Here is a 72,089-nt window from a genome sequence, read left to right as displayed (position 1 = left end):
AAGGAAATTTAATAATTTTTCTTCTGCCTTTGTTTCCCATATCATTTAGACTTGAATCCTAGTACACTCTACTCCAGGGTCTGTTCTTTTTTTTTTTTTTTTTCTTAACAGCAACACTGTCATGCCTCCGTTCATTGACCACAATGATTTTGGATGTTCTTTGGATTTCACCTTACAATTTGTATTGCTCTTCCCTTTCATTGTCACAGATGCAAGGGTAGATGTATAAAAGCCAGGCACTAGTAACAAAAATATTCTATTCCGTGAAAAATAAGAAGGGAGCTAATACCAGGATACATAACTGAAAATCAGCCTAGTTCTAATCCTTAAATGATAGTCTTTATATTCAAGCAGTTCTCTGAAATGGAGTTCTTCATTTGAAGTTAGACAATCTTGATATAAAAATAATACACCAAAAGGTATGACACCTTATATCACAAGCTAGGAAAAATACATACAATCATTGCTACATATTTAACATAGCAGTTGGAATGAGCATCATTGTAAGAGCTAAACAGTCCAAAAATTAAAAATAAATTGTTTGCAACAACATTTATTCTGAGTTCGATTAGACACCTTAGAGTCTAAGAAAATCTGTAACAGAAAACATGGAAAAAAAGTAACAAGTATGAGTTTTGCTCCATGTTTAACTTCTACAACACTGAAATTTTCTTCTAAAAGTGCTTTAAATTTTAAATCCATTCTATCTGGGCACTGAATCTACAGAGAAATATGACCTTTTAAGTTTTTCATGTCAACAATGAACATGAAAGTTTTTAGGTTCTGCAAAGACTCCAATAAGGTTGATAATCCATTTCAATATTTCATAAATTTCAATGACTCGGTGTACTTAACTTTGAATATTTTATCAATATTTGCCATTTCACATTTCAACTCAGCAAAACACAGCTTAGAAAAGTATGACCTGTCCTTTGTTGTTTAAGAAACGTTTCTAATTGGTTAACCTATCCTTTTGAAAAAATAATTTTTCTATACTGTTTTAAAATAGACTCTGTTGGACGTAATGGACTTGGTTCTGTTTAAGAGGGATGGTGAAGAATTTTGGTAGACTGTTTTGGTTCTTTTTCCACTTCCAAAATACATTTAAAAATCAATATGCTTGGAAAGGAAGTTATACTCATGCTACAGACTTGGAGTGATAAATAAATCATTGTATTCTAATACCTGAAAGCATTTTAATAAAATCAATTTTTGCTTATATTAAGAGGCATTACAAACACTTTACATTTTAAATTAATTTTAAATATACTATCTCCATTATATTTTCCAACTTTGTTTAATGGAACTAAGCTCCTTTACTAAGGGAAAATAAAAGAAACACTCTTCCCCTCCCTCCATCAAACACATGCCTCAGTTTATGCTGAAGGAGAAGGTGGTAGTAAAAGATGGTTCTGTTGTGTTGCCAGTTTTTTTTTTTTTCTTTCTATTCTTAGACTTGGTACCAGAGGAACCAACAAAAACAGCAATTGTTTGTGTGGACTTCTATTCACTAGAATTGGCCTCATTCTGATGTTTAACATTGAGGCACGAAGCCATCACATAAGCAGTGACGTCCAGACACTAACAACCAATTGTAAATTATAGAGAATTTTTCCCTAGAGACTTTTTCTCTTAATATAAAGAGAATCTAAATTTAGAGACTTTTTCCCTTAATTTTTAAATTCTCTTTGCAGAAATGGTCAATTCTTAGGCAGCCCTTAGAAAGAGAGGGTGGGAGTGAGGGACTGGACTTTGGCATACAGAAAGACTTGATTTTCATCTTTTAATGATTCCATTAGAATCCAAATGTCACATGGACCAACTTTTCCCATTTGGAAAAAATAAATCTTTACCATGATTAAGGAGAGTCAAGGGTTGAAAGAAACCATGAAGGTTAACATCTAGCCTTCCATCCAAGGCAGGAATTTCTGAGAACATCTCTAACAGATGGTTTCTCGACTCAGCTTGGACTATTCAAGGCAGTATTATTATGTTTCTCATGCAAAGACTGAATGAGGGGAAAGCTGTCAGCAGCTGAACTGATAAACCCTCCTGTCTATCAGTGAAGGAAGAAGGCTTTTCAGAGCTTTCAGGAGCTAATATATATCATTCATCCTGCTTGTGTATTGCAATGAAAATTTTACGACACTCTTTTCCCGTGACTAAAAAAAAAAAAAATCAGGGTTTCATTCTTTTATCATGATATATATAGTCTTGCATCTTTTTTTTTTTTTTTTTTAAGATTTGTTTATTTTTTTTGTCAGGGAGCGCTCAAGAGCACAAGCATGGCGAGCGGCAGGGAGAGGGAGAGGGAGAAGCGGGTTCCCCGCTGAGCAGGGAGCCCTATGCGGGGCTCCATCCCAGGACCCTGGGATCGTGACCTGAGTCGAAGGCAGACATTTAACTGACTGAGCCACCCAGGTTCCCCTGGTCTTGCATCTTTTCAAATGATGCTTTATTCACTGAGTCTAAGCAGCAGGCCTTTGAGAACTTTGAGAGTAATTGACATTACTTCAGAAAAAGAGGAAAAAAGAAACATTGCCTTTAAGTAGAGGAGTAGAGGGTTAAATAGTAGGCCTGCTTGGATCGCTGGAGTCTCATTGTGGCTGGACCCTGGAAGAGCCTTTGGTTGCTGCTCAGGTCCATCTACAGAATGTCATCTGGTAGCTTCCTCTAGCAGACCTAAACAGCCGCATTAAGAAAGGAATTGAGGGCGCCTGGGTGGCTCAGATGGTTAAGCGTCTGCCTTCGGCTCAGGTCATGATCCCAGGGTCCTGGGATCGAGTCCCACATCAGGCTCCCTGCTCCTTGGGAGCCTGCTTCTCCCTCTGCCTCTGCCTCTCTCTCTCTCTGTCTCTCATGAATCAATAAATAAAAAATAAAAAAATAAAAAAAAAAAAAGAAAGGAATTGAGGGCGCCTGGGTGGCTCAGTCCGTTAAGCAGCGGCCTTCAGCTCAGGTCATGATCCCCAGTCCTGGGATAGGGCCCACGTCAGGCTTTCTGCTCTGCAGGGAGTCTGCTTCTCCCTCTCCCTCTTGCCCTTCCCCCTGCTCTTGTGTGCTGTCTCTCTCTCTCTCTTTCTCTCTGTCAAATAAATAAATAAAATCTTAAAAAAACAAAAAAAAGGAATTGAGAGGCCACAGGTGTCACCGAAGCAAGTAGCCAGGAAGGATGAAAGATGCCACGGATCAACTCTCCCAATCAAAAAGAAAAGAATTATATATTAAAAAGAGAACTAGCCCCACTTTTGATGAGATTCCAACAGACATTTATATTACATCTGAGATATTTTATTAACCTATTATTAATATCCAGGATGAAAATAAAACTAGTCTCACAGGATCTCAGATTCAGAACTTTAAATATTTGAAAAGTAGTTGTTGTTGGAGAAAAATAGTATTGAGAAGAATATGCAGAAAGTTTACATCATATCATTTTGATGACCCAATCACTTTTAGGAATGAAAGCGAAATTAAGTATGCTCTTGTACATTTCCGAAGGAGAACTATTTTAGCCTTAATCTTTTATTAGAAACAATGAATGGACAGGAAGATAAAATAAATAAAAGAGTTCCCTGGAGTACATCAGAGCAAGTACTTAGATCCCAAGTACTTAAAAGCAAGCATTTAACAAAATTTATCATTGTTCTTACTTGTAATGATGAAATTTTCAACAAACAAAACAGAAACAAAAGAATAATAAAGGCAGAAATAGAAAATATGGTGGAAGGGATAGTATTCAGTAGCTTTAGAGAGCCCATGGATTATTTTTCTATGGCTACAATAATTCAGATTATGAATGTTATTCTAAGCCTTTATATCATGTAAGATTTGAATTGCAAAGAAAATGTTAAGTTCTTGAAATACTATACACTCTAGGTTTGGTGGGGGTACCAAAATGTATACTTTATTATGTTAATATTTATTCAACAAAATTTTTGAGTTATTTTTTTGTGGGTGTAATTATGTTATTGGACATGCTATAAAAGTTTTAATAATGTGCCTTTGAAGTGTCTACCAAATACACAGGTAAACAGTCCGCAGCTTACTAAAATCTAAAATCATGGTATTTCAGGGGCGCCAGTAGAGCGTGAGACTCTTGATCTTGGGGTTGTAAGTTGGAGCCCCATGTTGGGTGTAGAGATTACTTTAAAAAAAAATGAAAATCTTAAAAAAATAAGAATAAATAAAATCATGGAACTTTAGAACTTGAGGAGAGAACTAAAGTTCATCTAATTCAACTCCCAGACGACAGAATAATTCCTTCTAGATCATCTTTTACAGGTGTTCTTCCACTCTCTTCTTGATCACATCCAGTAAGAGAGATTATGGTACTTACTCAGCTCTCCCTCACCAACCCATCTCTTTGTTCTATTGTTTTAGTTGCTAGAAAGTTCTTAACAATAAGACACATCTGTAATTTTCACACATTTTCCCAAGTTTTCACCCATAGAAAGAGGAGCAAAGATTTGAAGAAAGTTTCCAAGTGTGTCTTAATTGTTTTATTCCAGGCGAAATATCCCAGATCTTTCTGCAATAGATAATAAAGTATACAACTGGAAAATTATACCTACTTTGACCAGGGCAGTTTATTTCTGCAAATGGGAACAACATTAAACACCGTTAGGTTTTTTAGCAGCTCATTGGTTCTTTTTTTTGTTTTAAATTTTTGTTTATTTACTTGAGAGAGCTTGGGGGATGGGGGGAGGGGCAAAGGGAGGGGTAGAGAGAGTCTTAAGCAGACTCCCCATGTGCTTAGAAAAAAAGGTGGGAGTTGATTAATATCTCCTCTTCTTCCCTCTTCTATTCAGCAACTTCTTTTGTCATGTGCAGAACTCAGGTGGTTCTCTGTAAGAGACTTTAACTGCATTATAGATTTTTAAAATTTGTAGGCTATTCAGAGAACCCAAGTACCCTTTGAAATATGAATTTAAAAAAATTGATATGCACATGAACTAGTTGGCAATATATGTATTACTACATGACACTTCCCTGAAGACCGACTTGCTTAGTTTGCAGCTTGTTGATGCCTCTTGATTTTCATTGTTTTTTGCTGATGACCTTCTGGATTTTGGCAACTTTTGAATAGAAAATAAAAATAAAATTCAAAATTAGTTATATTTAGAAAATTGCTACTAGTGGCAGGTGGTAAACATTTATGTTTTGTTATCTATGTATCTGATCACTTGCTATATTTCAACTCCAAATATTATTGGCAGATTGTATTAGTTAGGGTTCTTCAGAGAAACAGAACCAATAGGAGACCTATATCTGTAGGTAGACAAATGTAGTGGTAGATAGATATAGAAATAGATAGAGATATACAGAGAGAGAGAGGTTTATTATAAGGAATTGGCTCACCCAAGTAATGGACGCTGACAAGTCCTGAGACCTGCAGGGTGAGTCTACAAGCTAGACCCAGGAGAGCCAATGGCGCAGGTTCTAGTCTGAGCCCAAAGGCCTGAGAACCGTGAGAACCAGTAGTGTAGTTTCAGTTCAAGACTGGCAGTCTCAAGACCCAGGAAGAACTGATGCTTCATTGGAGTCTGAAGACAGGAAAATACAAATGTCCCAGCTAGAAGGCAGTGAGGCAGGAAGAATTTCCTCTTATTCAGAGAAGGTCAGTCTTTTTGTTCTGTTCAGGCCTTCAGCTGATTGGATGAGGCCCACCCAAATTAGGAAGGACAATCCACTTTACCTCATCTATTGATTTAAATATTAAGCTTGGGACGCCTGGGTGGCTCAGTTAGTTAAGCATCTGCCTTCAGCTCAGGTCATGATTCCAGGTTCCTGAGATCGAGTCCCACATTGGGTTCCTTGCTCTGCGGGGAGCCTGCTTCTCCCTCTCCCTCTGCCTGCCACTTCCCCTGCTTGTGTGCTCTCTCTCTCTCTCTCTCTCTCTCTCACAAATAAATAAATAAGATCTTAAAAAAAAAAAGTGATGGGGTGCCTGGGTGGCTCAGGCGGTTATGCATCTGCCTTCATCTTGGGACATGATTTCGGCATCCTGGGATCGAGGCCCACATCAGGCTCCCTGCTCAGCAGAGAGTCTGCTTGTCCCTCTCTCTCTGACCTTCCTCCCCACTTGTGTCGCTCTCTATGTCTCAAATTAAAAAAATAAAATTTTTTTTAAAAAGTGATGGTGGAGATGGACTAACATACATAGATCTGAGAGACATTAAAAAGGCCCAACAGACGGTGTGTGGTGATAAGATGGTTGTGCAAATAGAGGGAGAGACACAGATGCAATTGGCTGAGAGGTGACTATAGACTCCGAGCCTTGAGGATCTCCCACAGCTAGTGACAAGAGAAAGCCTGCAAGAGATGCAGGGATAAATAGTCAGATAGGCCGGTAATCCGGAGAATGTGGTTTGGCCGACAACAGGAGAGAGAAGGAGGATGTTTTCAGTATCATCAAATTCCGCTTGAAATTAAAGCAGATTAAGAACAGAATCAACGACCATTGTATTCCAAGATATTCAGGAAGAGGGAGCATAGGCAGGGAATCTGAGGATGTGAAACTGCAATATACTGAGGGGTGCAACTTGGAGAAATGAGGACAGCGGCTATGTGCCTTGTCTGAAAAGTGGCTGTAGGGGCACCTGGGTGGCTCAGTCAGTTAAGCCTCTGGCTCCTAGTTCTGGCTCCGGTCATGATCTCCTGGTAGGGGAGGGTCAGGAGATCAAGCCCCACGTGAGGCTCTGCACTCAGCAGGGAGTCTGCTTCCCCTCTCCCTTGCCCTCTGCCCTTCTCCCCTTCCCCCTCATACACTGTCTCTCTCTCTCTCTCTCTCCCTCAAATAAATAAATAAATCTTTTTAAAAAAGTGGCTGTAAGGTAGAGGGAAAGGACCGGCCTGTAGGCAAAGAGGGGTAAGGAGTCAAGGAAGAATTTTTAATCTTCTAAATTGGGCGATTTCTGCATATGTAATGTTGCTGGGAAGGAACCAGTACAGAGGTTGAAGGTACAAAAGAGGAAGGGGATAAAAGGTCTCTGGTTAAAGCATAAGTAGGAATAATTGATAACTACTAACCTTGATGAGAGCTCACTGTTTGTTTTCAAAGCATGACATGTATGAGTTAATTCCCGCAGCAACTTAATCATAGGTACTATAATTATCTCCATTTTTACATATGCTGTTACCGGCACATGGGGGAGTTAACCATCTTTCCTGAGGCCACGAGCGGCAGAGCCAGGACTTGGACCTAGGCAGTCTGGATCCCAAGCTGTATTCTCTAAACACCTACATAGTCAAGTGGAGGAAAAAGGAAAAGGGACAGAGGGAAAAAGAACCTGGGATTGGCACTACACTGAATGTCCATGCTGCCCAATGTATGCAATCCAATAAAGAACCCAGAGAAAGCATCTGAAACCAGTTCTACTCAAGGAGAATTCAGATGCGTATCTGCTGACTAACTTTTGTATTTTTGATTCAATTATGGATTCATTCATTCATTCAGGAAAAATTTCTTGAGCATCTGCTATGTAACAGGCACTGAGAATGCTCTGGGATTAAAAAATGAGCAAATCTCGGGGCGCCTGGGTGGCTCAGTCAATTAAGCATCTGCCTTTGGCTCAGGTCATGATCCCGGGGTCCTAGCATTGAGCCCCACGTGGTGCTCCCTGCTCAGCAGGGAGTCTATGTCTCCCTCTCCCTCTGACCGTCCCCCCTGCTCGTGCTCTCTCTCTCTCTCAAATGAATGGATAAAAAATCTTTAAAAAAAAATGAGCAAGTCTGACAGGGACCCTCCCCTTACTGTATTAGTCAGCTGAGGCTGCCATAACAAAATACCACAGACTGGGTGGCTTAAGCAACAGAAATTTATTTTCTCTGTTCTGGAGGCTAGAAGTCCAAGATCAAGGTCCAGCAGGATCTGTTTCTAATGAGAGCTCTCTTCCTGGCTTGCAGATGGCTGCCTTCTCACCGTGTCCTCACATGGCCGAGAGAGAACAAGATCTCTGGTATCTCGTCTTATAAAGACACTGATCTTACCAAGTTCAGGGTCCTAACCTTATGACCACAGTTAAACTTCATTACCACCATAAAGGCCCCATCTCCAGATACAGTTGCATTGGCAGTTAGGGCTTCAACATATTAATGGGAGGGGAGGATAAAATTCAGTCCATAGCATATATTTTCTCTTAATTCTCACAGTGACCTTGTATGGTGGTGGTTGTTACTATTTGTTATTATTATTAATTTACAACTCATAGATGAAGTCACTGAAACCTATCTGCCACACAGCTAGTAAGGGACAGGAATGAGACTCCATTTCAGTATTCTTTTTAGGCAATGTATCAGTCTCTCAGGAAGTCCAGAGCAGTATTATTAGTCCAGGGGGAAAGACTCTAAAAAAGAAGGAGCATCCTGTTAGTTTTATCCCTCTCTAGTTACATAAACCAATCATTGGTTTTTATTCTCTCTAGAGATAAGTTCTATTTTGTCCATGCCTAATTTTAACCTTTCTTAGTATTTATACACAGATTTCTAAGTGAGCCTCTCCCCATTTTTTTTCCTCCAGAGTCTATTTGTTACCCAGAAAATTAGCTCTCTGGAAACACTGATCACAGACACTGTGTCTCCAAGACTCTCCCAAGCTGACACAGAGGCTTTAAAGGGCAACTATACTCAGAGCCAATTCACTTAATTTCATACAATATATTTGGGGATTAAGGTTTAAAATAGTTGGCCAGGGGTATGCAAGAATACAAAATCAATTTTCAATGTATTATAACTTTTACTGGGTAATCACATTTCCATTAAGTTTATCAGGAGTTTATTTCCATTTCAGAAACATGAATTCCTCATATTTTTTCTAGATGATCTATAAATAACTCTAGATATGCTTGCCAATGTGTTGCTTTGCTTTTGATGGCATAAGATGGAAAACATAAATAACAAAGTATTCCATTTTCTTAGCCAAAGGAAAGAGTTGTTTTTTTTTTTTTAATCCAGAAAATTGTATATTACTTTGGAAGCTGCATGCAAATCAGGTAATTTAGACACAATATCAGAAGGAAAGGTGGTCTCCTAGGAAACTGTTTGCAGTTTAAATGTTCAGTGTATTCCTTTTGCAATTAAAACATAGTACAGTAAAGGGACACATCCCTTGAGTCACCCCTGGTGTTAGAAGTCATTAGCTTTCCCAAAACACTAGAAATAGTCTTGAGTGAAAACTTTTTGTTGAGGCAGCTAGGTGAAATCTTGGAGGATAAATAAATTCCAGATTTTAAAATTCACCATACAAATCACATTTGGGGGGTAATATGTTTAATTTAATGGTAGGAATTCTGTCAAGGCTCCACTTGCTGCCCCCAAATGATTTAAGGAGGTCATTGGAAACTTTTCAGAATGAAAAGGTCAGTGATTGAAGTTAGCTATTCCAAATGGCCTTTCTACAAAAACACTTTCTTCTCCAATACCGAACTTTCTTGAATAGGCCCATTCACTGAACCAGATAAATGTTGATAAATAATTTGATAGTCAACTTTACTCTTAACCAGTATGATCCGATAGAACATTTGTTTTGCTTTGTGTTTTGGCCTCTCACAAAATACACTTGGGAAAACGTTGCCCTAAATGTATCAACTAACATTCAGCCTATGCCATGACTCACTCTGATCTTCTTACTGTTGGTTACTCTATAACAAAAGCACTCCTTCGCAGAGGATTTAAATGTATTAAAAAAGTTTCTCAAAATTTAAGAGTAGTTTGGAAACCTCCTTTTTGCATACCTTATATGCAGTCAGGAACCCAGAATTTCCTCTGACATTATCGTTTATATTAATTTCTTTCCATTCCCTCAGCCTCCAGAGCAAAGAGAAATCTACTGTTAACAGTCTCATACTTTATCTCCCTACCTGGATTTCTGTACAGTTCAATGTCTAAACTAGTCTTAGAGGACAATAACAGAAGCTACATCTTCCTGTTGTATACCTAATACCTGCAATTGACTTTCAGCAAAGCAACATCATCCATCACTTTAAATTAAGTTTATTTTAATGTTATTGCTTTATAATTTGCTTTATATTAATGTATAGATGCGTTTCAGTTTTATACTTGTTTTTTTGTTTGTTTGTTTCTTTGTTTTTTTTAAAGATTTTACTTATTTGACAAAGAGAGACACAGCGAGAGAGGGAACACAAGCAGGGGGAGTGGGAAAGGGAGAAGCAGGCCTCCTGCGGAGCAGGGAGCCCCATGCCGGGGCTCCATCCCAGGACCCTGGGATAATGACCTGAGCCAAAGGCAGATGCTTAAGGATGGAGCCACCCCGGCGCCCCTCAGTTTTATATATGTGTAGAGCTATAAAAACAAGGTTTCATCCCTGTTCTTGTTTATTCATTATTTAATATCCGTGATAATTTTTTTTACTCTTTCATGGAAAATTATGTAAGTATCTTTCATGTAAATGCCAGAAACACATTTGGGCAGTTTTCAGCTTTCATATACCATTTTGTGGAAGAGCTTGGTATTTCGAATTGTGGCTTCATCTAAACAAAACTTTCCAAACAAAACATACGGTGGTTTCAGATGGAGATACATCTTTATGTCTGACATTACCTGAGCGCTATAGAAGCTCTTCTTCACACCACTGCATTGTTTATGCTCCTTATGAAACTGGGAGGGAATTAGGAAAATAGAGAATAAAGGAATGAAAAAAATAAAATGTATAAGCTTGAAATTAAAGCAAAATCCTCTGTGTCGACTTATAGTAAAGCTCTTAGGAGATCAACATTTTGAAATTCAAATATAAGATTTTGTGTATTAGAAGTGTATTAGAAGTCTAAGTGCAAATTTCACTTATCATTGGGTATGTGGCACATGAGTGGAAGGGAAGGTAGAAAGAAAGCCCATCATTATTCTAGGATGTCCTTCTCTGCACGGATGGTGCTTTTTAAGAGTCCCATGATCTGTTCATCTCTTTCTTTTTTTTCTTTTAAATTTTATTTATTTTTTTGAGAGAGAGAATGAGATAGAGAGAGCATGAGAGGGGGGAGGGTCAGAGGGAGAAGCAGACTCCCTGCTGAGAAGGGAGCCCGATTCAGGACGCGATCCTGGGACTCCAGGATCATGACCTGAGCCGAAGGCAGTCGCTTAACCAACTGAACCACCCAGGCACCCCAATCTCTTTCTTTTTTTAGAGGCTTTCCTCCACTGTTGGTCATCTATTCTCCCCACCCCTTCCTCTCTGGTAGGCCCTGTCTGTGGAATTCACTCAGCTAGATATGGTACCAAACACTTGGGCCCCACTGTGTTCAGTTACTATTCGATTAATGAATGACCCTCTCCTTGTGAGATCAGTCCCACAGGATGAATTCAGGTTTAAATTAATCTTATCTTTTTGTGTTCAGTCTACCTTGAATTTTTTCTTTATTGACCAAATAAATGGTGATATAAAATTTTCACAGGAAGATTGAATAGGTAAATTTTATTCTTTTAATTTAAATTTTTTAAAGATTTTATTTATTTATTTGACAGAGAGAGACACAGTGAGAGAGGGAACACAAGCAGGGGGAGTGGGAGACGGAGAAGCAGGCTTCCCGCTGGGCAGGGAGCTGGGTGCAGGGCTCCCCCGGGCTCCATCCCAGGGTCCTGGGATCATGACCTGAGCTGACAATGACTGCGCCACCCAGGCGCCCATGAATAGGTAAATTTTAAATCGACTATGTAAATGTGTAAACTAACGCTTCAGTTCACTTCCTTTTAAAAACTGGCTTCAAATTAGAGAGGAAGATTTAGCTATGATTTATCAGGGATGAAAAATTATTCCGTAAACCACACTAACCAAGGCGTTAGCCTTTGCTGTGTGTTTTCTCTGTTGTGTATGAAATACCACTTTCCTCCTTCCTCCCCGTCCCCCCTCCCCCCATAGGCTACATCTAACTTAATTCCAAAACCAGGAGGCACTTCTTAATAGATACTTTTAAGTACATTTTTACCTACTGGGGTCAGGTTTAAAAAAAAAACCTGGGCGCCTTGGGTGGCTCAGATGGTTAAGCGTCTGCCTTCGGCTCAGGTCATGGTCCCAGGGTCCTGGGATCGAGTCCCGCATCGGGCTCCCTGCTCCTTGGGAGCCTGCTTCTCCCTCTGCCTCTCTCTCTCTGTCTCTAATGAATAAATAAATAAAATCTTTAAAAAAAAAAACCCTGCATAAATGATACATTTTTTTTTTAATCTCAAAATTCCATACTTATAAGACTTCAAAGTCAGATTGGAGTTACGCTGTACTTACAAGTTCGTTGATGAGAGTAGGTATTAAGTACCCTTTTACTGTAACCACAAGGAAATAGCTGCATCCTTCCCAAACAAATTCTGTCCTTAATCAAGCATGTGGGTCACTTAACTGGGGTGGGGGATGGAGAGCCTAGACACTCTGGTCAGAGATGGAGAGGCAGGGGATCAAGGTAGGAGTAGCTGCAGGTTGGGACTAGAAAAGGGGACAGGCTATTTAGAGATGTGTATTCTATGCCAAGATGGGATTTATCCTATGGATATTGAGCATTAATTGAAACAGGAGAGTGAACTGTCTGTAAGCAGATATGGATTTTAGAAGGATTAGTTTGATCAGCAGGGAGGGAATAGTAAATGACAGAGAAACCAGGAGGTTGCTGCAATAATCCAGGTAAATGCTGAAGGTCTGAGTAAGGCTGTGGCAGAATGGACAGGACAAAGTTATTTGGAAAGTAGGTTCTGGAGACTTACCGGGTGCAGAAAAAAAGGGATTGGAGGGGCTGGGATGCCAAAATTTTTAGTCATAAGCATGTGCCAGATGAAACACCATGTCATCCTCATTCTCCTCCGTCTCTCTCTCTTTTTCTTTTTCTCTTTCTTTCTTTCTTTCTTTGTTTCATTCTTTGTTTCGTTCTTTCTTTCTTTCTTTCTTTTCTTTCTTTCTTTCTTTCATTCTTTGTTTCGTTCTTTCTTTCTTTCTTCCTTCCTTCCTTTCTTTCTTCCTTTCTTTCTTTCTTTCTTTGTTTCATTCTTTGTTTTGTTCTTTCCTTCTTTGCCATACAACATTATATTAGTGTACAACATAATGATTCAATATTTGTTTATATTGCAAAGTGATCACCACGGTAAGTCTGGTTAACATCTGCCTTCATACATAGTTTCATCCTGTCATAAGGACTTTTAAGATTTAGTTTTTTGGCAACTTAACAAGAGTGCAATGCAGTGTTATGACTATAGTCACCCTGCTGTACTTCTTTTCCCCGTGACTTTCTTTATATTTCTGTCTTAAAATGTAGCAGTGTCAAGACTGACGACAGATTCACCACATGTTAACAACTCCCCGTGGCTTTGATATCTTCTATGTAATACAGGTAGTTTGCATAATTTCTTTTTCTTGTTTTAATTTTAATACACATTCATTTTGCCTGATGCTGGCTTGCTTCCCCTTTTATTTTATTTTATTTTATTTTTTTTTAAAGATTTTATTTATTTATTTGAGAGAATGAGAGAGAGAGAGAGCACATGAGAGGGGGGAGGGCCAGAGGGAGAAGCAGACCCCCTGCTGAGCAAGGAGCCCAATTTTGGACTCGATCCAGGGACTCCAGGATCATGACCTGAGCCAAAGGCAGTCGCTTAACCAACTGAGCCACCCAGGCGCCCTGTAGGTTGACCTTTTCTTTTTTTTTTTTAAAGATTTTATTTATTTGAGAGAGAGAATGAGAGAGAGAGAGAGCATGAGAGGGGTGAGGGTCAGAGAGAGAAGCAGACTCCCTGCTGAGCAGGGAGCCCGATGCGGGACTCGATCCAGGGACTCCAGGATCATGACCTGAGCCGAAGGCAGTCGCCCAACCAACTGAGCCACCCAGGCGCCCTGCTTCCCCTTTTAAAGTGCTTTATCTATATGGTGTGATATTTAAAGGCCAAAGGTGCCTAACAACCTTCTAAGGTAGTGGTTCAGGGTGTGGTGAAGTTGAAGCATCTCAAAGTATCCGTGAATGGACTCATCTTGGGCCGCCTGAGGTCCCAGACCTGCTCCCTGGAGGGGCACTGGCATGCCCAGGAGTCTTTCCTTGGCCCACTCCCCAGAAAGTGCAGCTGTCAAAAAACACTTTAATTAGCACAACAGTCCTAATATTTTCACACCAATTGAGAGGCACAAAGCAACTACTGACAATTGTAAATTAAATGGCTTTCTGCGTAATCTCAACACAATGCAGGTCTGGGCAATTTCAGTCTGTTCCCAGGAAGAAATAACAGAATTGAAAGACTGGTGCTAGCAAGTTCCAGGACCTGGGGTCAGCAAATAAGCCAAAGCAGCACTTCCGACCAAGGTACACTGTTTGCTCCCCATCCTCTATTATCCTCCCTAAGGCTGTTGCAGGCTGGGTTTTAGAGTGTGTATTTTCAGCAGGAGAGGTAAGACAGCTCTCCTAATTGCAGCTTGCAAGAAAGCACTATGAGCAGAACTATGTTAAGGACACTTCTCCAGGAGGGCACAGATATTCTGGGTGAAGCCCCAGGTCTAATGGCTATGAATCCTTCAATGGATCCCTCTTTTTCTACCCCAGAAAGTATGTGTATGATCTGACTCTGAGCCTATTTACAGACCAACCCATTCTATAATTTACTGACCTACATGGGAGTTCTAACAAGGGAAAGTCCTGGTACCTGACCTATTTCTACATTATCTAAACAAAAAGTGAAAAATCCATTTAGCTGTAGGCTATAGCTGTACAAATAAGAAAGAAGGAAGGATTTAGTAGTAGAATATCTCTGACTGGATTTATCGTTGTATAAAAACACTTTGTTTTCCTATTTGTCTTTCTTATCTTCTCTCAGAGTTGAAAGATATCCACATTAAAACAAATCCAGCATCATAGAAAAGTAACATTATTATAATATTACCTAATAAATGATAAATATAAGCATAATACATATATATTAATAACTTTCTTGTATTACTCTGGGGGCTCTTGATTACTTTGCATGGTATATTAAGTGATTTATACAGTTGAACTCTTTTACATTTTTTAATAGACAAGCATATCTTAAGGTAATTTGCTTAGCATTTTCAAACAGAAATTTGCAAGCCTTTCGTCTTTTAAAATGTCCTTGCTTTCTTTTTGAATGGCACTGAATTTATCATTCAGTGACTCATAAGGAATGGTTACATTAGCACATTATAGTAGCATATTTTAAAAATATGGTGTCATAAATTTGTAGAGTATGGATATGGTTTAACTCTAGGAATATTAATTAGAATAAAATTGATTTGTGTATTTTTGTCATTCAAATATTAATGTAGTCTAAGAGCAAGATACTTTAACGTTCTACTTTAAAGTTCAAATAAGTTCAATTTCATTGTTTATAACATTTTATTTTCAAATGGGTATGTGCATTTATATGGCATAACATTTAAAAACTACAAAAGAGAACAAGAAAGCAAATAAACAAAATCAGATTGAAGTGTTTTGATACATTTAATACTGCATTGCAATATGATTTGATGCATATATATTTTCTGTAAGAATTCTTGGTAAAAACTAAGGAAATTGCTTGAGTCTAGCAAAAAAACAACTAATTGAGATATCTCAAGGTAACTGACATGTATTTTAATCATTAGATTTTTTTTAAAGATTTATTTATTTATTTTAGACAGAAGGCGGGAGTGGGAAGAAGCAGAGGGTGAGGGAGAGAGAGTAACTCAAGCAGACTCCCCACTGAGGGCAGAGCCCCACGCGGAGCTTGATCTCAAGACCCATGAGATCACAACCTGAGCCGAAGCCAAGAGTCTGATGCCCAACTGACCGTGCCACATAGGCACCCCAATCGTTAGATATTTTGATAAGAGTTTCTTGTCATTTACATATATTACTAGTTAGCCAAGGTGGTAGATACAACTATTGTTAATTAATATTTGCTGTCCCCCACCCCACACCCATGGGTGTACTGAACTTTTCTAACCCTTGACTTTGGTTGGGCTTGGCCGTGTGACTTGCTTTGATCCATGGGAGATTAGGAGGATATGATAATCAGAGGCCAGAAAGCACTTACACAGTTGAGTTTGTTTTCCTGCACTTTTGCTGTCTGACGAGAACATGCCTGGGCCAGCTTGTAGGTAAATGGAGCCCATCTGCCTCTCATGAGCTGCTCCAGCCAAGCCCAGCCAAGCCCAGCCAACTTATTTCTCAGACACATGAGAAATAATACATGATTGCTTCTTGAGGCACTGAGTTTTGGGGTATTTGGTTACACGCCATTGCTTTGGCAAATGGATAATGTAGAGGCCGCTTTTAGGCAACCACCTTGAAGGACAATCTGAGTAAGGTAACAGGGCCCACAGCAACTACTGAGCTTCAAGCAACAGGCTCGTTAATCGACCCACCTCAGAATAGCCATAGGCCCTACCTGACTAATTACAACCAGGCACAGTTCCTAAGGTCACCAAAAAAGGGACAGTTCCATGCCTTCCCATCCTCCCTTCCTCCCTCACTCCGCCCTATAACTGTGACTCCCCCCTCCCATTGCAGCCCGTCTCTCTTTTACTGTCCTGCCCACAGCTCCCTTCCCATGTATTCAGTACACTTCTATCTCTTTTGTTCTGCCTTGGGGGAATTCTTCCACCCCTTGAGCCACCAGCCTCCACCCAGTAAGGAGGACCCTCAGGTCATCAGTGCAGACACCTGTAAGAAATGTAAGGGACAAGGGCCTGCCTGGGTTTGACTTCCAGCCCTGCCATTTATTAGCTGTGTGACCTTGGCACACTGAGCCTCTCTGAGCTGGTTTTGCACCTTTTTCCAACTTGGAAAATAAGACAGAAGCCTCCAGAAAAGCAGCTTCTCTGAGAGAAAAAGAACTTTGCACTAATTGGCAAGTTTGACAGTGTGGAAATTATATCGAGAGACTAATTGAGGACGTAGGAGGATTTAATGGTAGTTACGAAGAAAAGTATGTAAACGAAAAAAAAAATGAACCAATGATCCCCTTCGTGAGAAGCAAGTTATATAAAAAGGAAACATAATCATGGTACGTGACTTGGCTCAACAGTAAACAACCATAATAATTTAAATGATGAATAGTGATATAAACAAAAATCATGCTGTATCTAAGTTGAAAGGAAGGAGTGCTATATTTACATTTACCCCTCAGGTTTCTCAACCTTAGCATAATAAAATGTCCCCTGACTTCACAGCTCTCCACCTACTGTCCAATTCCTGCTCTCCTTCACAGCACAACTCTGAAGATTTCCACCCTGCAGTCTCTACTTTCTCACAGCTCATTCTCTGTTGAATCCACTCCAACAAGGTTTTGTCTCTACTACCCATGGAAAATGCTCTTGTAAGGTCACCAATGGCCTCTAAGTGGCCAGATTGGTGGCCAGCCGGTCTCATCTTCCCCGGCCTGCCCACAGCAAGGGTGGTGGTGGTACCCACGCTGTGCTCTCCCCGTTCCTCCTTTGCGCACCTTTGCGGCAGTGTGTACTCCACTCGAGTCTCCTATATCCCTCCCTCCAGTTCATCCTCAACAAAGCTGCAAGGCTTTTTTTTTTTTTTTTTTAAGCACATGTCTTACTCCTTTATTTGAACATTTCCAACAGCTCCCTATTTCCTTTGGTTCACCTAAAATTTCTTTGTTCGAGGCCTTATTTCCACATGGAGCTAATGTCTAAACCCTACCTCCCTAACAGTCTAGTCTGAAGAGAAAAGGACCAAGTGTGGGGACAGGAATTCCTTCTTCAGCTTTTCCAAGGCCAGCCTCCCTAATCCCAGCTTCCTGCCCAAACCCCTGTCTCTTCTTCAGGGATTGACACTAATAGTTACCTCTTCGAAAAAGACCTGTCTTCTAGGGGCACCTGGGTGGCTCAGTCGTTAAGCGTCTGCCTTTGGCTCAGGTCGTGATCCCAGGGTCCTGGGATCGAGCCCCTCATCGGGCTCCCTGCTCTGCGGGAAGCCTGCTTCTCCCTCTCCCACTCCCCCTGCTTGTGTTCCCCCTCTGCTGTGTCTCTCTCTGTCAAATAAATAAAATCTTAAAAAAAAAAAAGAAAGACCTGTCTTCTAAGCACGGGACTATGGCTTTACACTGTGCCCTCATCAGGGATACAGATCAGAACAGAGGCATTGGAGCCAAATCCTGGGTTCCAATCCCCACTCTGCCAATTACCAGCTATGTGATGTTGAGCAGGTGACTAAATCCCTCTCTGCCTCCGTGCCCGCCTTTGTGGAATAGGGATAATAATCATACTTACTTCATGGGGTGGATGTGAGGGTAAGGTAAGATAATAGATGTCGAATACTGGAAACAGAGCTCAGGACATAGCAAGGACTCCTCACGTTAACTAGCTGTAATGCAGAGCCACGCCTCCTGCCCATTCACAAGACACACACAGGTAACCAGGAGAAATGTTCTCTGGCAAGAATACTGATCCGGGAAGACCTAGTCAGAGTAGTTTGTCAGGCTAAAGAGGAACATGAAACCGGAGTGTGGCAGAACCTTGACCAGACACAAAGGCACCCCCACACCGCTCTGCAAAAGCTCACTGAGGAATGACAGTTTCCAGTTCCCTCATCCCAAGTCCCTTGCCTCATCCCCATGTAGAATTCAAAGCTATTGACTTTCCTTCCTTCACCAGGATCCTTTGAAGTGCAAGTTTTACTCTAATCTTGAGTAGAGCCTCAGGGCCTCAGTGATTCATCTGTTCTTTTTATTATGCCACAGTGTTTCTGATCAAACAGAATTTGAGTAAGGGAATCCATCCTGTCAAACAGTAAACAAAGAAACTCTCATAATAACCCAGTGTTCTCACATGGCATCCAGCCTTAGTTGTCCTGGAAAGCTCCTGCCCTGTAGAAAGGCACTTAACCATCTTGGATATAGAAAACGGACAAGAATAGTGTTAAGTTTGGCTGTTAAATGTATCTGTGTCATGATTATACTGATCGTTAAGTGTTCAAAAATGCTTTAGAAGCATAGCTTGATTGGTAGAAAGGTCAGCAAATTTTTTTCTGTCAAAGCCTAGACCCTAAATATTTTAGGCTTCTGGGCTACGCTGTCTCGCTGTCTTGTCTCGCCTACTCAGGTCTGCCTGTGTAAGGGAAAGAGGCCATAGGCAATGATAAATGAATGGGTGTGATTGTGCTCCAATTACATGCTATTTACAAAAGCAGGAGTGGATTTGGCCCAATGGCCCAAATTTGCCAAACACTAGTCTAGGATAATGTTTCTCAATCTGGAGTCATGTTCATACTACCTTTATGGTTTTTTTCTAAACCTGTGCACATTCATAATCATATTGATTATGACATAATTTAAAGCTCACTCTATTTTTATTTTTTTTAAAGATTTATTTATTTATTTATTTATTTTAAAGATTTTTATTCATTTATTTATTTGACAGAGAGAGAGACAGCGAGAGCAGGAACACAAGCAGGGGGAGTGGGAGAGGGAGAAGCAGGCTTCCCGCCGAGCAGGGAGCCTGCTGCGGGGCTTGATCCCAGGGCCCTGGGATCATGACCTGAGCTGAAGGCAGACGCTTAACCACCCAGGCGCCCAAGATTTATTTATTTTAGAAAGAGGAGAGTGTGTGAGCATGGGGAGGAGCAGAGGGAGAGAGAGTCTTAAGGAGACTCCCTGCTGAGCGCGGAGCCTGACAATGCTGGACTTGACCCTGAGATCACCTCCTGAGCCTGAGCCGAAACCAAGAATCCCATGCTTAACCCACTGCGCCACCCAGGCACCCCAAGCTCACTCTGTTTTTTAAATAAGTTGATTATAAAATGAAAATACTACTACTACAGTAAAAGGAAAATGACTATTGCTAGTACCAAAAAAAGGTAACCTGAAAAACATAAGTACAGTGAAAACAAAGCATTGCAATTAAAATGCTAATTGAAATTTGAAGAATAAAATTTACCACCGAAGACAAAGTTCCTTAACAAAGCTCATATTGTGCCTCCTCACTCCAACTGCTCTCTCCCGACTCAGCCACGGTAGCCTTCTTTTTTTTTTTTTTTTTTTTTTAGATTTTATTTATTTATTTGAGACAGAGAGAATGAGAGACAGAGAACATGAGAGGGAGGAGGGTCAGAGGGAGAAGCAGACTCCCCGCTGAGCAGGGAGCCGGATGTGGGACTCGATCCTGGGACTCCAGGATCATGACCTGAGCCGAAGGCAGTCGCTTAACCAACTGAGCCACCCAGGCGCCCTAAGCTATTGCATTTTTTTTTTTAAGATTTTATTTATTTATTTGAGAGAGAGAATGAGAGAGAGCATGAGAGGGAGGAGGGTCAGAGGGAGAAGCAGACTCCCCGCTGAGCAGGGAGCCCGATGCGGGACTCGATCCCGGGACTCCAGGATCATGACCTGAGCCAAAGGCAGTCGCTTAACCAACTGAGCCACCCAGGCGCCTGGTAGCCCTCTTAAAGTCCCTTCTTGCATTACCCCTGCCACCACAGTGTGTGTGTGTGCACATGCTATCTTGCCTACCTGGAATGCTTGTCCCTGCTTCTTTCCTTGGTTAACTCTAACCCAGCAGGGAATCTTTCCCCCTGAATAAGCCAGACCTCCCATTACAGGAGCTCACAGACCAGCAGGCCAGTCCTTGGAAGTACATGTCACAAATGCCATTTTATATGGGCTGGGAAATTATTGGATTGTTTTCTGACTCCCTGCTATGCCATCTTCTTTTTGAAGTCAAGGGATCAGGATCTAACACTGTAAGTTACCACAGCAGCTTCTGAGAAATAATTATTGCACTGAACGAGTAAATGAAATAACTAAGATTTTTAAAAATCGAAATTGGTCTATTCAGGTTGTCACTTCTCTTTTTTGTAATCTAAATCTACATTTTATCCGTGAGGCTCTATAAATTCATATTCTTATAAGTAGTTAAAAGCCAACACCTTCTTAATAAGGGAAATGTTTAGGTATTTACAGCAAAGCCAGGGATCAGAATTACTCCCTCAAAATAGGGAAGAGAAAAGTTGAGTGATTCTGGGCCATTTTGAGGTTTAGCTTTCTCCAGATATTCCCAGATGTCACCCTTCCAATGTCAGCATCCCTTTCTTACTTGGTCAGTACCCTCCCATCTCATCAGATCTACTGAGGATGTCAATTTAATGCTTTAAAGTAAGTACACAATTCCTTTTTTTTTTTAATTTTTAAAAAAGATTTTATTTATTTATTTGACAGAGAGACACAGTAAGAAAGGGAACACAAGCAGGGGGAGTGGGAGAGGGAGAAGCAGCCTTCCCACAGAGCAGAGAGCCCGATGTGGGGCTCCATCCCAGGACCCTGGGATCACGACCTGAGCCGAAGGCAGACAGACGCTTAACCACTGAGCCACCCAGGCACCCCTAAGTACACAATTCTTAAAATAAAAAGTGTTTGGGCGCCCAGGGTCCTGGGATCGAGCCCCGCATCGGGCTCTCTGCTCCGCGGGAAGCCTGCTTCTCCCTCTCGCACTCCCCCTGCTTGTGTTTCCTCTCTCGCTGTCTCTCTCTCTGTCAAATAAATAAATAAAATCTTTAAAAAAATAAAATAAAATAAAAAGTGTTCATGTCTGTACCATCCAAAATGATCTTGCATTTTACAACTATGCTGTACATACTTGGGAACAGTGACAAGTTAAACAGCAAAAGTTTGGATTGAAGGCAACACAGGTTAGAATCCTAGTTCTCTTGTTTACTGACTTCTGTAATCCCTGTTTTCCTAACCTGTGACACGGAGATAACAAGAGCTGTCGCACAGGAGTCCAATAGCAAAAATTCGACCAGGTAGAATTTAAAAATCTCATTGGCTTTATTAATCAATTCGTAATCAGGCAGCACTGAGCAAGTAGAGAGGGGTTCCAGAAGACCACAGAAAGGAAAATGTTTTTAAAGGCAGGACAGGGAAATCATAAACAGAAAAAAAGGATTATTTCAGGTGAGGTCACCTTCCTTTGGGGACAAAAAGGTCTTATGAGGTGGATTACCTCATCTCTCCTTGGGTGATAGAGAGGGTCCATGTGACAGACTACTTTATTGATGCTGACCAGTAAATTCCTGACTGACCTGCTTAAGACTACATTATAGGCTGGGGCGCCTGGGTGGCTCAGTCGTTAAGCGTCTGCCTTCGGCTCAGGTCATGATCCCAGGGTCCTGGGATCGAGCCCTGCATCGGGCTCCCTACTCGGCGGAAAGCCTGTTTCTCCCTCTCCCACTCCCCCTGCTTGTGTTCCCTCTCTCGCTGTGTCTCTCTGTCAAATAAATAAAATCTTTAAAAAAAAAAAAAAAAAAGACTACATTGTAGGCTGAGGTTGAAAGTGCAGTTAGGTTAGGTGTTAAGCCCTGGTTTGGTGCCATGCCTAGTACAAGTGACTCCATTTTGGGCTTGTGACTTTCTTGTTTAACACAGGACTATTCTGGGGATTTTGTTAGGATAATAATGTAAATACTAAGCCCCAGATCTACTGGTATATGATAAGCACTAAATACTCAGTATTGCTGCTACTATTACTTGCATAATTTACATGCTACATTCTCCTAAGTGAAGGTGAAAAAAATGCTACTCACATCAAGAACATTTTAAGAAATTGTTTATTTATTTATTTATTTTTTAAAGATTTTATTTATTTATTTGACAGGGAGAGAGAGACAGTGAGAGAGGGAACACATGCAGGGAGAGTGGGAGAGGCTTCTGGCTGAGCAAGGAGCCCAAGGCAGGCCTTGATTCCAGGAATCCAGGATCATGACCCAAGCTGAAGGCAGACGCTTAACCAGCTGAGCCACTCAAGCATCCTAAGCTCAATTTCATATTTAAGCAACATCAATGCAGATGAAAAAGAACAGAAATGTAAAAACTGCTAACCCGTAGATCTAGAGTTGATATTAAAAAGGTTGAGTGTAGGGAAATTTGTGGCACTCTCAGTATTTTTTAAAAGTGTGTTGTTTTAATAAAAAGTGTGTTGTTGTTAAATAAAAGCTCCTTCAGCACTTTCAAGTCTTTGCTCAGATGTCACTTCTCAGTGACACCCACCCCGACTGTCATGTTTACAATTGTAACCTGCCCCACACCTCTTCCTCCTCCAGGAACCCCTGATCTCCCTTACCCTAGTCCTTTTTCCCAGTTTTCTATGACACTTACTGTCTTTCACCCTTCTATTTAATTTGTTTATTGTAGTTTGTTGTTTATCTCTCCATTAGAATCTTCACAGGAAGGAATCTTTGTCTCTTTTCTTCTCAGATGCCTCCCCTCTGTCTAGAACAGTGCCTGGCCATTATTGGAACTCGATAAATACATGTTGAATAAAAGAATTAAGGAGGACAGAGATTACAGAACACCTTCTTGTAGAAGAGTTATGTCCTGCAAATATTTAACAAAATCCTAAACAAAAAAGCAGGGGGAGATAGCAATGTATAAAAGATATTATCTTAGTATCATATTGAGTCCATACTTCCGGCAGTTTTGAAAAGAGCTAGATTATGGCACTAAGAAGTGAGCTGGGATTATGTTAACTAAGTGGAATTAAAATAAAAACTTAAAAAAGTAAGGTAGGGTTGACTTCTTGGTGTATGTCTTAGGACTAATCCTGCAAAGGAACAAATCAGAGTCTCATTCCAGTTCCTACAATGATTTGCATGGAATTAGCAAGATATTTTTCCATGTATAAATTTAAAAGTCTCTGCCTCAAGTCTCTGATGCAAGAGATGTTTGCCTAGAAATCAACATCTTGTCTTCATAGTGCAATTTTCGGAATGAAGCTTAAGCTATCACCTTATTTCTACAGAGACCACCTCAGTTATTCAGTATTATCATCTGACTTGATAAAACCAGTGTCAAAATTAATAGGAAGTGGAAATCTAATATATGAACAATATCATTATATGGCCTTCAGATATGTCCAAAAACTAGAAAACTATAATACATATAAAGCACTCTCAGTGTACATATGTATTGCTTTTTTTAAAAAGTCATGGGTTCTCTTCCATCTGTGTATACTTATTTCTTTTTAGAAACTGGACATAAACAATTATCCTTGTTTTATAAAATGGATTGTTCCAGGCACAACATTTTTAAATTGACCTATAGCCAATCCTATCACATTTTAAATACTCAAGAAACATTATTCTAAGGAACCCTGGAGTGGAAAAAGAATTGCCTTAAACAGCTGTTTACCTGTTAATTTCAAGCCTACCGGGAATATGATACACTAATTTGGCTTCTTTCCTGTTCTCAGAGCAATAGAAAAATCCTTTCAGGCTAGGATTTAAGTAGACAGTAGACAATAGAGTAGAAAAAGCAAGTTGTCAATGAGAATGAAAAATGGGAAATACCCTCAAGCAATGACAATTTCCACTTTTTATTTATACATAAAAAACTTTTCCTTACTCCATACGTAGGTATGTTTTCTTCTTCATTATGTGGTCTTTATAATGAATATTCCAAATCTGTGCCTCGTGTTCACTCTTACTGAAAAAGGCAAGCCATCTTTGTTGCTTAATACCAAGCAGCTAACATCCCAACTGGACACAGGCTGAGAGTTTGAAGAACCGGTCTTCTGAGACCTTCATATTATGTGCTACTCTGGTGAAGGACGTTGGTGATGGGAGTGGCTGTGTACGTGTGTAGTGGTGGGGGTGGGATGTATGGGAAATCTCTGTATCTTCCCCTCAATTTTGCTGCGAACTTAAAACTGTTCTTAAAAATTGTCTAAATTTTTTTAAAAAAGGAAACTGTAAATCAGTGTGTGAGTATGATTCCATTTTTTTGGTAAACTATATAAAATTATGTAGGTTTATAAGCTTAAAAACTAGTCGAGAAAAATTTTATTTACTTATGCAATTCTGCAACCCTTATATTGTTTTAGAATTTACTATTCTTGTACTTAATTTTTTTTCTTTTTTCTTTTTTTTTTTTTAAGATTTTATTTATTTATTTGAGACAGAGAGAATGAGAGAGACAGAGAGCACATGAGAGGGGGGAGGGTCAGAGGGAGAAGCAGGCTCCCCACCGAGCAGGGAGCCCGATGCGGGACTCGATCCCGGGACTCCAGGATCATGACCTGAGCTGAAGGCAGTCGCTTAACCAACTGAGCCACCCAGGCGCCCCTTAATTTTTTTTCTTAATGCTAAACCAAATGTAATTGAAAGTCACCTAAAAAGCACCAAATTATAAATTGTTTTTATAAGAGCATAAACTTACTTATTTTAATATCTGTTCCATATTTCTACTAAATTGGTGTTTAAATCATAGCACACAACCAAATAAGCCCATCAACCCAAGCATTTGCCCTCTCTAAGTCTTATATGAATGGACTCTTCCTTATCTATAAAGAATGTCAGGAACATTGAAAATAGCTAAAGTCAGAATCACAGAATAAGGAACTAATAACACCCAACAATTATTGTGTTTAATATTTGCCTTCCATTGTTCTAAGACTTTGTCAATTATAAACTCATTTTTCCCCCCTAACAACCTTATTGTTATTTGCATGATACAGCTAAAGAAATCGAGAAATAGAGAGTTTGAATAACATGCCCAAGGTCACAGGTAGTAAGTGGTGGATCTAGGATTCGTAGTAAGCAATCCAGCTGCAGACCCTGAACTATTTACCATTCAGTAACCAGCTCTCCTTCCAGGGGAATTCTTTATATAGTTTTAACAAGAGACAGCATACATCATAGGGCAGTTTTTTGTTTGTTTTTTTTTTTATAGGGGCAGTTCTAGGTATTTGAGAGTTTTTGTTTGTAATCATATTGAACCTAAGTTGGCTTCCCTGTATCTTATACCCAATGGTCTCAGTACTACTGTCTAGAACAATATAGAACAAGTCAGAGAATCAGAGATCTTTGAGTGGAAAGAAACCTTAAGTTCAGACATCCTTCAGGTGCTTCTTCACCTACATGGAATTTAAAGAAAGCTATCATATCTCTCTGTATTACTCTGCAAGCTTTACTCCTCCAATTTCTTCAACCTGAGTTGGTGCTTTGGGAAACATGGCAGTTTGTCAAAGTTTCTCTTTTTGACATGCAGAATTGACTTTAACATTCAAGATTTGGTATATTGCAAAATCAGAGACATTATTTCTTCATGCAGGTAATACTATAATTTGATAAGAAATCCCCGCCCTGCCCATATGTGTGTATCTCGTACTCATGTTGGACTATTGTATTAGGACATGGTTGTCCTATTGAGGCCAAAGTGTATTCTCTTGCCAGTCACCAGAGTAGAAACCAGGGTCTCATTGTGATGAAGTAGTCATTCCCAACGTCAATTGCCCATGGAAAAGAGACATCCTGGGAATAGAATTAAGACCTGGAAGGGGGTCTACAATGTGAAAGAAATGGATCATTTTCCTCTCTCCACTCAGGGTCTTCAGAAGTGTTTGGAGGACTCTCGGTTGCTGGGGAAATTAGACGTTGTACAGGGAGGCAACTGAATGGTTAGCAGGGAAACACAATGCGATGGTTGGGCAGGGGGTCCTGAGGCGAGCCATGGTTCCGCTGTTTGAGAAGAGCCATTCCTAGAAGCTGATTGTGTACGTAGTCTTTGTGTGGAAATTGCCTCCAGTTTCCTGGCGCCTTTTGTTAAATTATAGCTTGTGCCAGAGTAAGGATATATAGGGTACAGCTGTTGGGGCCAGTGTAATCTCTTAAGGGATAAGAATAAAGCTGTGACGTCCAAGTGCTCATCCCTATCTGGAGACTCTCTGTCCACTGCTGAGCCTGGAGAATTAGTTATTCTATTAAGGGAGCTTGTAAGCTTCCTTGTAACATGCTAATACTTTTAGCTTTTCAACAATTACATTATACCTTATAGTTATGATAAATTTCAAATCAAGTAAAGTGCTCAAGATGTTCAGACATCTCTACTATACATATACCATACCTGTTTGAATTATATTTTTAATCAAAATATGAAAGCTCACAGTTTTTCAATTAAGTTTTTTTTTTCCTTGATGGCCCAGCCTGTCAGGATCATACAGCCAAGTAGTGTCAGTGAGCCCTCTTTGAGCTTTGGTCACATTCAGACTGGACAAATGTGTTATTATGTCTTCAATCAAATCATTTGTAAAAAAGATAAATAAGACAGGGTCAAGGGTAAAACCTTGCTTTATTTATTTGGCCCATTGAAATGAATTCACTTAATATTATCTGGTACATAATTCATCAAGTCCTCAAGGAGATCCTAGGAGGCTTGTCAGATGGCTAGCTGCATTGATAGTACACTGTGTTTGTATCATTCCCTGATAACCTAGTGACAGTTATTGAAATTAGAAAGAAGAAAAAATAGGCTAATTTAGCTATCAAATCTATCGTATGCTTCTTGTGATCAACTTATTCCTTTCTAAAATACCAAACTATTTGCATACTATTCATTTTTAACTTTTTTGCCAAGAATCGATTTTAGTACTAATAGAATTCACATCCCCATTTTTTGAAAATATGAACAGCGTTAGTCCAGCAATCCATTTGCTGGACTACAGCAATCCATGGGGGCTACCATGCTCAGACCTTTATTTTCTTTTTTCTTGAATATGATGCAGTAAATCATTTAATTAGAGAACTAATATGATTACTGTATTTCATAGATTCCAAGGCATTTTTATGCACTCGAATATTTTTCATTAGGCTATATCTTATAATTGATCATTTATGGTTTAATTGAGAACTTTTTTGTCCTTCTTAGTGGAACTTAAAATGATGCTGCATCTTAACAATGGATGCAGTATTAAATTCAATGAAATACGGTGTTACAAGTTATAAATTAATTTCACTGTTTTAGAGTCACAAATTTATCTTTTACCTTTAGGTTCTTGGCAAATAAATACATGCCTTTGGTTATAAGGTGCAATTAGCTAAGAACATGAAGAGGAACTACACATTTCCTTGGGACTGCTGGAAAAAATCAGAACTCTTTGTATTGCAACAAAAGCTAATAGGGTCTAGGATTTTGGGTGACAAAAATTGAGAAAAAAAAAATAAATGAGTGGGGACTGTGAGGAATTATAGGTTATTCCAACTTCTTAGCTTAATGTGGTTACAAGTGAATTTTTATTAATAGTCACTTGAAAATTATGTTTAATAAGTTATAGAGGATAAAGTTTATTTTTTTTATTTTCTTGCCTTCAGGAAAGCTTCCTGAATAGAGGGTAATGAAAGCAATAAACAGAGGCCAGACAGTGACATAGTGACAGGCTTGAATATCGGTGTAGGCTGCACAATGAAACACATGTGACGCTGTCACAGCAGGGGGAAAGAAAAAATATTGACCAGGAACACTTAATTGTATGAAAGAAGAAAATGAAGAAGAGTAGAAAAAATACCTAGTGACAGTGCAGGAATGGGAAACCAGGAGCATGGCTCCGAGTCCAGTGCTCTTTGAGCTCTTCACTCTATCAGGCTACTTCTCTTGGCACCTAAGCTAAGTTTGTGATTTTCTTTAACCTTGAAAATCAAGACTGTTTTTAGAAATCAGAAATTTTCCATAACCTAAGAAACAAACATCTTCCAGTTACGTGATGCTAACTACATTTCAGTGAGAAGTCTGCTTTTTTTTTCTTTTTATGGAAGTAGATTTTTTTCAGCAAAAATATTTTATCTTGGGAAAGAAGTTTGACCTCAAGCATTATCCCTTTCATTTCCTGACAATTATTTTAAAAGACACAAAAGCAGAACAAAAACCAATTTAAGTTGCTTTCTCAAGACTATGGCAAAAATTCAAGAACGTGGTAGAATCTGTGGTGGTCTTGGTTTAAGGATCATTAAAATGCATCTAAAAAAAAGTCTGCTTTAACAGCAACAACAACAACAAAAACAAAAAATTAGAGAAATCTTTTATCATGGATTCCAGATACATAACAAAAAGATGTATAAGTGATAGAAAACATTCTTCTCAGGTTTTACTTTATTTGATTAGCGCTATTTAAAACCAGTTGGATAAGGTGACACTGAAGAGCGATCGTCTTAAAAAATGGTACTGGTAAAATTGGACATATAAAAAGGATAACCAATGAATCTTAACCCTACCTTTCACCATAGAAAATAATAAATTCTAGGTAGATGGCAGGGTGAAATCTGAGAAGTAAAACAAAGTTTCTAGAGGATAACATAGACTTTTTTTTTTTTTTTTTGAGAGAGACAGTGCGGAGGGAGGGGCAGAGGGAGGAGAGAGAGAATCCCAAGCAGACTCCATGCTCAGTGTGGAGCTCAACATGAGGCCCAATCTCACAACCCTGAGATCACCACCAGAGCCAAAATCAAGAGCTAGATGCTCAACCGACTGAGCCCCTATTCAGGTGCCCCTAGAATAACATAGGATTTATTAATAACCTTGGTCTAGGCAAAGATTTTTAAAGCAGCACAGAAAAAGCACTACCCTTAGAGAAAAAGACAGATAAATCAGGCTACATTAAAATTAGGAACTTCTGATATTTAAAAGAAACCGTTAGGAGAGGAAAAGTGCAAGCCACAGTATTGGAAGAAAATACGCTGATAGGCATTAAGGCTGGATTAATGCTGCTATGGGCATTCTTGAACCTGTCCTTTGGTGCACATTCTATACATTTCTCCTAAGTATAACATAGGACTGGTTTTATATAAGTTAGTAAGATTATATTATATTATATCATATTTTATTATATTATAGTGAATATGATATTCATACCACAGAATGTTATACAACAATGAAAATGAACAAACTACTATCACAACAGTATGAATGAATCTCACAAAAATAATGTTCAGGGGAGAGAAAGGCAGCTACAGAGGGTATATTTTATTTTTATAAAATTATAAAATAGAAAAACAAATCTATGATGATAATAGCCAGACAGTGATTACCTTTGAAGAAGGGAACAGTGACTGGGGAAGAAGCACAAAGGTGTTTTAATGTGAGAATGCTTTGAACTGTAGATGTATGATCTGTATCCCTTTCTGAATGTATGTTATACTTCAACAAGACAATTATTTTTTTTTTAAGATTTTATTTATTTATTTGAGAGAGAGAGAATGAGAGACAGAGAGCATGAGAGGGAGGAGGGTCAGAGGGAGAAGCAGACTCCCTGCCGAGCAGGGAGCCCGATGTGGGACTCGATCCCGGGACTCCAGGATCATGACCTGAGCCGAAGGCAGTTGCTTAACCAACTGAGCCACCCAGGCGCCCTCAACAAGACAATTATTATAAAAAGGAAAAAAGAAAAATTACAGTAATAATCATCAATTGTGGAATTGATTAGGAACTAATAGAGCTGTAAACTAGAGGTAATCCGAAAGAATCACTGAATTTCAGCTAAACAATTACCTGACACAATTCTACCTATTTCTGGTTAAGGAGGACATTTATTAGTATACCAGTCTTATTCCAGAGAAAATTTGTTTTTGTTGTTTTTTAGGTAATTCCCATTACTTCATTTATGAGATGTCATTTAAGTTTATTTTTAAATTTATCATCCTTTATTTTTTTTTATTTATCTTACTTCTATAACCTAAAGAAATGCTATGCAATTCAATGAATTGCAACTTTTCTTCAGAGTTGGTTTTTCCTGCTTCGTTTTTTAACATTACACTTTTTTATTTTTTAAGATTTTATTTATTTATTTGACAGAGAAAGACACAGCGAGAGAGGGAACACAAGCAGGGGGAGTGGGAGAGGGAGAAGCAGGCTTCCTGCTGAGCAGAGAGCCCGATGTGGGGCTCGATCCCAGGACCCTGGGATCATGACCTGAGCCGAAGGCAGACGCTTAATGACTGAGCCACCCAGGCGCCCCTAACATTACACTTTGTAATAGGAATTTTATTCAATGGCCTGCTTTGACTATAAAATGAAGAATTTAGTAGTTCACATGTTCAACAGACTGGAACTTTCTGTTTTGATCTCATCTCTCTAGGGAATATGTATTACTGCATCCTCTTTTGAGTTTGATGGAAAAATAAAACTCAGGCTTCACAAGTACATTGACCAATAACAAAGGCATTCCTTGTTCAAATGTTACTCTTCAGAGGCCCCTCAGTGTTGTGAGGATGGGCTGTGGGACACCTATAAGGAACCCACTTTGTAGAGTGTCATTGATGTTAGATCATTGGAGGGACAACTAATCAGCTATCAAGATAGAAATGATCTCTGAAAAAGAAACAAATCTAATATTGAGAATGTACTTCCAATGGAATATTTTTCTCAGAGATTAGGATGTAGTTGAGCAGATTTCTAGTGTGGTTGACATCCTCATCAACATTTAGGGGATGGCTTGCAGCTCTTCCTACCCCTTAGGAGCTGATGCTTAGGGAGAATGTGTAATTTTGCCCTTATCACAGTCAATGGTAATTTCGAGGTCTCCCACTTATCCTGAAATACACATCTTTAATCCTAAAGCACTCAATGTTTATTAAATGGGAATAACAAGCTTCACCCAGGAAATATAATTTGAGGAAATTATTAGCACTGATAAAGCAGAAATTAAATACAAACTCAGGAATAACCCCTAGTAATTATAATAAGTCAGTTAATGAGTTACTTATTGTTATTATTAATATTATTATTATAATCAAGAAGCACTTCCTCTATGCCATAAATTCTTTCATGCTTTATCTCATGCAGTTCTCCTCACAATTTCCTGATTGTACCAGTGAAGGAGGCTTAGAGAGGAGTTAACATTTATCCGGGGTCCATGGCTCAGAAGTGAGCATCCAGATCTTAAACCCACATTTACCTGATTCACAATCCATGCTAGCTAGTTATGCGGCAAGAACGATGAAGTTAGACATACGTCTCTGTCTTTTCTTCGCATTTTGCTCCATTTTGATATATATCTTCATCCGATGGACTTGTGAGTTGTTGTAACACATCTTAAGATGGATGGCATTGATGTGGGCCATGGTCGTCACTTTTCCAGGTGTCATGTGTGATGGCTACCAAAGGGCTGCTTTGTCTCGGGCAGAGCCTCCTGATGACAGCACAGAGTGGAGGGGGGACTCTCTGGAAGACCCTGACATCTTATGTCAAAACATGAGTGTTTTCTCATCTATTTTCCGTTACCTTATTTTGTTCTCATGATAATCATGTGTGTCACCTAAGACATTTATTGACATTCTTATATTCGAGAAGAAATTCCTGCCGTAAATACTAAGTAATTCCTGCCTGATAAATCCAAGGTAATGGTATATTAATCATGTTTTTTAAATTTTCTGTATATTATCGTGTTTTGACATCTTAAAACACCTTTCTGGCTGGGGAGAGACTGCTCCTCCTGGGGCTAGCTAATTCTTAGAGACAGCAAAGAGCATGCTATTTGATGAGCACATGAACCAGTCCAGAGCCCTACCTCCTCTGTCGGCTCTGTACACCCCAGGAGGCAATATTCCTCTGTCTTTCTAATCCCAGCGCCAGGTACCAGGCAACTAGAGACCACCCTTATAGCCCCAAGCCTACCAAAAGTATTCAAACTAGCCAATCCCAAACTATTTACCCTGCCCTGCCTTGCCTTTTCCATAGAAACTCCAAAGGCCATGACCTAAGCGCTCCCCCCACCCTCACCTACTCCTGCCTCTGCTTCCTAACACAAACCTGCTGTTCCTTGTGTGTCTACATGTGCTGAGCTCTGCCTCTTGTTTCTAGTAAGTCTGTGAGTAACATTAACTTTTTCTTTCATTGGTATTGACCTCTCTGTGCAGCCACTCAGACTGCACTCATTATGCAGTCTCCTGCATAAATGAAGACCCGGACACAGGACAAACCTTTCCCTGACTTTTTTCCTACTTGGCAGCCCCCCTCCCCATCACTTTACATTCAGCCCTGTGTCTCCACCTGCCCCGTACCCTGCCTGGGCAGATCCTGCTTTCTTCCTCTATCCCCACACGGCCCCTTCCTCATCTCACCCCACTCTCTGATGCGTTCTCAGTCCAAGGAAAAGCACATGGCATACTTTGCGCATCCCTGTCCCCTGAATTTCGGTGATGAGACCGTGAAAAATACCCCCAGGCTTGCTGCAGCCCACCTGTGCTCCCCTCCTTGACTTTGTTGGGATAATACACGTGGTTTCAACATCCAGCTCAGTGCTTTCTGTCTTCTCTGGCTCTCTCTGCCTCTTTCTTTCTCCGTGACCTTAAGCAAGTCAAGCAAATGTTTTACCTCCTGCTTGGAGGCAGATGAAAAATGTTCCACTTCACAGGGGATTTGGGAGGACTCGTTAAAAGCTCCTGAAGTGTTTTGAGAACCTGCCTGGTCTCAGGCAGAGGAAGCAGCCTTGACAGCATGGCTGCACGTTGTCATTGTAAGCATGGCAGCTCGGAACAAGCTCTTACGACTGGGCTTTGGAAACAACTTCCTCGAGGTAGGAATGGACTGAAATGAAACTGCAACGTGGTCAGCTGTCACTTCAAATGCAGCCATTATGCTAGGAGCTGTTAGTCCTGGGCTCCTCTTTGTGTCCACAGTGCTTTGAATATAAATGTAGCATTTTTCTTTATTCTGACTTTCTCATTTAGAGGCTTTCATGGAGGAGACCTAACAGTTAATATGTGCGAGACTGTGTATGAATATTTTTTTAAAGTATGAAGAAGTAATTGATGAGATTTCAGACAAAGGTTTCTCTTAGGTTATTTGGTTGAAAGAAATCACGTGCTAATTTATATCTGTAAATATGCCTGTGACATACAATCCAGCTCAAAATATATTGTCTCGTCAAAATGTGGGTGAGGGACACTAAGAAAAGCAGATGATGCTACCTAGAAGGTCCATCTGAGTGACTTGCAACATACTATCTTAAGCAGGAGGAAAGATTACATCCACTGTGACAGAGAGCATGAGACACTGTTTTCAAATTGGAATCAGAAAGGAATCTGGATGGTTTATGGGGCTTTGGATGACGGCACCCTTAGCCCAAATCTTGAGAGTGGTGGGGTGGTCAGGAAATTGAACTTGACAAGCCCCAAGATTAATCTTCTGCTTCTATTCCTTATTACTCTTTACTCTATTACTTCACAGAATCAACCCAAATAAACAAAAATGGCAGAAACTAACTGCCATGGTTTGAATGTTTGTGTCCCCCTCGAATTCAGACAAGGAAATCCTAATTCCCACAGATGATGGTATTAGGAGCTGGAGCCTTTGGGAGTTGCTTAGGTCATGAGGGTGGAGCCCTCGTGAATGAAATTCGTGTTCTTATAAAAGAGGCTCCAGAGAGATCCCTCCCACCATGTGAAGACAGTGAGAAGGTGCCAGGTGTGAGTCAGGAAGAGGCCCTCACCAAAACATGACCATGCTGATCTTGGACTTCCCACCCCCCAGAGCTGTGGGCAATAAATTTCTGTTGTTTATAAGCTACCCAGTTTGTGGAATTTTGTTATAACAGCCCAAACAGACTAAATATCAACTAAGATACTTTCTTCCTATAACCTTGAGTTGGGTGGATAAGCTCATTTGACAGAGGAAGATATGAGGGAGGAAATTCAGAAATATAAATAGTTAAATCAAGCTAGATCCAGCTGGAGTCATTTCCCTCAGGCAGAACAAGCTCCATGGTTGATTATAATCTGACAAAATTCCTTAGAAGAAATGAAAAGAAACCCAGCATGTGTTTTGTACAGACCCCAGAGAAGCACCTAGCCTCTACTCCATGAGCACCTTTTTAGAAAATCTGTTTTATTTTTTGGTGCTCCCTTTTCTTCCCCTTTTTCTCAGTCCTCCCCATGCTCAGTTTTCTGAACATATAAGTGAGACTCAGGCAGTCACAGCTTCTCCTTAACACAATTTTATGTCACTCGGGGGCACTCATTTCTAGCATATTCCAGGAGAAAGTATTTATTTATTTATTTATTTATTTATTTATTTATTTATTTATTTATTTGAGAGAGAGAGAGAGGGAGAGCATGAGGGGAAGCAGGCTCTCCCCTGAGCAGGGAGCCCAGGGTGGGGCTCGATCCCAGGACCCCAGGATCATGACCTGAGCCGAAGGCAGACTGAGCCACCCAGGCACCCCTGGGAGAAAGTATTGACAATCGATCAATAGTGCATGGAATTCCTTCTCCCAGACATGTAAGGACCTGTAGTCCTGGGCCCTGGCGGATGCACAGTGTCCTTCGAATCCAGGTCAAATGGCGGCATGTGTCACTTGCACACAGAAGTGTGTGTGGCCAGGATGGTCTGAGAAGCAGCCTCATGCAAAGAAGTCAATCAAACGTGAGCAGACTATCCAAAGGAAACATCTGCCTGAGGGGCTGACCAGAGAAGGTGAATCCAGGCATGGTGATCATTGGATACAATTGATGAAGACTTTCTACAGGAGGAAATTTAAAACAGAGGAGGTAGAGGAAAGAGCCTGATTTAGAGGGCTGGCTCTATGGCAGCCCTCTGAGAAATTTTGGCTGTGTCTCTTAACCTATCTAAATCTGTTTCCTTAGGTACCTGGGTGGCTCAGTCCATTAAGTGTCTGCCTTCAGCTCAGGTCATGATCCCAGGGTCCTGGGATCGAGCCCCGCATCGGGCTCCCTGCTCGGCGGGGAGCCTGCTTCCGTCTTGCTCTCTGCCTACCGCTCTGCCTGCTTGTGTGCACACACACTCTCTCTGTGAAATAAATAAATAAAACCTTTAAAAATAACTAAATAAGTAAACAAACAAACCTGTTTCCTCATCATGGAAATAAGGACAGCTTCTATCTCAAGTGTTATGAAGTGAAACCTGATGATACATGCAAAACACTTAATACAACATTTGCACAGAGTATAGGCTCATTCCACTGCAGCTATTAGAATTATAAATACTGTTATTGCTATTGTTATTTACCCTAAATGAAGGGGAGGGTGGCTGTATCCATTTTCCTAGGGTGTTGATGTACTTGGTGTGGCAAGGAAGGGTTAAAGAAATCCTATTTGGACAAATACAAGATCCTGGCCCAATCTGACTTTCAGCTGCCGTCCCCATATTAAAAATGAGGAAATGGAGGTAATAGGATAAGTTTACAAAACTTATCCAGGGTCACACAGAAAAATAGCAGAGTTAAAACTCAAGCCTACATAGTTTTCTCTGTCTTGATAGCTAAACATTTCCAACATAACTCTTAGCTTCTTAGAACCGTTCCCACACCGTACTGAAGTTCCCTGGTTATGGTTTCGTTGAAGACACTGTCCACTCATTCATCCCAGTGCTCTTACCCTGTTGTCTGTGGGAGGGCATCAGAGGGCACTCCGTGAATCAGGCTATGGATATGCGTGTGAACATACATGGGGACAGAAATGCACACACACGTACACACCAGTAATTTTTTATGTGATTTTTCCAAAATATCTTAGTGAATACAGTATTTCGATGTCAATTGTGGCTGCCCCTATAGACAGACTCTGTAGACTCATCTGTGTTGTCATATGTCAGAACAGCTTTCTACTGCTAGGAACTAAAAAATATGTGTCCTGCCATCATGATGATGAGCATCTGTCTTTGTTTACTTCAGGATTGGCTTAAGTTAGAAAATGGCAAAGAAAATAATAAGGAAGAGATGTCAAATAGCTTTTGGCTTTGGTTCCCACTGTGTGTGATAGAACACCAAAGCCCTAGTCCTTTTTGCATGACACATTCTTGTCGGTGAAAGAAGCTCATATGAAGCCAAAAATGCTGAAGAAGTATCTCATAATTTTTATACCAAAAATTTAGTAGTGTAGCTCTTTTCTAAGAAAAGAAAACTAGAGTTGAAAAGGCAAGACTTTACCAAAATTTAGTCTGCCCTGAGATGAATCAGCCTACTCTTAAAATAGCAACAAAGTGGTAAAACCTGGGTACCCCAGAAATGGTCAAGTTAGTGTGTGGTTTGGGGCAGAAGAGACAGGTTAAAGCAGTGACTCCAAAAATTGAAATTATTTCATGATGGTTGACTTTTTAAAAATAGTATTTTGAGGCATACGATGGAGGAATTGGAAGCTTCTTTGTGCAGCCAGCTGATGCCTTCAAAAATAAATTCCCATTTAGCAAGTCCCTTCAGAAATTTCAAATCCATTGATATCTTTGAAATGCTGAAAAGTTTATTCAGCAAAAACAATTCATTGGGCACTTTGTGAATAGACAGAACACCTGTGGGGCTTGGTAACACAGCTTAGAGGACCTATCTTTATGCAGCAAGCTCTATACCCATTGCTTTCTCTGGTTCTGCTGTCTACAGCAAGGTGTCAACTTTGTTTATGCCAGCGCTTTGAATCATTGCCTTTTCAAAATGTTTTCTCATGAAACGAAAGCAGAATGTGAACTCTTTTACAAATCTGTGATACAGAAATATGCAGACAACTTGAAACTCCACAACTCTTTAAAGTACTTCTGATAAGACAACCTGAAAATTGAAACATGAGTTCTTAAATCTCCCTTTGTTGACATCAACAGCATCCCCTTGCTGAAGAAGAAACTCAGTGATGTGAAACCAACAGAAATTAAATGACATTAAACCACTATCCACGTCAGATCATCTTGAAATATCTTGGTGTTCTCTTGTCGTAAGCCCATGTGTCATCTGTCATGAATTGATTCTGTTTGCCACCACATGCTGTTGTGAGCCCAGCTTTTTAGCATGTATTGCCATCAAAACAGAAAGTGTACGGGAAAGTGTATGTGTTGTCATGCCAGAGACCACTCACTAATTTCAGCTTCTCATCAAGCCAAGGGAGAGATGCCTTCTCAGTGAAATTTATTTTTTAGCAAAGATAGAGTTTATGGTTTAACTTTATTTGCACTCATTGGATTTCTTTCTTTCCTGCTTCCTATTTTTTTTTAATGTTGCCTGAGATTAATTTTGCATGTAAAGAAGGATGGAAAAAGCACCATTCTATATAAAAGTATTTTGATCTAACCTAACAAAATCAGCTGTATACATAATTTTGCTTATCATCATATATAAATATCTCCAAGAAGAGAAGGTCTAGCTTTCACCAGATTCCCAAGCCTCTATGATGCAAAAAGGATTAAGAATAATAGCATGAAATTATAAATATCTCAAGGTCAGATTCACAGCAAGGTCAGAGATTCTTTGTAACCTGCCTCCCTTTCCACAGCACCTGGGAGAGTGACTGCACTTAATACCCAAGAGGTTGGTCATGGGAGTCATGGCTTTCCCATTTCCTAAACGATGTTGACTGAAAGAGACAGAATTGGCTGACTGAGCAGGTAAACTCATGATTTTTAATTTTAAAGTGAGTGCAAATCTTGTTCCTCAGCAAGAGAAAGAAGAAAGCCTCTTTTTTTTTTTTTTTTTTTTAAGATTTATTTATTCATTTTGAGAGAGAGAGAGAGCACAGCCTGGGAGGGGCAGAGGGAGAGAGAGTCTTAAGCAGACTCCGCACTGAGCATAGACCCGGACTCAGGTCTTGATCTCAGACCTGAGCCAAGACCAGGAGTCCGAGGCTTAACCAACTGCACCACCCAGGTGCCCTGAAAGCTTCTTTATTAAATATCTTTTTTTTTAAAACTTTTATTTATTTACTTAGAGAGCAAGCAAGAGAGAGAGCTTGAGTGGGGGAGAGGGGCAAAGGGAGAAGGAGAGAACCAGACTCCCCGCTGAGCAGGGAGCACAACGTGGGACTCAATCCCAGGACCCCAGGACCCTAGGACCATGACCTAAAATGAAGGCAGATGCTTAACTGAGCCACCCAGGTGCCCCTCTTTATTAAATATCTTATGAATTGGAAAGGGAGGACTGGGAGGATATAAAATGAAAATTTATTTCCTTTGGTTGATACCACAAAACAGTGGGGTAGAATATGTTTCCTTACTTGTACTGCATTTCCATACTGGATTCAAAGTCAAAGTCTTTAACAATTAAAGTAAACATCATTGGGGTATTGGTATTGTTATGGGCCGAATTATGTCCCTTCAAAATTCATATATTGAAGTTCTACCCCCAGTACCTCAGAATGTGACTTGTAGACAAGATCTTTACAGAGGTAATCGAGTTAAAATGAGGCCATTAGAGTGGCTTCTAATCCAATACAACTAGTATCCGTATACAAAGAGGAAATCTGGACACATACAAGGGACAGATGGAAGACATGGAGAGGGGACGGCCATCCAGAAGCCAAGGAGAGAGACCTGGAACAGACCTGTCCCTTATGCCCCTTGGAAGGAACCAACTCTGTTGACACCTTGACCTTGGACTTCTATCCTTCAGAACTGTGATAAAATAAATTTCTGTTGTTTAAACCACCTAGTCCAGGGTACTTTGTCATGGCAGTTCTAACAAACTAACACATATATCCAGAATAAATCCCAGGAACTCCAGGCAAAGACAGTGAATATAGGCTAGGGGGACCCTGGAAGTAGCACTAAGCTGGGACACAGAAGCAGATACGATGATTAATCCCTCTGGCCACTGCCTTGGGAAGGAGAAAGCTCTTAGGACCTGACATAGACAGCAGCTCTGAGCTTCAAAGTTTTAAGTACCTTCATCATACATTAAGTCTATTAGATAATGCAATGCCTCTATTATAGGAGTCAAGATTCTTGTGTCGAGTTAGTAGTTTTTTTTTCACGCCCAGAGGTTTAAAATGTAAAATCTCAATGTTAGGGGTAGAGGCAGAGGAGCAATTATAAGAGCATCGTGGAAGTCAATCCTTACCTTCCCGGGCTCCAGCTACACTCGACTTGACTCACCCGCTGCTGCTTCTGGCCCTGCACGTCTTCAGTTGCTTTTCTCTGCCCTCACCCCCAGCTATGGAGGCACCCTGATGTTCCCTGGCTCCTCTCCCTTCACACACTCTCATGGTTTCAGGTATCATCTTAATGGGCTTGGACTCCTGTTGTCCTTCAGGCTTGAGTTTGCATCCTGGCTCTGCGCTTTCTTTCCCAGTGGGTTACTTTGGGCAATCTGAGCAGCCTTCCTGAGCTCTGAGTTTCTTTAGATTCTAACAGTATCACCATTACAGGGTGTTATGGAGAGGAAGTGAGAAATTGCCTGTAAGCTCTTAACACAGGTGTGGCCCAGAACGGGTGTCCCATAAATGAAAGCTGAAATAAAAATAAAAACAATACAACAAACCAGTATAGGGTGCTTACCACGTGCCAAGTACTGATGTAAAAGCTTTACAGATCAACGCACTTAATTCTCACAGCATATGAGGAAACTAAGGCACAGAGAACTTAATGCAACTTGCTGAAACTCACACAGTCAGCAAATGATGGACCTGGAACTCAAACTCAGGTAGTCTCGTTCCAGACACTGTCTTCTCAAACTATTAGGCATACTGTATCTCTCTGACTATTATTTTTCATTATTAATGACACAGTCCTACTTTCTCCTTTGAGCTTCCAAATCATATGGCTTAAAAACAAAAATACAAACAACAGAAAACTATCTGGATACCCCACAGTGACCTCAGATACAACATGCTCAAACGAGCCCCCACACCTGCTCCCTGCCCCTGCTCCCTTCTCAGGAGTGGATGCCATCGTCCAGCAAGAAACCTGGTGTCACATTAGGTTCCTTGTTTTTCCTAGCCCTCCCACACCCAAGCAATCTATTGATTTCTATTTCTATCCTCCTATCTCCTTCCCTCATCCTTACCTCGTTCAAGACTTCATTGTCTCTGCTTTGGAAAATAGCAACAGCCTTCTAACTAGTTTTCCTGCCTCCAGGCTCATCTCCTCCCCTCATCTTCTCCACAGATTTAAAATACAAATCTGACCCTTTCAGTCCTGCCTAAAGGATTAATTTGGAGTTCATTAACGTAGCCCAGCGGACCCTCATATCTGACTCCTGTCTACCTTTCCAGCCTCAACTCCCCCTCCTACCTTGTCCCACATCTTCTTGCACTTGAGCAAACCCCTGGTGCTCTCTTCATCTCGCTCTCCTTCCATCTCTCTGCCTCTCTCTCTCTGTCTCTCGGTCTCTCTTATATACCATGTTGTTTCACAACTAGTATATCAGAATCTACATTTAAAAAGAATTATTCAGGGGTGCCTCTGTGGCTTAGTTGGTTAAGCGGCTGCCTTGGGCTCAGGTCATGATCTCAGAGTTCGAGTCCCATATAGGGCTCCCTGCTCTGCAGGAAGCCTGCTTCTCCCTCTCCCTCTGTCTGCTGCTCCCCCTGCTTGTGCTCGTTCTCTCTCTCTCTCTCTGTCTCTCTGTCAAATAAATAAAAAATAAGATCTTTAAAAAAAAAAAGAATTATTCAGCTTATCTACTAAGAATACACAAAACAATCACAGGGAAAATATAATCACTTACTTTCCCACCCACCATTTCCCTCACTGCCAAAATGCCCATCAAATTAAATTTGTTACTTGAAGGAAAAAAAAAACTTGCTTTTAAATCAGTTTTATAAGTAAGCAAGTTAAAAAAAAAAAGTATCTCCAAGACATAAAGATTCTAAAGTAACCACAAACCAGCAATTATTTATATTCTGTTTTTAGCATCTAAATCCCCCATGTTCCATCTGAAAGTTAAGCTGACTGATTTTCTTCTGGTGACAAAGTGGGCTAGCATATGACCAGTTATCATTTCTGTTTGCTGAAACCAAAAGGCTTCAAGGACAGAGGCGGTGTTGTTGAAAAAGCCTTGGGATTGACACTGTTATCCTACTACCCTCTGCTCCTGGAAATGGGAAGTTTGTCACTGTGTGCCTGACATCCAGACTTCCTCTTTCTTTGAAGGCCAGTTTCTCCTTTAAACCATGGAAGTTACATATTGAAAGTATATATGAAATTAAATGCCCCTTGGTCACCTACGCCCTGGGTCTAGCACACAGAAAAGCTCTCAGTAGTTGGCAGACACTCGTGGTCAGATGCTGCTGTGGAGTAAAAAGAAGAAATCCGAAGTAGTTCTCTGTTCTATGTGCCATGTTATTTCATCTCATAACCTTATGGGAGGGCAGTATGTTGTAATGGTGGGATGCACAGACTGGGAAGTCAAAGCCATCGGGGCCTTCTTTGTAGCTGGACCTATGTGACCTTGGGGAGTCACTTAATTGAAGGCTCAGTTTCTTCATGTGAAAAATAAAAGTTAAATGGGAAGTTGTATGTAAAGCACATAATTAAATGATGAGTAGCAAATGGAAGCTCTTCTTATTTATGAAGAGTTATAAGGCAATGATTGACAATTTCAGCAAGGGTAGTTCTCAACATCATCGAGGAACAAGTCGTCACTAAAATTATTAGTCACTGAAATCGGCTCTCACCATTCAAGGATTAAAGTTTTCTATATGATGCAAAAAGTCTACTTTTGGCTGCTCAACTCTCAAAAATATTTGTATACTACATATTATAATCTTCATGATTGCTTCTACTTTCATAAAATGATTAATCCCAGAAATCTTTTACCTCTGATCTTCAATTAAAACCTGTGAGAGGAAAATGAAATAATCCATAATGCTTTGTTCTCCAAAAGTTACATAATTATATGTTAACTCAAGCCCATCCTTGTCCCTATATGTATTATTTAGGATTAGGAAGTTGGTGTGGGGGAAGAAATATATTTCAGTAAAAATCATATGTGCCACCTCCTACTCTGACATTTGTTATTAAAAATGTGCTATAATGAAATAATTGGGAACCAAGTATGTGAACAAAATTGTATTAACACAATGTGTTAAAATTTTATGGAGTCTAATTAGAAATATGGCACATCAGGCATAAGACAGAAACCCCTAGAGGTATTAATTTTATTTTGATAATATTTGTGCATTGGCATAATAACACATTGTGCCAGAATTAGGTAAATTTGTTTTCAATCAAATTAAACCTACTTATCCTTTTTAAGTAAAGAATAATTATAAATACATCTTCCTGAATATCATATTCCTCAAAATGAAAATTTTAAGGCCAGTTTTAGATTTCAAATGTAAACTCTAAATCATCTACTAGATGGAAAACTCTGGAATGTCTATAAAGCCTTCAAATAAATAATGATCTTTATCGAAGTGCCTACCATTCTATGACAAGCACTGCACTAGCTGACTTTTGTTTACTTTCTCTAGTCTTCTCAGAAATTGGCCTTTCATAGTTGGAAAAACAAAGTCAGAGAAGGGAAGTGACTAACCCAAAGCCAACAACTTGCTAATGCTTGAACTGGAATTAGCTTGTTCTTTCCTTTCCTACTAATTTAGGCTTCCCATGAAAAACTACTATCTTATTTTATTTAAAAGATACTTCTTACGAAAGATTTATTTGCCAAAACTTTATATGGCCTTACTGCTCATGAAAGCAATGAGGTTCAGTGGATAGGGGAATGTGTAGCTCCTAGTGACTAATGTACTTTTAAAATATAATAATGATAATTAAAGTCAAATACCACATGAGAAACAATAGGCAAAAGAAAGAAGGTGTTCTTTTTAAACCTGGTCGTTGGTTTCCTGTTTCATATTGTAATCTGTTGATATCTGAAAAGGTCTATCTTAATTTTCAGAAATGGCAACAATCTCCTAAAAATATAATTTGGGCATAAATGAGAAACAAAACACGGTTTGCTCTTTAAAAAAAAAAAAATCTTGGCAAGAAAAAAGAATACCCTTTAAACAAACTATGAAAAAAAAATGTCAACTTTACTATTTAAAAACCAAGTTTATGAATAAATAGTAATTACAGAATCTGATAATGCCCAGTGTTGGTAAGGAAAACTGGCTCCCTCTCATTCACTATTGCTGAGATCCTTATTTGGAACAAACTTTTTAGAAAATAATCCAGCAGTGTCTATCTAAAGTGAAATTTATATACCCTTTGCATTAGCAATTCCACTCCATTCTGGCAAAAGTGTGCATATATATACACACACACACACACACACACACGCACACATACATACATACATACATACAAACGTTAACTACAATATTTTTGATAGAGAAGAAAAAAATCTTCAGAAAATGAAATGTCCATCAATAAGAACTTTAAAAAAAATTGCCGGGCGCCTGGGTGGCTCAGTTGGTTGGGCGACTGCCTTCGGCTCAGGTCATGATCCTGGAGTCCCGGGATCGAGTCCCGCATCGGGCTCCCTGCTCGGCAGGGAGTCTGCTTCTCCCTCTGACCCTCCTCCCTCTCATGCTCTCTGTCTCTCATTCTCTCTCTCTCAAATAAATAAATAAAATCTTTAAAAAAAAAAATTTAAAAAAAATTGCCATATAGGGTACAGTGGAGTACAATGTGGTTACTACAGATACTCCAAAAATATGGTCATGTGAGAAAAGTAAGTTTTAGACAATGCATCTTACTGAATATCTTACACCATAGCCCCATTTGTTTTAAATATACTGTTAAATAAAGAGGCCCTGAGACTGATGTGGCTCTGTTGCTATGACAGCCTATAAAGGCAAACCAAAATCTAAACCTATCATGCCTCAAAGGTAGAAATTAAAACACTAAGGACAACCAATCACAGCCAACTAGGCTTAGCTTTAGCCAATCAATAATTTCCTTTCTTTGCTTCCCTTCTTTCTCCATATCTCTTTTCCCTGGTCCCTGTCTGTGGAGCGCTCCTAACCACCCCTGGTTTGGTGCTACCCAATTTGAATCAGTTTTTGCTCAAATAAGCTCTTAAAATTTTTAATATACCTCACTCTATCTTTTAACAATAGACACACACATTTGCTTCCATATTTCTAGGAAATTTCTGGACTTACATACAAGAAACTATAACCATGAGTTATCACTGGTAGAAGGAGGAAGGAAGAGGGTTTTTAGTTTTCATCTGCGTAACTTTGCATTATTTCACCACGAGCAGCAATGACTTTATAAGAACAAAAGAGATTTTATTTTTTTATTTAAATTGAATTAATTAACATATAATGTATTATTTGTTTCAGGGGTACAGGTCTGTGATTCGTCAGTCTTATATAATACCCAGTGCTCATGACAACACATACCCTTCCCAATGTCTATCACCCAGTTAGTTACCCCATCCTTCCACCCCTCTCCCCCCCAGCAACCCTCAGTTTGTTTCCTATAATTAAGAGTCTCTTATGGTTTGTCTCCCTCTCTGGTTTTGTCTTGTTTCATTTTTCCCTCTCTTCCCCTATGATCCTCTGCATTGTTTCTTAAATTCCACATAACAGTGAGATCATATGATACTTGTCTTTCTCTGATTGACTTATTTCACTTAGCATAATACCCTCTAGTTTCATCCTCATCATTGTAAATAGTAAGATTTCAATTTTTTGATGACTGTGTAATATTCCATTGTGTATATATACCACATCTTCTTTATCCATTCATCTGTCGATGGACATCTTGGCTCTTTCCATAGTTTGGCTATTGTGGACATTGCTGCTATAAACATTGGGGTGCATTTGCCTCTTTGGGTCACTACATTTGTATCTTTGGGGTAAATACCCAGTAGTGCAGTTGCTGGGTCATAGGGTAGCTCTATTTTCAACTTTCTGAGGAAAGTCCATACTGTTTTCCAGAGTGGCTGCACCAGCTTGCATTCCCACCAGCAGTGTAGGAGTGTTCCCCTTTCTCCACATCCTCGCCAACATCTGTTGTTTCCTGATGTGTTAATTTTAGCCATTCTGACTGGTATGAGGTGGTATCTCATTGTGGTTTTGATTTGTATTTCTCTGATGCCAAGTGATGTTGAGCACTTTTTCATGTGTCTGTTGGCTTCTTTGGAGAAATGTCTGTTCATGTCTTCTACCCATTTCTTGATTGAATTATTTGTTCTTTGGGTGTTGAGTTGATAAATATAGATTTTGGATACTAGCCCTTTATCTGATATGTCATTTGCAAATATCTTCTCCCATTCTGTCGGTTGTCTTTTGGTTTTGTCGACTGTTTCCTTTGCTGTGCAAAAGCTTTTTATCTTGATGAAGTTCTAATAGTTCATTTTTGCCCTTCCTTCCCTTGCCTTTGGAGACGTGTCTAGCAAGATGTTGCTGCAGCTGAGGTCAAAGAGGTTGCTGCCTGTGTTCTCCTCTAGGATCTTGATGGATTCCTGTCATACATTTAGGTCTTTTATCCATTTTGAGTCTGTTTTTGTCTAAGGTGTAAGGACGTGATCCAGTTTCATTCTTCTGCATGTGGCTGTCCAATTTTCCCACACCATTTGTTGAAGAGACTGTCTTTTTACCCCTGGATGTTCTTTCCTACTTTGTCAAAGATTAGTTGTCCATGAAGTTGAGGGTCCATTTGTGGGCTCTCTATTCTGTTCCATTGATCTATGTGTCTATTTATGTGCCAGTTCCATACTGTCTTGATGATTACAACTTTGTAATAGAGCTTGAAGTCCGGAATTGTGATCTACCGGTTTGGTTTTCTTTTTCAAAATTCCTTTGGCTATTTGGGGTCTTTTCTGGTTCCATACAAATTTTAGGATTATTTGCTCCATTTCTGTGAAAAAAGTTGATGGTATTTTGATGGGGATTGCATTGAATGTGTAGATTGCTCTTGGTAGCGTAGACATTTTAACAATATTTGTTCTTCCAACCCATGAGCATGGAATGTTTTTCCATTTCTTTGTGTCTTCCTCAGTTTCCTTTGTGAATGTTCTATAGTTTTCTGAGTACAGATCCTTTGCCTCTTTGGTTAGGTTTATTCCTAGGTATATTATGGTTTTGGGTGCAATTGTAAATGGGATCAACTCCTGGATTTCTCTTTCTTCTGTCTCATTGTTGTGTATAGAAATGCAACTGATTTCTGTGCATTGATTTTATATCCTGCCACTGCTGAATTCATATATGAGTTCTAGCAATTTTGAGGTGGAATCTTTTGGGTGTTCCACATAGAATATAAAAGAGATTTTAAACCAACATAATATAAAAGGCTATGCAAGTGTTTCCATTTAAAAAAAATTATTGGAGTCACAGGAAGTGGGGCCCCACCCCCTAAAGACAGGGGCAGGACGTGAATGTTGCTGGGCCGGATGTGGGGAGAAAGAGATTGTGGGAACAGGGTGTCTCCACGGAGAACTTGGATTCAGCTCCTTCCTTTCCAACAAGTAAGAAATTTACATTGATTCCCTGGACCTTGAAAAACTATTACAATGCCCCTATGATAAAAACCCCGGATCAGGGCTGGCAGGTTTCCTTATCATCTTATCAAGTGCAGAAAGAATCATCTTAATGTCGAAAGCGAAATGGCTACTTGTCCCTTCAGTGCTTGCCACCATGTTTCTCTGGCCAAAATCAGTCATCTTATCTCAAGCTGTGATGATAAAAGTTATGTTGAGCAGGATGTTGCCATCTGAACCAGGAACCTCGGATAAGAGACTGTGGCTGAGAACACATGGCAGTGCCCTCCTTGAGATGAAGACTGGGATAAATATCTGTGGGAACAGACCAGTACCCCTATTTGTCTGGGGCACAGTCAACTACTGTGGCAACAACAGTCTGCAAGCAACATAGTTATGGGACATAAAAGTAACCTGGCATCAAGCATGCGTGCTGCCAAGTCTCTGCTGTATGTTCTGCCATGGAAAAACAATGGAAATGCACAGGAACAGAATATCTATCTCATCAAATGCAGACCCTAGAAGACTCTTGCTTTTTCCTCCTAATCTAATTATAGAAAGATTAAACTATGACCTTCAAAAAAATAAAAAAGTTATTAGAGCTTGAAAATGTGCAGTAATTTGAATCATTTTGAGTGCTTTTATAGTTCCATCCCAAATCAAATATTAAACAAAGTTTAGACATGAAGTAAGGTCTAAAACAAAACTTTTCCCTTTTTTCTCACAGGAAATTTAATGCCTCAAAGAGTTGACCTCAAGATCTTAGTGACTCTGTACCATAACCTATGAGTACATAGCAGGCTGAATTTGGCACATACCAAACAATACCACCATTTCGTGGCTTCATCCTTTTTGCTTTTTAAAGGAAGTCTGAGGCAAGGGGAAAAGAATGAGGAAGTGACATTTGTGATATCTGGGCAGTGAATGTTTTTTCTTCTCTCCTACCTTTTCCCACTTCCTCCCTTCCCTCTCTCTTTGACTGCAAGTAGAGGAGAAAAGAGAAGTATCCAGGTTTTCAATTTTATTGATGGTTTTATGTGGATTTTCAAATTCTTAATCACTCCATGTCAAATTTCAGTGTCATCAGAATGTCAGTAGCTTGTGCAAAATGATTGTGTTGAAACAATCCTGGCAGTTTTGCAAGTGAAATGTAATGCAAGCCCTAGTATTCTTAGCTGGGGAACACTGAGAGATAAGCCCCTGAGTCCTGGAATATGAACCTTACACCCAGGGTCGAGATTGCAGTATTTGTCAAGTTCAAAGGAAGTTGCCATTTGCTAGGTACCACATTCAAAAAGTCCTTTCCAAAAATGACCTTTCAATGAGAGAAGCTCCTTTCATAGTTAGTTTAAAAAGCACACTTTAATGGACATATGGCTCATTTCAGTTAACATGTAGAGTATGAACTTACTACAGAAGAATTCATGGTGAGAAACAAGATACGAACAAAGAGAAAAGCATTTCTACTTTCCCATTTGTTCTGTGCTGGAGTCTTAATTTATAAAGGTGACATAGAGGACCATATGAGGAACACCAGGTTTTGGACAGGAAGCAGACCAGGAACGAGGGGAAAACCTTTATTGGAGTTTCCTTGAGAACTGCAAGGCAGGGTTGGTTAAACAGTTTAGGACTGGCTAGTTTGAATAATTTCAGCAGGCTCTGGGCTGCAGAGAGGAAAAAGTTTTCCTCTTCTCTCTTAGGCTCCTTGACTGGGTCTGAAAATTAAACTGACAGATTAACAGGAGAAAACATACGAATTTTTTTAAGATTTGTGTGACACAGGAGACTTCATAAGGAAAAGACCCAAAGAAACAGTTAGACCTGTGTATTTTTATGATAGGTTTGTTGAAGAGTGGGAAGTAGTGTGGAAATAAAATAGGGAAAAGAATATGAGGTAATTATAGTAAACTGGGGGAAACTTAGCAAAGCCTGTTTGTTTGGATTCTTCTTGGCATCTCTTTGTCTTTGGAGACGAGGATGATCCTTTCCTCCAGGTATATGGAGGACACCTTTCATGTGAGGGTTTTGTGGCCTGTTTCAGGTAAGAAGGGGAGGTGAGAGGAGATCAGAGTGAACTTTCTGCTTCTGCTGTTTTCTCAAATTCTTCGGCTTAAAATATTCAGTAGGCCAGGTGCCCTATTTTGGAGTAATGTGTCCTGAACCCCATCAGGGCTATTGAGATGGTCTCTAGTTGCCTAGTACCTAGCCCTGATATGATAAAGACAGAGAAATATTGCCTCTGGGGTGTACAGAGCAGATAGGGGTGGTAGGGCTCTGACTTCATTAATTTGCTTATCAAATAGCATGCCCTTTGCTGTCTCTAAGAATTAGTTAGCCCCAGGAGGGGCAGTCACTCCCCTGACAAAAGGAGTGTTAAGATGTCAAAACATCCTAATATACAGAAAATAAAAAAACATGATTAATATACCATTACCTTGGACTTATCAGGCAGAAATTTAGGAGTAAGATCATTGTTGACATATACCCAAAGAACAGAGGAAAGTGGTGGGGAGCATTTCGAAAGTGAAAAATAATTTCAAATGAATATCTTCCAGCAAAGGAAAAAAAAATGCATTCACTCATGGTAACTAACCAACTGAATTAGGAATTTATCAAATTCACTTTCAATCAATAGCAATTATACTCAATAGTCATTGCAATATTTTTTCAACTTTTTTGAGCACCTACTCTGTGCCAAGAATTGTGCTATGTCATAGGATCCCAAGCATATAGTTGTGCCTTTACTGAGCTTATCTGGGAGTGGGGTGGAAAGGATATAAGCTGGAAATCACTCTTCATTGCAGTGTGAAGTTACATGGGACGTAAATGTCCTCAGAGTCCTTAAAGTATCTAGTCATAAAATAATATGTACCTGATACGCCTCTTCCTCAGTAGGAGGTCAGACACCATCTAAAGATCACTATTACTTTGCCAACAGCCGATTTATAGAAAAGTTTGAGAAATTAATTTCTTTCACTGCTACTTCAATACCAAATAAAGGTAAGCATTTTGGAAATATTTCTTGTTTTGTGGACTTCTACTCTTCATTTTGTCCTATGTACTCCTGTGGGCTATCATTTCCCTGTTAGTCACTTTTGTGTCAGCATAATGTTTGCTATATTAAGAATCCAACAATTTTCCTGAATACATATATTTATCTAAAGTTCACTGCCAAGAGCTTTTTTTAAACACTATCTCATGTCTTTATCACTACTCAGTAAGTACCCTGAAATGATTACTCATGATCTCTCAGTAAACATCTGCTTTCTTCCAACAATATTGAATGTATCTATATAATAAACTCAAGAGTCTACTTTAAATCTATATTCCTTTCAAATTCACTTTCAAAAATAAAAGCAGGTATCTTAATACCTTTGGAACTAAGCCCTCTGCTGTACCAGGGACACAGGTTTTGTATGACACTTGAGAGTTTAGGGATGCAGTCTGTATCTAACAAATGAATTCCATATCTTTTGAAGCTAAATTGCTCAATTCCTTCAGTATGTTGTGTTAATTAACAGGAGGAAACTGTTTCTTATAGCCTTTCAATTTTTACAATTTCTGTATATGCCACATTCTGTGGACAATTTTGGTTGATACATCTATCATCTCTATCAGTGTGCAAGCTTCTGAAGAGCAGGGATACCAAATTATTTTCTTTGTATCTCAGATACAAACATGATCCCTCGTGAAAATACTTGATCTATGTGGAAATCCAACTTTGCTTCTGTAAACCTGATCATATATAAAGATGTGTATTATATAAATTATTCCTGCCAACTTTTTTTCTATTTAGTGGTCTCTTTTCTTAACTGGGTTCATGGCCAAGTCTGCCATGGCAGAAACATATCCATCTCCTTCCTCCTAGAGACATTTACAGAGTTGCTTCTAAGGCCAGATGCTTTCCAAGTATTATATTAGTCAATCCTCTCAAGAACCGTAAAAGGTATGTATAATTGCCATTATATAAAACAGAAGGTTAACTCTCATAGGCTTGTATAGCTACTAATTGTTGGAGGCTGGAATTTGCCCTTATAACGGTCCAACTCCAGAATCCATGCCTTTTCCAGTTTGCCTTGCAGCCTCCATTCTTTCCAAGTCCTAGTCACCTGATAGCCATTTATGTATTCTAAGTAAACTAAACTAGTCCATATAACATATCCTTGCCAGATCATTATCAAATTATCTCTTTTCATGGCTTACTTATGAAAACCTGGTTTTGACAATAGAATTGCAGTTGGAGCAGAGAATAAAGGACAGAGCTAAAGAAAAGAGCAGCATTGGTCCAAGAGGACCCAAATGTGAAAAGTGGCCATGACAACTCCCACACTTAGAATTTTTTAGTGGCTTCCCCTTGGCTTTTATTTGTTTAATAATAATTAGTGGGCCCCTACTAAGTCCCAGATACTGTTCATCACACTGTGGATATAGCAGCAAGTCAAATAGACCAAATGACTTGCCCTCTTGATGCTTACATTATAGGGTGGTGGTGGGGAGTAAAAAGAGATAAATGTGTCATGCTGTGACAGGTGTGCATGGGAAAACAGGGAAGGTTAAGAAGTTTGGGAGTGTCTTCCTTGTAAACTCCAAACTTCTTAGTATGGTGAATAAAAGCTTTCACCATTTGGCCCATCATCTACTGTATACCACTGTAAAACCCACACTCAGTGGCCCATCTTTCTGAAGTTCCTTCTGTCTTGTGTCTCCACACTAACTGCTGTTCAGTCTTCAAAGCAGTGGACACATCATCTCTTTCATGGCATCCTTGAAATTTTCTCTGAAACCTTCAACTTCTTATTTGTATGCCAGAGCATGCTGAACTTCTGTAATAGCATTCATATCACAAATGATGTTGGCGTTTTCCACTTTCAAATATCTGTCTTCTTCAAATGTACAAAAAACTCACTGAGGCGAGAACATGCTACTTCACCTTGAATCTGTGAAACTGAATAGTGAGCCTGGCAGAGAGTAAACACTCTCTGCCATGTGAATGGATGCTCAGATGAAATAAGGCCATTTAAGTACACAAGATTGTCAAAGACCATCAAGAGTGAAAGAAAACTGGGCTATTTTTTATATTTATTCTGAATATCTGTTAAACCATGTACAGAGTTGACAGGATAATCACTTTTTAAAGGTTACCTTTTTATAAAACATAACTTGAAGAAATTATCAAGATGAAATAGCTAAAATCCATAGTTCTATGCTCAAGGCAGACAGGTACACTTGGGATATTACATTTTAAAAGATAAGGTTTATTACCATAACAATTTCTTGACATTTTTATTGCAAATTACAAACTACTCAGAAAGACATTTATTTGAAGTAAATTGGCGTTATTTAAATCTTTACTTTTCTCAGAAAGAACACTAGGCCTCTAAGTGTTATAGACCTTACGATCAGTCTAGATTGTACCAAGATTGAACCAAGAATATAACAGATACCTGTTAGTTCTGTATGTACATCATGGTATGTGAGATTATTTGCTATCGACTCATGGCAATTAGAAAATGCAAAGTTGGATATCATCTTACAAAGCAAATTCTATGCAATATTAATAATTAACATTCTACTCTGATTTTCAAAAGCAAAATGTAGTATCAATGGATTTAGTAGTAACACTGCCCTGACTACAATTTTGAAAATTAAAGGTGCTAGCCAACATACTTTGTTTATTAATTAATAATAATCTCAGGTTCAATTTGATCATGAAAAAGCAATCTTTGCTCAAAAAATCAAAATACTATCTTGGCCATGAGTTTTGATTCACATTTCAAATATAAGTCTTTAAGTATATAGGTATCATCACTTGCCTAAAAAAATCTAAGCTAGCTAAACTATTACATATAGAGATGTAAAAGATATTAAAACAATGTATGTAGACAGAAAATTTAATAAACACTGAGCTTGTACTTGAATAGGTTGTTTTATTGTTTCTTATTTCGAATATATACACTCTAATAGCCCACTTGAGGGGTTTTGGAGTTGGCTTCTACTATAAATCTGGCTTTGAGGCACCTACTAAGGTCTTTACCAGGATCACATGGAGACCCTATGGCAGGTGACATGGCAGATAAGATATTGCTGGAAGTGGCAGATTTCCCCTTCCAGCTAGAAAGATGACCAATGGGTTCTGAGTTTAGAAAGGCATCTATACAAACATCTCCAGCAACACATACTTTAACAGTATGAATTTCAGTCATATCAGCTCTCTCCTGACAACGGACATTGGCATAACAAGCGCAATAAAATTTGTTGGAAAATTGGTGCAGGTCTTCAAGTGTGGGTTTCCCTTGTACTGTGTATCTTCCACTTTTCTCAAGTTGAATAGCAAAATTCTCTGGGTTCAGGTGAAGATAGTCACTTGAATTCCAGTGTTTCCTTATACATACTCCCTGCTCCTGGCAAAGCACTTGATTACACATTTTGGCTGCTAGGGTGACGTTGATTATGTAAGGATTCAGTTTATTCTTCATGTAATTGTCTAGCTCTGTGCAAGATTGCTGTAAAATTATAAGAAGGTTAGAATATCAAGGGACAAGTTAGTTCATCTGTGATATGCAAGTTCTAAGGAAGCATGATAAAACAAGACCCGGCAAGAGGTAGGGAATAGTTTACCTTTTTTACCTTATCAAGCAAGATTATTCTGACTGTTTTTGTAACATTTGTAAGTAAGTTTCACATGCCATTTCATGAATGAATCCATGAATAATTGACCAGTTGAACCTTAACTTCAAACTAGCCTTGGACTTCTTTAATAATTCATAAACTAATGGGGCAGAATGGTAGAGCAGTTAGAGAATGGTCTCTGGGGCCCATCTTCCCTGATTGGTCACAGTTCCATTAATGACTAGCTCTGTGACCTTGGGCATCTTGCAAGCATTCTCAGTTTCCTATCTGGGTGACCTTGGGTGAATCAGTTAACCTGGCTATGCTTCAGCTTCATCATTTGTAAAATAAGGATGATTATAGCACTTAACTCAGATGAAAAGATACAATGTATATAAAAGTGCTTAGCACAGGGCCCAGCATATCATTGGTTAGCCCTCAAGAAATTACAAATAAAGGTAATAAGAATCATCTTTGTGGGCACCTGGGTGGCTCAGTTGGTTAAGCGACTGCCTTCGGCTCAGGTCATGATCCTGGAGTCCCTGGATCGAGTCCCGCATCGGGCTCCCTGCTCGGCAGGGAGTCTGCTTCTCCCTCTGACCCTCCTCCCTCTCATGCTCTCTGTCTCTCATTCTCTCTCTCTCAAATAAATAAATAAAATCTTTAAAAAAAAAAAAAGAATCATCTTTGTGGGACAAGTTTAAACAGCATAAGAAAGATTTCTCAACTGCTGGCTCAAAACAACTAAACAGGTTCAACTGAGTATACTTTATGTTAAATGTTATGTATAGTTCAAGTTATGGGTGAATTATGAAGCTCTTTTACAAACATACTTATTTGGCAGAGCACGAGTGATGAGTAACGAAAATGATTCATCTCGAGACTGGTGCATTCTAAAACTGGGATGCTGTCTTTTTAAAAACACAGAATATAGTCACTCACTTTCTTTCATAATCCATAGTTCCACTGAGTAAGCTGGGTGTGCTGGTCCTCCAGCAGACCAAAGGAAGTGATGGTAGTAGATCAGAAGGCAAGCTGAGGCAGCTTCCACTTGACTCTCTCGCCATCGATGGTAGGAAGAATAGGGCCTTCCAAGAATGTCCATACTCTAATGCCCTGGAATCTGTGACTATGTTACCTTGCATGGCAAGAGGAATGTTACACACATGATTGCAGAGAAGAGTATGGACCTTGAGAGATTATCCCAAGTTATCTGGATGGGCTCAATCTAATCACATGAGTCCTTTAAAAATGTAGAAACTTTTCCAGATTGGATTAAAAAAAATGAGATGGAAGAAAGAGAACAAATTCAAAAGTAAAGGAGACTCAACCCCGCATTGCTGGCTTTGAAGATAGAGGAGAGGGCCAAGAGCTAAAGAATGTAGTGAACTCTAGAAGCTAGAAATGACCCTTAGCCATAGCCAGCCAGAAAATAGACATCTCGTTGCTACAACCACGAGGAAATGAATTCTACCAACAACCCAAATGAGCAAATGAGGATCCTCCCCTGGAAAGGAATACAACCTAACCAACATCTTGATTTTAGTCCATTATGACCCATGCTGGACTTCGGAGCTACAGAACTATAAGATAATAATTCTCTCTTGTTTAAACTAAGTGTGTTGTCATTATTATGGCAGCAATAGAAAACCTCTTCTTAATCCTAGTTTTGCATGGTGTTTAGAATAAAATTCAACTTCTCCCGACTTATATACAGCCTGATGTGGGGTAATCCTTCCTTCCTCTTGAACACCTCTCCCTTACCCACTCTACCTTAGGCATACTAGTTTCATAAGCATGGTGGGTTCATTTCAAAGAAATGTTCAAAGAAATGTTTCAAAGAAAGTTCACTTACTTATTCCCTCTGCTTGGAATGCTCTTTCCTCTAATTTTTAACACGGTCACTTTATCTTGTCATTCAGATTGCAGCTTTAATTAAACCTCAGACACCTTTCCTATCTACTCTCACATCTGTTTTAATTCTCTGCATAGTACTTATTACATCAAATATTTTTTTTGTTTGTATATTGTTTCCCTCCAACATTAATATAAGCTCCATGAGTGCAGAGACTTCGCCAGTATTCTTCAACACTGTATCCCCTGGGCCCAAGATATATGAGAATTAATACCAAGTTCAGAGGACAGTCTGAGTGACCACAGAGACAAGAGCTGGGCAAAAAGAGGAGTGAAGTATGACAATGGTTTGAGAATCATTAGCCTACACAAGATGTACTCTTTGGAAGGATCTGAAACCATTTCTAAAAGATAAGGCCTGGTTTATAGCATTTGTCAATTTCCATGGTATAAACATCTGCCATGGCCAATTTTAAGCTATCAACCTGACATCACTGAGTGATTGGAAATCAAGCACACGTTGTGATAGTATGGTGTAGAGAATCACATTATTACATACTATTTCCACTTATACAGATACAGTAGATGTAAAGTTCCTCAAGAGATAATAGTAAAGTGAAGTATGTAACTGATATATTTTGAGTATTTATTATGGGTTTTTTTTTTTAGATTTTATTTATTTATTTGACAGAGAGAGAGCACAAGCAGGGGGAGCGGGACAGGGAGAAGCAGGCCCCCCACTGAGCAGGGAGCCCAATGCAGGGCTCCATCCCAGGACCCTGGGATCATGACCTGAGCCTAAGGCAGCTGCTTAACCAACTAAGCCACCCAGGTGCCCCGAGTGTTTATTACTTTTGTTTTTGACAGTACTTATTTCATTCTAAGTTTTGGTAATTTAATTTTTAATAATGATTGTGTTAACAACCAGTTCACAAAATTTCCAAATATTTAACAATCACATCTCATGAGCTGGGACCAGTAGGGGCTGGCTGTCATACCACTGAATCTAATAAAATGGAATGGAAGGAAATAGCTTGCTTACATTTGATAACAATTGTTTTAAGTCAATTTCAGTCATTAAACCTGCAGTTACCAGTTTCTCAAGTTGTCAATGAATCAGAGGAAATAAGACGAGTAATCCATGATTCTATTGATTACAAATGGCATAGAAAAAAGGGGAAGTAATGATAGAACTAGCATTCAAAATCAGCATTTGGGAAAAGTAGCAGAAATATATAAAACGGAGACCACAGGGGGCAATTTCAAGGCAGTGTCATTAGGTAGAAAATAGCCATATTTAAATTGCAGAACTGTCCCTGTATGAAATACTGAAGATGATCTGAGAGTCATGGTAGAAGAATGTAAATCTAAGATTAAAGTGCAATAATGATTAAAAAAAAATAGGTGTGACAAATAGAATGTCATGCCATACTACTAATTGGAGAAAGCCTGATTCACTCCTCATCAGAGTAAGGGTGGAGTTCTCAGTTCTTAAAAAAAAAAAAAAAAAAGAAGTAGTATGGGAATTTATAAATGATTCCATCAGAGAATTTATAAGACCCTTGAGAAAGGTGTTTACAGATTTGAGAAACAGTGAATGAAAATTAGGAATATATTTGGGAGAATTATAATTCTTAAATGATTTTCTGACGTGAAAGATTTTGCAAATGGGACAAATACCTTTCTCCAAACTTATATTATTTCTCTTTATTGGTGATCAAGCCAGAGATAATAGAGTTCTACCAAATAAGTAGAAGGGTTCAGATTACTTTGAAAGAATCTCATGATGGGAACTACTGTTGAGTACTTTTATAAATGAGTTAACAATATAGCGAGTCTATCTGGAGGACAAGAGACAAAAGGTCTCTTCTGGTCTTAGAGTGCTATATAAAGTCTCTTCTCTCTAGGTCCTAGGATAAGTCTCCCGGGCCATGAGCTTCATGGGACATTCTCTATGGCACCTAAGTCACTCATATTTCCATATGTTAGAGAAGGAAAAGTTGATCTCCAATTCAGCAGTGTCCATGTAATAGCTTTACTTTTGAGTCAAGAGGATTGAAGAGGTGGGGAAGACAGATCTGATACAGAGAATTGAATGAGGATGAAAATGAAGAGAGAAAAGGATTAGGTGGTGATAGTTAAAGGCTTTTTGAACTAAAGAAAATGCATTAAGAGAAAATGAAAACAAGTCATCCATACAGAAAAAAAATGCCATTTTTTCCCCAATAAAACAAGTTTTACTCAAAATTTTACTTAAAATAGACAATAGTACATATAACCTATGGAAAATAAAGAAGCATTCCTTTTCCTCTCCCTTAGAGAAGTTTTGAACAATTTAGTAATATTTTTAAAAAGTAATTCCCAATTGCCTATGCACCCTTTCCCCACTCCTGGATCCTTTTTCTTCCTCCCTTCCCGGCCCCCACCAAACCATTCCTCCTAAAGTCTTTCCCATCTCAGAGGCCACTTCCTTTAAGCCAAAAGCCTCGGAGTCATCTTAACCACTTCTCTTATCCATCCTACTCATCCAATCCCTCAGTCCAACCTCTCAGTTCTACTGTTGGGTTATATTCAAACCACGCCGCCAGCATGTATGGTCCAAGCCATCAACAGCTTCCTCTCTCTGCTCCTGCTCTTGCCCCTCCACCACAGATCCTCAGCTCAGCTAAGTAAGAAATGTTTGTCAGAGATTGCAACTCTTCTGCTCAAGCCTCCTTGTGGCCTTCCATATCAGAGTGAAAGCCCCATGGTGGCCTACGAAGCCCTCCATCTGACCCTCTTTTCACTGACCACAATCTTACCCCTGTCTTCCTTGCTCACTGCACTCTGCTCACACCTCCTCCATCTTTTTTTGACAAGCACATTCCAGCCTGAAGGCTCTTGCACTTACCATCCCTGACTTGGTCCCTTTGGAGACTTGGTCCCTGGTTTCCATCAGGTCTCTGCTCCAACAGTACCTCATCAGAGAGGCCTTCTGTGACTGCCCCATCTTAAGCACCGCCATTTTATCTCTGTTTATCCTGCCTACACGGTTTCATTGCTCTTTATTGCACCTATCACTACCTGACATTATCCTATCTGGGTATGTTGCATTTCCACTTGTAAGGATGCAGCTTCACGGTGAAGGGATTTCGCTTCGTTCACTGCTACATTTCTAGCACCTAGAATTATCTGGCACTTAATCATAGGAAATGTTCAATAAACCAAGGGTCAGCAAACGTTTTCTGTATAGGGGCAGACAGTAAATATTCGAGGGTTTTGAATGATACAGTCTCTGCCATAACTATTCAGTTATTTCCTTGTACAGCAAAAGCAGCCATAGACACCTAAACTAAGGCGCATGCCTACATTCCACTAAAACGTTACTGATAGACACTAAAATTTAAATCTTACCTAATTTTCACCTATTATAAATACTATTCTTGGGGCGCCTGGGTGGCTCAGTCGGTTAAGCGACTGCCTTTGGCTCAGGTCATGACCCTGGAGTCCCTGGATCGAGTCCCACATCGGGCTCCCTGCTTGGCAGGGAGTCTGCTTCTCCCTCTGACCCTCCCCCCTCTCATGCTCTCTCTCTCTCTCTCGTTCCCTCTAATAAATAAAATAAAATAAATATTATAAATACTATTCTTTTGGAGTTTTTTCCCATCCATTTAAAAGGATACAAATCATTCTTGGCCCCTGGCTGTCATTTGCTGACCCTTGTAATAAACTGCCATTGAATGACTAAATGAATAAGTAAAAGAAGTGCTTAATAAACAGTAATGGAATGAATGAAAGAACTGACTATTCTTTCATTGACTAGTTCATGGGTTTTTTGAGAAGAGACATATCACAGTAAAGTACAAAAAGCCAAACACCATGCCGGAACACTGAGCTTGTCGTCCTGTTTTGGCCACTTGCTAACCACATAGCCTAGAGAATTTTGGTCAATTTCACTGAATTTCTGCTTCCTCAGTGGAAAACAGGTACAATTTTTTCTGCCTTATAGCATAACCACATAAATGAAGGACAGTTTGATGCAACCAGTATTAATTGAGCACCTTCTACTGTGTGCCAAGCATAGTACTTATTTTATTATTCAGTACAGCAATCCTCAAAAACATTAAAAGAATACATGTTTTCATCTATTTCCTATCAATTCAACTTACCACATTTTGGGTTAAATTGAGGCTTCCCCATATTATCATTCCAGAGACACCTAGAGAAACCGTTTCACCGATTGTATTCACAAGGTCATCCTGGTGAATGTGACAGAAAGAGTTAACAGATAGAAATAAAATAGAAATGCTGTGCATAAGACAGTAATACCAAAGCTAAGAATTCTGACTTAACAATAATAATTCAAATATTTCCCCACTATTTCAATTTTTATTGCCACCACAACCCCACTATAACAAAAATACAGATTTTTTTCTGTTATTTTAATTACTTCTATTGACAAACCGTGTGAAAGAAAAAAAAAGAGGACTGAGTGAATACATTGTCTATGCTACCTAGTTTTTTCGTTGTTGTTAAGATATTATAGGATTACATTAAAATGAAATAATTTTTTGAGATGCCTGGGTGGCTCAGTCGGTTAAGCGGCTGCCTTCAGCTCAGGTCCTGATCCCAGGGTCCTGGGATCGAGTCCCTCATCAGGCTCCTTGAGCAGTGGGGGACTTGCTTCTCCCTCTGCTTGCAGCTCCCCCTGCTTGTGCTCTCTCTCTCTCTGTCTCTTACAAGTAAATAAATCTTAAAATAAATAAATAAATAGGGGCACCTGGGTGGCTCAGTTGTTAAGCGTCTGCCTTCAGCTTGGGTCATGATCCCAGGGTCCTGGGATCGAGCCCCGCATCGGGCTCCCTGCTCCATGGGAAGCCTGCTTCTCCCTCTCCCACTCCCCCTGCTTGTGTTCCCGCTCTCTCTGTACCTCTCTCTGTCAAATAAATGAATAAAATCTTTAAAAAAATAATAAATAAATAAATAATAAAATATATTCTTATTTTGCATTTATATAACAATGCAGAACTACCTGTGTGCATATTCGTAAAGGATGTTAAAAGCCAAATCTCACTCCCTTCAAAAATGATGTTGAATTCCACTAAATGCCTTTTGTGGATACTACTTCATAGGCCTCACACCTTGATTTACTCACCTCAGAAAGATATTTCAAAGACACATCAGTAAAAACTGGACGGGTATATACAAAAATTGGAAGTGGATGTTTAACACTGGATACTTTAGAAACCCGGATGGCTTCCCAAACACGATTGCGGACATAGAAAGCAGCGTATGGAGAAGATTTTAATTTGCTATTCAAATAAATGGATGGGAAAAGGGCTGTGCTTTCCTTCCACATCCAGTTGAGTTCATCATTTCTTTTCTTTTCTAAATCAAAGCAACTTCCATTGTAACCGGGGGTCTTATAATTATGATTGTAACAGTCAGGAAAGAGATAATAACCCCATAAATAATTTGGCCGAAGGGATTTTCCCAGTTTTAAGGTCTCTTGCATGAAACATTTTCCTGCCTTTTCAAAATCTGCTTTGGCTATCTTGGCGGCCTCTGTGGCATTAAGTTCTATATGTTGTTGCCGAGCCAACTCAATAGACTGATGCTTGTAAATATCTTTAGGTTTCCAGTTTCTTGCCCAGACAGGCCTCCAGTTTTCCCAGTCAACAACAGCCAGGCCCGTGGTGTCTCTTTGTATGTAATGGCCAATATCTTCCTTGGCTTTCTCCAAGTGCTTTTTTAAGTTTCCAGCCTGGGGGATTCCTCCATTCACATTTTTGCCAGTCTTTTCATGTATGTGAGGATAGTAGCCAAGTCTGTCAGCGTAAAATAATGTAATACCTTGTCCTGTGGCGCTTTTTCGAGGGCTTCCTACTAAAGAGAAAAGGTTCAGATCTAGCTGCACGTTAAACTTTTGAGCACAAAGTTCAGTTGGGGCATTCCAGCCCCAGAGGAAAGATACACTGGGGATAAAAGGGGGTGCTCTGAACTCCTGAGTCAAGCAACATGGAATCAGAAGGAAGGTGAGCACTGCTTGGGTGACTCCGCTGGACCCCACAAAACTCCTAAAGAAGATAGGCTGGAACCTGAGCACACCCATTGCAAAGATTAATGACTATGAAAATTTCTTCCCAAACACTTCGGCTTGTCCAATATTTCATGCAAGATCTAAGTACAGAAGAGAGAGAGTGGAATGAAGCCACTTTGATGGATAAAAGGGTATAATGATCACATTACTTTTAAATATTATTCTTCTTGCTTCATATTTCAAGAATATTTTGCAAGTTGCTTCATCTATAACTGGAAAAAAAATAAATGTAGAATATATTGTTACACTATGTTTCTGTATCGAGACTGTCAACTTTACCAAGTTCTCAACTTGGAAGTGCAAGAGTTTAATTCGGTTTTCCAAGCTGGAGAACTCCTGTGTTTGAATCAATAAAATTATTTTCTCTTCTGTATGATACAAATCCTATAATAGCTAACATTTGTGTCATCTTTCCAAATCATGACTGGGGTGAATGTAGCTATTTTTCCTTTTGCCTTCCCGCTGTGTAGAATACTATGCCTTAGCAAAGCCTTGTTAAATAGAATTCCAGTTGAACCTCTCATTTTTGTTTGTTATTTCTTGAAAGACCGCATTAGAGTGGCATGCCAAAAATTGAAAACAACCTCTCATAAAATTATGAGATTTCATCTTTTTTTTTTGAAGGGGGCAGGTAGAGGAGGAGGCAAAAGTCACTTCTCATCACTTCTCCCAGAAGGAGTGTAACAAAAGTGTGCTTGAGACTATTGAATTAACCAAAATCTCCTACTGAGGAACAAGTTTAAGTGTTATTTGGAACAGTGCTCCATCATAGGGCAAATTGAGTAAAAGATTAAGTAAGAGATGCACTATATTTATAGATACCTGTGTGTATATATATATACACACACACACGTACATACACAAAATTTATGTATAGGTACAGAAAATAGGTAAAAAATTTTTTATGAAACAAAGTATCTCTTCTTTATACATCTTTGGACAAAGCCTTGGGGCACAGAATTGGGGGCAGACCTGGGTTAGCATCTAGAAAAGCATCTCTTTAGAAGATACACTAGAGACTTTACATAAGAATCTCATCTCCCAGGAGAACCTGGGTGGCTCAGTTGGTTAAGTGGCTGCCTTCAGCTTGGGTCATGATCCCAGGGTCCTGGGATCGAGTCCTGCATTGGGCTCCCTGCTCATGGGGGAGTCTGCTTCTCCCTCTACCCCTCCCCCCTGCTTGTGATCTATATCTTGCTCTCTCTCTGTCAAATAAATAAAATCTTTTTAAAAAAATTAAAAATAAAAAAAAAATCTCATCTCCCTAGAAAATCTTATCTGACTTAACTCCAGATAATTAGCATCTCTCCACTAGTATGTGTAAGGCCTGTTCTCAATTTATACCTATTAGGTTACTTCTCAAGTGTCCTTTTTCCCCATTGTCTGGATAATAGCTTCCTAAAGCACTCCTGCTAAGCCTTTGGTACCCCCCGCCCCAACTCCAAATAGTAGTATTTGCCCAGAAGTCCTTTCAGGGTCCAACACCCAACTTGTGTTCAGTGGTGTCCAGGCCAGAAGCCTGTTGGTTTTAATGTCTTCCTAGAGCACTGGCAAGTCAATAACATTCCTTAAAAAAAAAAAAAATCAATGTATCTCAGAATTAATTTAAAAGCTGAAGATTTGAAGACATCCAAAATCCTTCTAATTCACTCTTATCCTTGCTTTAAAGAAATTTTATCACTAAAACACATATTAATTAAAACCTTTGAACCAGGAATGTTTTGTCTGAGAATTAGTCCGAAATTATTTTGTAATAAAAAACAATATGGGTAGGTATAGATACTTAAAATGTATCACTCACCACTGTGTATTGTAGTGTCTAAATCAGAGCAGGAGAAAATACTAAAAGCAGACAATGATGAGATGCTTAAATAAATACGGTATTTTAGGCTGAAGGAATTTATGCAGACATCAGAGCTAGTTATGAAGATAGTTAAGTAACATGTGAAGATGCTTGCCTAAAATACTAGTAAGCAGGAACCAACTAGTTCCTTGCCTTGATGCTACTGAAGACAAGCAGTTTTTTGAGATATACAGAAAGGTAAGCACATGCTTAAGGAGTTAAAGGAAATCCAAGATATAAAAGAATATTCATATTTCCTGAGGGTCCATTACATATTTTCGATCTTCTAATTTTCTTTCATTCAACTACCATATAGTTTCTCAAATAAAAACTGGGAGAAAAATAAAATTTAAGGCTAGAATTTTGTTTGCCAGAACAGATTTGAAGCTCAACTTCTCCTTAGTGGCAAGAGGAAAAATAACCATCCACCTTCCTACTGTTTATTCACTAGGATGCTTGTTCAAGGGGTTCTCCTTTTTTTTTTTTTTTAAGATTTTTTTATTTATTCGACAGAGAAAGAGAGACAGTGAGAGGGAACACAAGCAGGGGGAGTGGGAGAGGGAGAAGCAGGCTCTCCACCGAGCAGGGAGCCCGATGCGGGGCTCGATCCCAGGACCCCAGGATCATGACCCTTGCCGAAGGCAGACGCTTAACAACTGAGCCACCCAGGTGCCCCAAGGGGTTCTCCTTTTACCTTTTTTTTTTTTTTTTTTTTAAAGAGAGAGTGCGCATGGGCATGCAAGTGTGGTGGGAGGGGCAGAGGGAGAGGGAGAGAGAGAATCCCAAGCAGACTGCAGATGAGTGGAGCCTGACATGGGGTTCTATCTCATGACCCATGAGATCACGGCCTGAGCTGAAATCATGAGTTGGACACTTAAGTGACTGAGCCAACCAGGCACCCCTCATTTTACTTTTTGAAGGAGTTGGTGTTTGGAATTTTTGAGGTAAGGAGAAGACAGTCACAGACAGAAAAAGCCAAACAAAACAGCTAAATTTCTTGGCTTAATTCTAAGCTCTTCTTTTCTACAACAAATGCTTTCTTTCTAGAAAATCATAATTAACAGATGTAGAAGTCAGTCACAGGACTGTCTTCAGAATCCACTCTTCTGGTATTCTTACTTCCTATAAGGAGTTCATGTATATATTATCTCAATGGAATTAAGAACTGAATTTAGATACAATCCTCTTACTATTAAAATTGTTACAGATTTTGAATATAAATTATTATTATAAATATAAAGGTGAACATTCAGAAATGTGGTCAAATAGTGATAAAGCCAAGATTATAACTTTGGTAAAAGCTCAGTGAGGACTGAAGGGAGGGACAGAGTGGAGAGTCCCAAGGTTTAAGATGCATTTCCCCAGCACCTCCGAGATCCCGTTGACCCTACTGCCCCCAGAACAACTGAACATGATAAAGTCATGGCTATAATACTCATCAAATGGCCCCTAGCCTCATGATGCTGAAGGTAACGTTAATGTATCTAAATTACCTCTGTAAACACTTCAGGAATCATTCGTTAATATGGAAAATAAAAAGCAAAACTTCAAGTGAGCAGCTGGCCCCAAATTTATTGCCTTGGTACCCCTTGTATACTAATTACATTTGGTAGGCTGTGTATCATTTCTGAAGTACTACTTGGTCTCTAATTTCAAGTCAAAGGTTGACTTCTACCTCCAGTTACAAGGCATATTAAATCTAAGCTGAGTTCTGAGCAAACTTAAGAGACCAGCATAATATCCCCAAAGCAGAAAATCCATGTGCAATTTTCTTCTCTTAAAGCAAAAATTTATTCATGCTTTCAGGAAAGAAAGGAGCCTTCAAACAAGATTTTTTTTTTGTAGGAAATTTCTTTTTTTTTTTTTTTGTAAAGATTTTATTTATTTATTTGACAGAGACAGAGATAGCGAGAGCAGGAACATAAGCAGCGGGAGTGGGAGAGGGAGAGCAGGCTTCCCGCCGAGGAGGGAACCCGATGTGGGACTCGATCCCAGGACCCTGGGATCATGACCTGAGCCGAAGGCAGACGCTTAACGAGCCACCCAGGCGCCCCTGTAGGAAATTTCTTATTAAGCTGTGATGTTTTATAAATAACTTGGCCAGAAATAGATATGATGATAAAATTGATTAAACAGGAGAAGTTAAGGGACACCTGGGTGGCTTAGTCGGTTAAGCATCTGCCTTCGTTCGGCTCAGGTCATGATCCCAGGGTTCTGGGATGGAGTCCCCATTGGGCTCCTTGCTCAGCGGGGAGCCTGCTTCTCCCTCTGTCTGCCACTCCCCCTGCTTGTGCTCTCTCTCTTTCTGACAAATAAATTAAAAAATCTTTAAAAAACAAACAAAACAAGAGAAGTTAATATTATTTTTGGTGGCATTCCATCAACTCCTTCCTTCCCCTTTTCCTTTATTATTATTATTATCATCATTATTATTCCTCTCCTTTGGTTCCTTCTCCTACTCTTGTCTTAACTTTGTCAGTGTCTCCCACAGGTAATTTTTTCACAGGCTGGAACTCCTCAAGGCTAAAGAAATTGCTCATTCCTGGGACCCATGGCTGGTTTAGTCGGTAGAGCATGTGGCCCTTGATCTTGGGGTTGTAAGTTTGAGCCCCACGTTGGGTGTAGAGATTACTTAAAAATAAAATCTTTAAAAAAAAAAGAAAAAGAAATTGCTCATTCTTAATTTGTGTATCTACTACTAAGCACAAAGTGCCAAACTACTCCCACTAATGAGGTAGCTTTAAAAACATGGCACGTTACAGAACTTCTAATTCTTTTTCACAGATACCATATCTGATTATCCCGATCAGGCTATGCAGTAGAAAGAAAAAAAGACAACTTATTTTTGAAGCAAAATTTTAAAAGTTTCCTCTGAAATGTCAGCAGATCAGAAATTGCTCCAGAAAAATCTAAATGCTCTTCAGTATTCAATGTGTTGGGTGAGAAAAAGCAGCTCTTTGCCCAGTCAGTTAAGGAATTAAAGAAAGACTTAATCTTTTGAAATGTTATTATGTGATGGAGGAAGGGGGACGTGTGTGTGTGGTATGTGTGTGTGCATGCATGCATTGAATCCCAGCAAATTCAAGTGCCTTATAGTAGCAAAAAAGATTGGTAAAGATGGCAAACTAACACCAAAATGCTATAAATTTTTTATTAGCATTTGAAATAAGTTTAAGAACCCAATGGTAAAACAAATCCTAATTGCAGTTGTTTTGATTATTAACCATTTTGTTAAATTAATAAAAGATTTCTGTCGTGTAATATAGACGAAGAATGAATTGGTTTCAAGGAAGTACAGCATTTACAATAAAAGTAATTTCTCATTATAAAATTAAAATGAATTTATATCTTCAAAGTGATTAAGAAAGCCATGTTTGACATTTGTTAGTTATAGGAAAATACTAGTTTTCTGAATCCTGTTCCTTTCTCTAAGGTAGGAAGGGAGAGGGGAGAGGAGAAAAAAGAGAACCAAATAAATAACAAAATCCCTCAAAAGCAGTTCCCAAAATCAAATTTTATTTAATTGCTATAGTAGAACATAGAGATATAATTTATACATGTTCATTTTATGCAATAAAAGTTTGTCCTGTTGGGCCATGATATAATTAGAAAGCAATACATCTAAGAAGCTAGAAAACCACCATATGATTAAACATGAATTATAAATATTAAAGCCTTAAGCAAGTTATATTGATAAGGTGTAAAAAATATTAATATTTCAGCTTTTGAAAATGCAAGATAGTTCAATAGCAAGAGTGTTTAATTGAAAATAAGAAAGTAATTCATCTCACTCTTAGAAGGAAATTCCTTTGAAAAGAAGGTGAAGGTGCCTATAATAACATTCTGTGTCCGTAATGTCTTTATATACCTGAGAGGCCTTATAAAAGAAGGTACATAATATACCCTTAATTGTTGGATTAGGTTGTTGTTCAAATTTCCAAGCCACTTAATTGATACTCAATAGATACTTACATGAGTTAATTAGTTAATTAAATGAATGAGCTTGATATACTTTGAATTTCAGTAAACTCAAAATTACAGCCTGAAGATGTTCGAACAAAATCAGAATATGTCACTCAGAATCCACAGAGCTGTCAAAGGAAAACCAGAACAGTAGGGTAGAACTGGACTCAATTCCAAATACAATAAGAAAAAGCAGGACTTTATAGCCAAAGAGCAAAGTTGGAGGAGGGGGGTGTCTGTGGATGGAAAATTACTAAGAGGGAACATCAGGGGTAAGGGAAGATTTTGGCTAAACTGACCTAACAGGATTCTTGCTAAAGTCAGGCCAGGGGGGTCAGGCAAAACCAGGGGGACAGTAGAAGATAGGAAACCTAATCAGATATCCAAGGTGACTAGATAGGGAGGATGGGAATTCTTGCTAAACTGACTTAACAGGATTCTTGCTAGAACTAGATTCTACAAGGAATGATACAGAAGCCCAGCGTTTGAGGCTTAGTCAAAGAGAGTTCAGGGGCACCTGGGTGGCTCAGTCATTAAGCGTCTACCTTCGGCTCAGGTCATGATCCCAAGGTCCTGTGATTGAGCCCCACATTGGGCTCCCTGCTCCATGGGAAGCCTGCTTCTCCCTCTCCCACTCCCCCTGCTTGTATTCCCTCTCTCACTGTGTCTCTCTGTCAAATAAATGAATAAAATCTTTTAAAAAAGATCTTTTAAAAAAAAGAGAGAGAGAGTTCAATGAGCCTGATTGGCGTGGTCAATAGAGAATCTTTGTCAGTCCCCACTATGGTGCATGCTGGATGAGTTAATCATTTAATTAAGTAAATAAACTCAATGTACTCTGAATTTCAGTAAACTCAAAATTATGGCTTATGGTGCCACTTTAAGATGAAAATGTTCAAATAAAAAACAAAGTATAGCATCCAGAAGCCACAGAGTTCAAACATTACTCAGAAGACAATTATGTCTTCTATAGCCAAGTGTGAGGCCCTGACACACCCAGATATGACTGAAACTAAGTACTTGAATAATTGAATACAGTCTTTAAGAGTCCCTCAAATTCTAGAGGCTAGTTAACACAATAACCTCACTAGGGTTATTCTCTGCAATACCATTTATCAAGCCCCAGACTGAGCTTAGTAATGCCTGACTTGCAGGCAACCAAACATCCCACCGTCATAAACCTGTCGTAGTTCTTCTGTAATTAGAGTGTCTCAGCTGCCTCGGACAACTAGGCAAAAAGCCTTAGTATCACTCAAGTCAAAGTTTAGGAGTAACCAGCACCTCCATGGTAACTAGTGCCTTGCACAATGAAGTTCACAAAGGTATACCAGCTGTGATATGGGCTATGAGTTTACAACTGGTCTTCTGTTAGCAATAACTAATGTTTCTCTTTCCTTGACCAGTCAGATGAATTTTGGGTTTTTGTTTCTCTGAATTGTCACAGTCATAGTTACTAAATCTACATGTGGGATTATATCAAAGATCCAAATGGCCACTATAGTCTAATACAAACAGAAAACACCTATTTGCTCATAAATGTTCTTTGTTCAAAGGCAGTAGGGACCTAATTGCATCGAATGTGATTAAGCACATTTGCAAATGCTGAAGGTAAATGCCATTGAAAACAAGTTTCAAAAGACGATACAACAGATGTTTTCCTTCTTATCAATTTGTTTGGCGCCTATAGAAATACCAGGCTCCTAAATGCTGCACGTAGGATGCAGACTGTTTTTTTCTTCTTAGGATAGAAGACTGGTTCAAAAATCTTGTCAGTTTTAAGTGATTTAATATTTATCTTCCTAAAAATACATGTTCTACAGTCCACCTTAAGAATGCACATTTTGTGAAAGCAAAACTATGGTTGAAGTCTCAAGCAAGCAAATGTCTTCCCAACCTATTCATCTCTTTCTCCACTTGTAAGGAATGTGTGGCAACTCAGTTTAGTCCCGCTTTTCAGCCAGGATCTAAAGTAAAATAAAACTCAAATCTTTCATTATCCATATGAAAGTCCCTCTTCCTTTGAGGAAGAAGAGTTTTGTGGTGACAGGCTCTTGTGGACCATATGAATTCCATATGAGAATTATATATGTTTCATTCCAGTGGGATCCTGCCTTGCATGTCTTGTATAGATCTCTTTGCCCTGGATCTTTAAAAATCTATTCTGAGCATAGAGATATATCTCTCAATGACTGTTCCCACTGTGTAGCCTTTCCAAACACATCTGACTATTGAAGTGTTCATTTCTGATTGCCACCAGGGAGAGTTTTAATGTATAAAGGCTCTCATAAAAATTGTACTTATTTCTTAGTACCAGTCACAGTTTGTGTTCAAATTTGAAATAAGTCTATCTTTCTCACTAAACTGTGAGCTCAATACTGTGTCCCCAGTTCCCAGTACTATGCCTGGTACATAGTAGAAGGTCCATAAGTACTTAATAATTATGGGTGAATGAGTGAATCTATCCATCAATTAATTCTTTGATCAGATTATTTTTTCCTTCTCCCCAGTTTTACTAAATTATTTTAGATTTCCTACCATTCTTCCAAAGCACAAGTTCACCTATTGGATAAGATCCAATTTATTTTATCCTAAACATTAACAAGATAAGGAGTTAAAACAGTTGAAGAAATAATAGTAGCTACTTTGACCTCACACTGTGGCATGGAAAGTAAGATTTATCTTAGAGATTATAATTAGCAGGGATTTTTAAGATTACTAATTCAAATCTAGTCCTATTCTCTCAGGAGGGTCCCTAACTGCTACCATGCTCTCCAGCTAATGACGTGCTATAGCTCAAGATTAGAACAAATATGCCACAGAGCATCACTAGTAACAATTATTGGTGTCTCCCTTTGCAATGACTTTTCTCTCCTCCTCATACATCCACTTTTAATTTTTTTCTTCCTATCTTAACTGAGTCTTCCATCTGCCAAAGGGACCTGAAGCTTGGACACCCACAGCTAAAGGGATTAAGGAGCCCAGAACCAGAAAAGGATTGAGACGTTATTCCCATTTTTAGTTCTATCATGCAAGAACTGGAAGATTCAAATTAATCAATCTTTAGGTATTAACGTTTTAAAGTATATTGGTGATACCTAGATCAATCTCACTCCCAGAGATGCTGGGATGGTATGTGAAATGATATGTATGAAGTATTTTTTACAAGAAGCTATGCAAATCTAGGGTGCAGTATTATTGCTCCTGGACTACCTATATTATGAAATCTTGCTTATTATGGTTCATTTGCATTTACCCCAAACTATAAGAAAGACAGCTGTAGTAAGGTGTGGAGACAGTAGTTTTTGACTTATAGCAACTAGAAAAGTCAATATATATAATTAGATTAGGGGTATCTCTAGAAAAATTTAGGGATTGCGAATTCCTAGTCCAAGGATGCCAAAGAAATGTTTACTGGGGATGCTGAAATTTTTAGAGGACACGGAGAAGTTTGGGGGTAATAGCGGGACTCTAACTCTCCTTTAAAGAGTATGCTCAGTGAAAAAGGCAGAAGGGAAGAAGAAGACTCATAGCAGCAAAATTTACTTCAAATTGTAGAAATTCAGTAAAGTTGTATTTATTTACAATTAAGTTGCCCCCTTATCTTCACCTAGAGGTTGGGAGGTTGCTGCTGTTCGGCCTCAATGGAGATCACATGCTTCTAGTTCAAGGAAATAGGAAAGTCCAGATAATGCCTCCACAGTGAGGTCACCTCTGGCCTAAATGTAACTTCAATGAGCATAGCCGAGCAAGGGCGAAACATCACCTAAGCCTTTTAGGTGCATCTTAGGCCAAAATGGAGAGTAGTTGTGAGCATGATTATCTAAGAAAGTGATGCTGGAGAGGCCTATTTCTAGCATTTTTCCCCCAAGTTCAGGCCACAGACTATTAGTGGGCCATAAAACTGATTTAATTGGTTGTAATGAGCATTTTTTTGAAAAGAAGTGAAATTGACTATCATAGAGCGGAATGGCTAGGCTAGGCTAGAACAGGGCAGGACAGAATCAGAAGCACGAGAATACCATCATCACATACAGTAAGCAGATTATTTTATGAACATTTTCTGTCTGTTATATATTTACAAATGTGTGCACTGAGTCACAACATAAAATGTATTTTTTACTGTGGCACGAACGAATCAAGCCACTCTGATCGCATAAGCATTAGAGTCTGAGGTACCTGGGTTTTGAGTGCTGAGAATAGGCTCTTGCAAGTTCTCAAATCTCATTAATTTAATTTCTTCAGCAACCAGAATAGAATTCTGATCTGTTTGAAGATTCCTTAAAGTAATGTCTATGAATGACTAAACTGCTATAAAGTCTCCCATGTGCATGTAAAAATATTAAATAAAGTTTGTATGTTTTTCTCCTGTTAATCTGTCTTCTGTCAGTTCAATTCACAGGCTCCAGGTGCAGAATCTAACAGGGTTAAGGCAAGTTCTTTTTTCTCTCATACACCTGACCCAGAGTAAATACCAAATAAATGTAAGTTGTTCCTGTTTTTATTAATAATATTATCCCTTGCCTCCACCCTCTTGTATGAAAGACAGGGAAAAGCATGACAAAAGAAGGCAAAGTCCAAGACTATTTCATGATTCATAGACCTGCTAGCATTAAAGCTTCCCTAGGAAATTTAAAAAAAATTGTTTTTTTTTTTACTCTAAATATGTGCGCATTATGGAATTGCCCTGATAGAACTGAGATACTCAACAAATTTCATACAACCGTGGAGCCAGATCTGATGATGGCGTTCATCAGCAATGGCGTTCATCAGCACACAGCGTGATCTGAGAGGGAACCTACATGAGAAAGTCTTCATGGATCATGACTCTATCAGCAGATCAGACTGGCTCTAGCTTTCATGTGCCTTGCATTAGTTTGGCAAGACTGCTTCTTGGCATCTTATGGAGGAGTCCA

At 39.3% G+C, this 72,089-nt stretch overlaps 1 protein-coding gene and 1 pseudogene across 1 annotated transcript; one reads left to right on the top strand and one right to left on the bottom strand.

Moving 5' to 3' along the window:
* The first annotated feature begins 33,177 nt into the window (after positions 1-33,177).
* Positions 33,178-47,350, top strand: LOC118020558 (annotated as a pseudogene).
* Positions 47,351-52,785: 5,435 nt separating this feature from the next.
* On the bottom strand, positions 52,786-61,382 carry SPAM1 (sperm adhesion molecule 1). The gene is made up of 3 exons (XM_035021457.1): positions 60,426-61,382; positions 59,440-59,529; positions 52,786-53,331 (listed from the first exon to the last, which is right to left on the bottom strand). Exons 1-3 carry the CDS (start codon positions 61,380-61,382, stop codon positions 52,786-52,788), a joined length of 1,593 nt encoding a protein of 530 aa, XP_034877348.1.
* Between the last annotated feature and the right edge of the window lie 10,707 nt (positions 61,383-72,089).

The sequence above is a fragment of the Mirounga leonina genome, unplaced genomic scaffold (genome assembly GCF_011800145.1).
Source record: "Mirounga leonina isolate KUSES-001 unplaced genomic scaffold, KU_Mleo_1.0 Mir_174, whole genome shotgun sequence".
NCBI classification, from domain to species: Eukaryota; Metazoa; Chordata; class Mammalia; order Carnivora; family Phocidae; genus Mirounga; species Mirounga leonina.
Note: the sequence above shows the minus strand (reverse complement) of the source record. Positions and strands in the feature narration are given on the sequence as shown.

Excerpts from the sequence above, each read along its gene's own strand:
- SPAM1 (XM_035021457.1), bottom strand. The coding sequence starts at position 61,382 with ATGGGTGTGCTCAGGTTCCAGCCTATCTTCTTTAGGAGTTTTGTGGGG. Across the intron at positions 59,530-60,425 it reads CTTTGAAATATCTTTCTGAG|GATGACCTTGTGAATACAAT; the intron begins GTGAGTAAATCA and ends CACATTCACCAG. Across the intron at positions 53,332-59,439 it reads TCAATTTAACCCAAAATGTG|CAATCTTGCACAGAGCTAGA; the intron begins GTAAGTTGAATT and ends ATAATTTTACAG.